The 60,948-nt window shown below is 37.4% G+C and overlaps 3 protein-coding genes across 3 annotated transcripts in view; all 3 read right to left on the bottom strand.

Annotated features, from left to right (window-relative positions):
* Positions 1-535: 535 nt before the first annotated feature.
* On the bottom strand, positions 536-18,189 carry LOC103027967 (all-trans-retinol 13,14-reductase). Its single transcript, XM_015601611.3, has 11 exons — positions 17,824-18,189; positions 13,601-13,783; positions 11,605-11,846; positions 10,881-11,076; positions 10,590-10,787; positions 6,487-6,606; positions 6,196-6,334; positions 4,827-4,936; positions 4,503-4,669; positions 2,553-2,712; positions 536-753 (listed from the first exon to the last, which is right to left on the bottom strand). Exons 1-11 carry the CDS (start codon positions 17,987-17,989, stop codon positions 608-610), a joined length of 1,827 nt encoding a protein of 608 aa, XP_015457097.2. The 5' UTR covers positions 17,990-18,189; the 3' UTR covers positions 536-607.
* Positions 18,190-20,001: 1,812 nt separating this feature from the next.
* On the bottom strand, positions 20,002-52,957 carry mpp2a (MAGUK p55 scaffold protein 2a). The gene is made up of 13 exons (XM_022672000.2): positions 52,878-52,957; positions 43,651-43,699; positions 42,852-42,952; positions 41,278-41,430; positions 40,923-41,078; positions 39,699-39,926; positions 34,448-34,579; positions 32,972-33,074; positions 31,348-31,416; positions 30,930-31,091; positions 30,179-30,381; positions 28,666-28,794; positions 20,002-27,395 (listed from the first exon to the last, which is right to left on the bottom strand). Exons 2-13 carry the CDS (start codon positions 43,679-43,681, stop codon positions 27,219-27,221), a joined length of 1,644 nt encoding a protein of 547 aa, XP_022527721.2. The 5' UTR covers positions 43,682-43,699; positions 52,878-52,957; the 3' UTR covers positions 20,002-27,218.
* Positions 52,958-60,510: 7,553 nt separating this feature from the next.
* Positions 60,511-60,948, bottom strand: part of pyya (peptide YYa) — an 18,845-nt gene continuing 18,407 nt past the window's right edge. The window contains exon 4 of the mRNA XM_022671994.2: positions 60,511-60,893. Coding sequence (XP_022527715.1) covers positions 60,869-60,893 — 25 coding nt within the window. The 3' untranslated portion in view covers positions 60,511-60,868. The remainder of the gene's footprint in view (positions 60,894-60,948) is intronic.

Below are 60,948 nucleotides of genomic sequence, written 5' to 3'. Positions count from 1 at the left end.
CTGCAATCAGACACAATGGAGGAGCAGATGTGTTTTCTCTGATTATTACTACAGTAGTGTGGAGTATTCAAAAAATATTTGTCAAAAACTGAAAGTTAGACTCTATATTAACTCATTTATCTGCAAATGTTATTATATGTTAAGCAATTTATTACAAACTGAGGAACGCAAAATGTTACTCAATGCCCATTCCTAGCAGCATGCTAGCTATTTAGCTGTTCATTTATTTGTCCTCTGTGTAAAATACAGCAAATATAACACTAGTCTTGTGCTAATTTATGTAGTAGGTTCAGTGTCCTCAGCTTGGCAACCCGAGTGATCTTAGGCTCTGTGGAGGGGTGAGTAGGGGAGATAACTCTCTCTGGTGTTTTGAAATTAGAACTTAATTCTGGACATTATTTTTTAAAACTTTGCTCTGGATATGAATGTCTGCATTTCTTAGTTTGTTGTTAGAAGCTGTAAAGGTGAGCATAATATGCAGATTTATTTACATGATCTGATTATTTGATTAAAAACAGTAATTCCAACATTTTTTTTGTTATAAAATCCTTTATTTAATATTTTCCTTTTATTTTTGACTGAAAATTCAGTCTCTACAGTCCGAGGTTCATGCCTGTTTCCTGTTCTTCTTCTGCTTCAGTTTCTTCTTCAGTTGCAGAAGGTCCACATAGACTCTAGGGCTGAGGAGAGCCGAGGCGCAGAGCAGACCGCCATGTAGAGCTCCAGCCATCCCGTTACAGAACACATCCTGACCTTTAATACACAATAAAAACACAACATTTTAAATTTAGAGCCCTTTAACATGCATTAACAAAGCTAACACATAGTAGAGGGCAGTGATGTCAGTAACGCGTTACTTAGTAACGCGTTACTCTAATCTGACCCTTTTTTTCAGTAACGAGTAATCTAACGCGTTACTATTTCCAATCCAGTAATCAGATTAAAGTTACTTATCCAAGTCACTGTGCGTTACTCTCTCTCTCTCTCTCTCCCCACCTCACTCTCTCTCACACAGACACACACACCACTCCCTTTCCCGTCACCTTTAGAATCCTCCCCTGTCTCTCTCTCGCGCTCGGCGTGTCTTTAGTTTCCGTCTGTTCTAATTTTTCCGCCAGTTCTCGGGCTCCCTATCTCTTTATAAAAGCGTTTTTTCCCGGCCGCGTCCCAATTCACTAGCCAGGGCAGCGGTCTGCACAGATCTGATTGGCAGAGGAGAGCGTTTGAAGATTTTGTGCCGCAGAGCGCGTATACCGTAAAGTCATGAAAAGTTCTGACGCTTTAAATGAACGCTGTCAAAATTAAATACTTTTCAGTAGTTTACTGGTTTGGGTCCGCACTGGACAACGTCTGGGTCCAGACCCGGACCGCAGTCCGCATATATGTGATCCCTGGCCTAGACCATATACACGGTTTTGTTTTATTAAACCACTCTTTGCTGCCCTGCAGAGAACAACAGGTTCAGTGTTAAGATTTACAGTGTTAAATATTTCAGGTCAAGAAAGACTTTCTTTATTTTTCTTTTTTATAAAAACAAGTATTTATGTTAAGTGAAATCAAGAAAGACCATTTTTTAATTTTTATAAAAAAAAATAATTTATGTTAAGTAAATTCAAGAGAAATGGTCTTTTTTTTAAATTAAAAAACTTATTTTTTCAGGAAATAGTTAAACTTTAAATGTCTAGAGATACATTGTTGCTGTTAAAAATGCATTTTCCAGTAAAGGGAGTATTGGCAAAACTGGATATAATTTTTATGTTAAGGCGGCGGGAGGTGGTGTCTGCAGCTGCTGAAAGTAACTAATAAAGTAACTTGTAAAGTAACTTAGTTACTTTTAAAATCAAGTAATCCATAAAGTAACTAAGTTACTTTTTAAAGGAGCAATCAGTAATCGGATTACTTTAGTTACTTTGAAAAAGTAATCCGATTACTGATTGCTCCTTTAAAAAGTAACTTAGTAACTTTATGGATTACTTGATTTTAAAAGTAACTAAGTTACTGCTTATTGGTAAGGTATAACCCTCTACCAGTGATGGTATATATACCATCACTGGTAGAGGGTTATACCTTACCAATAAGCATCAAACTAACTATAAGGAAATCCTCACACACTCGCATTTAACTCTTAAACTACATTTAGCTGTACAATACTGTCTACTAGACTTGGATTAAATAACAGATAAGATACGGATAAGGGCATCAGGCATCAAGATGCTGTCACTGTGTTTAGCTCTGCTCTGTATTTCTCTGTTATTATTTTATATTTTTGCCAGGTTTAATAGCTAACATAATTCACTTCACGTATACGATTTAATCAAAAACTTAATCTAGACATAATCAGGTCTAATAATGAATAATTAAAGTCCTCCACATGATTTGAGAAGGGTGCGAAGTTTTTTAGACAGGCAGTTAGCACCATGCTAATGGTATACACTCACACACTGGCTGCTTGCTAGCTTGCTAGCAAGCTAAATTAGCTTTGTAGCATCAATTCAAAAAATAGCAGAGTAAACAACCTTCAGATATTTACAGTAAGATGGAAAACTACCCACCTGTGAGGTAAAGTCCCTTTACAGGTGTTTCAGGGCGTATTTTGGCCACAACCTCCGGGCTGAAGCGAGCCAAGTTGTGCTCTGCTCCGTACATTTCTCCACACGGTGAACCAAGATAGTGCATGTTGGAGAGAGGAGTCGCAGCGTCCATAAACACTACCTGAACATTCACACAAACAAACATGATTCTGAGAGCAGCTCTCTACATTTACTGTGATAAGAAGACTGTTTTACAAATCAAGATTTCTGAGTTAGCTAGGCTAAGTTAAACCTTAAGACAATTCAAAGTGCTTCATATAAACAAGGAAAAATACAAAGATATATAAAAACAATACCACTACTACTGAAACTACTACTACCACTACCATCACCACTACAACTAATAATAAAAATAACACAAATACAGTATGTCTACAAGTAAGAAAGTGAAACATAAAAATAAGAAACAAATACTGTTACAGGATAGAATATTTAAGAAAGATAGAAAAGTTGTAGATCTAATCTATATCAGTTTTAAACTGATATTAAAGCCTGCTCAAACAGGAATGTTTTCAGCTCCAGTTTAAATGTGAATTCGACAGAATTAGATGCTTGTTAAAGGATTAGATTATTAACACTATGAAACTAGTTTATTAATTAATATTGTTGAAAAGAAGATGTTACAGTATTACATGGTAAAGACATGTTATCTGGATTTTCTACAGTATTAGACAGTATTACAGAGGTGCTCGAAATTTTCTATATTTCTGCATAAATATGACCTTAAATCATCAGATTTAATCAAACCGTCCTAAAGACCAAAATATAATACTTGGTCATTATTTATTTAGGAAAATATATCAAATATTTCAATATACCATACTTGTGAGGGGCAAAAGTATGTGAACCTTTGCTTGCAGCAATAACTGCAACTAAACTCTTCCGGTAACTGTTGAACAGTCCTGCACACCGGCTTGGAGGAATTTTTGCCCGTTCCTTCTTACAGCTCCTTTCCTTCACCTCTAAGAGGTTGGTGGGTTTGTCCACATGATCTTTAGCCAACTGTAGATAAGCAGCAATTTTCTTTTTGGAGAGCAGTGGCTTTCTGCTTGCAACGCTGCCATGCACACCACTGTTGAGTAATGTTCTCTTGATGTTGGATGTATGAATATTAACATTAGCCAATGTGAGAGGCCTTCGGTTGCTTAGAAGTCGCCCTGGGGTCCTTTCTGACCTCGCCGACTGCTACACGAACTTCTCTTGAATTTCCTTAATTTGTACACAATCTGTTTTATTGTGGATTGGTTGAGTCCAAGTTATTAAAGATAATCAACTTTCTCAGAAATCTTCTTTGTTTGTAACATGATACACTTTAATAAACAAGAGCAGACTTTGATAAATCCCTGTTCTTCCCCTGACTCTAATTGCACCTTCATACTAATATTAAAATATTGGGTAATTTTCCTCAATAAATAAATGACCAAGTATAATATGTTTAAGCAGAAATTTTAGGCACAACTGTATATATTTATTAACAGTATTAGATTAAGATTAGAGTGAGTATTAAAGTTTAATAAACAGTATCAGAAAGTACAATATGATTAATAACAATATTATACAGTCTTTTTTTATTTACAGTAATGAACATTTTATGTGTTTATTAATAGCATAATAATGTATGATATCAGTATTAGATATTACTGAAGTAATGAAATGACATTAAAACAATTCAATGTATATTAACAGTTTAATAGTTTAGTTTAAAAAACAGTTAAAAAAAACTATGACATTTTTTTAGGTATGGAAAAATATTAAATATTACCATTATTAGAGAAACATTTATATTTTTAACACTATTACAAAAAACTACGTCCATTAAATTATATTTGACAGTGTAATACTGTAAATATATTTTTTGTCTTGTTTATTTTTCTTTTGATTCACCTACATATTAAGGTGAACAGATCTTACTTTGTCGTGGAGCTGGGGGAAGATTTCTAAAGCCCAGTCCAGCAGCTCTTTGGCCATGCTCATCTTCAGATCCTCATAGTCAGGTCCTCTCCTGCTGGTCTGTGAGTCCTTCCACTCCTCAAACCACTCAAACCTGGCCATGGTCAGCAGGGTCATACAGGACTTCCCTGGATATGGATGAATTCTGAATTACTGTGTGGAATGTTGTGTGGTGCAGTAGGGGGCGCTCTAACACTGGAAATGTGATTAGTGTGAATCTGAATTAGAGATATAATGTAGAGATATGATGTAAAGTAGTACTGTGATGCTGTGTGGAGAGGATACCTGGGTGACGGATGCTGGAAGTTGGGTCTTTAGCTGAGGGGAATGTGATGAACATCATGGGGATGTTGCCGACCACTTCCTCTCGACTCAGAGAACTGTATTGCTCCATCCTGAACAACCAAAATATACTCATTCAGATATATTCAGAAACTCCACCCACTTTATGATATGTATTCTTATAGTGAAAAATAAAGAAAATAAGCTTTAAAAAAAATAAATTGCTATTTATAGGTTTATGTTTGAGTAAAATAAACATTGTTTTTTTATTCTATAAACTACGGACAACATTTCTCCCAAATTCCAAATTAAAATATTGCCATTTAGAGCATTTATTTGCATAAAATGAGAAATGGCTAAAATAAAAAAGAGATGGAGAGCATTTAGACCCCAAATAATGCAAAGAAAACAAATTCATATTCATAAAGTTTTAAGAATTCAGAAATCAATATTTGGTGAAATAACCCTGGCTTTTATCACAGTTTTCATGCATCTTGGCTTGTTCTCCTCCACCAGTCTGACACACTGCTTTTGGATAACTTTATGTCACTCCTGGTGCAAAAATTCAAGCAGTTCATCTTGGTTTGATGGTTTGATGATCTTTCAGTTTGGTAAAATCAAATACACTCATTATTTTTAAGTGTTTTTTCCAGAGCTGTATGTACTAAAAGGCTTTTATAAAGATCTTTACTCAACCATACATGGTTCTAACAGCAAGGCCATACAAGCATTAAGGTCTTTTTAGGGCTGCAACTAACAATTATATTGATAATTGATCCATTCTTTTTTTTATTAATTTATTATTAATCAGAGAAAAAGAAAAACAACTTCTTTGTACTAATGTTGTAATTGTATAATGAATTTCACAACCTACTAATATTAAAAATATTACTGTTAACATGAAAAATTAACCCAAAACAATGTCAGAGCCAGAAAAAAAAACCTTTGGATTTTTTTTTTATTCTGAATGTAACTTCTGCCGCATTTAAGGTGGAGCAGAAAACTTGCTAAATGTGAGTGATGTAGATAGAACTTGTCGCTAAGCTTGTTTTGGAACTGCTGGTCCCGCTGCCAAACTGAAGGTGGAATTTAAGATTTTTAATTCTGTAAAATGTATTGCTTAAAATGATTACTTACAATAAAAGTTTAATAACCAGAATATGATTTGTGTTTTAAATGAACTGTACATAGGATTAAACTGTGAAAAATTTGAATACCCAAATGTTTTAAGTGGACCTCAAAGTAAAATATAATATATTTCAAAATAATATATTATACAAATGAATAATTTATATTTTATGCCTATTTGACCTCACAGATGTAGCACATTATATGAATATCTATAATAGATATATAATAAGCATGCCCTCACAGCTGGTCCATGTCGTTGTTCTTGTACATCCAGAAGTTGGTGGAAACGATGCCAAGCTCTTCTTTACTTCCATCCAGACCCACAAACACCAGGAAGGAGCCCATTCCATGCCGGACCAAACCCAGCCACGACTGGATCTCTGTTTATGAATATTTTTTATAAATATTACAGTGTGTCAGAACCACAAGCAATCAATATTATTAGCCATAACATACAACCAGGAATTACATGCTCAGTTAATCTTAATTAGTGAAATTTGACTTAATAACAAAAATAAATCAAAACACCTACCTGATTTAGTTTGTATTTCTTTGGGTAAAAACTTCTGAAAAGTGTTAAAGATTCCTGCGTCTGAGATCACCACAGGAGCCAGCACCTCCAGTTCCTCCTGACCCTTCCTCACAGTCACACCTGTCAGGGGTCAGAGATCACCATGTCAAAAAGATTGCAAACATAAATGTCTATATAATTTACTGTATGAATATGTTGCATGGACAAAAGTATTGGGACACCTGCTTATTTATAGGTTTTTTGAGTTTATCTTTTTATCTTTTTATCTGCTTTTGTTAGAGTAACTGTCTCTACTGTCCAGGGAAGGTAATTTTACCAAAACTTTTTCTGGATGTTAAATTGGACAGCCATCCACAATCACTCTAATTTGCAGTGGTGTTGAACACAAGAAACCTTGACTGCACTACTACTGTAACATAATCTGAGCACTACTGAGTGAATTTTATGTTCTCTTATGTTTACATGGAAAAGCTGCTTAAAGATTTTGTATTAAAAAGAATTGTTTACATTGTGTTCTTTGTTATTCTGTAACATTCAAACTTTGAATATACAGGATTTGACTGTTATATATTTATTTATTTATTTATTTATACAGTCATATTAGGTTCTGATGTATATCTGCTAACTTCTGACTAAATAAAATGTTTTTTTTGTTATCTTCCTTATTCTCTCACTTAGTAAAAAAAAAACCTTTAAGTGTGACAGTGATTTGATTTATGTATTGTGATACATATTGATATCAACTGATATGTAAAACTATATCATGATCAGATTTGTTTCCATATCACCCGGCCCTATATGAGGGATAACCTGAGGCCATGTGTTGCCTCCTATGGCAGGGCTTCCAAAAGCCATTTTTCAGCAGGATAATGCTCGCCCACACACAGAAAGGGGTTCCCAGGAATGTCTTTACCAGATTGCAACACTTCCTTTGCCTGTCCTGTTTAGAGGCCAGCTGGAATGCCAGTTTAGGCATATTACGAATGTACAGGATGTATAGCAGCCCAGATCTACTCCTCATTTTGAAGTATTGCTGCATCAGTGTCATCAATTGGTGCCATTTAATGATAGCATATATTACCTCTTTTTACACAAGTTAGAAAAGGACTATGAACTATACAAAACATGTTCATTCTCAATTTTTGTGCACAAAATCACATAAAGCGATTTCACCAGCTCTATTTTTGCCTGTTTCAGTACCTTTTAGAATGAGCGGCTTAGTAGCTCTGTCACTTTTATGCAAAGAAGCTGTTGCTGGTCACACCCCATGTTTACAGAGCATTAACCCATTTATGCCCAAATTTTTCCCAGACATGCAAATATGCAAATCATGTGTTATTAGTAACCCTTTGAAATAATCAAGAATTATTTCCTCCAAAAAAATGAGAAAAGTAGATGAAAAAGTGTGTTTTATTACCGGTCACAATTGTGACCGGTGGGATGATATGCGTATTCTCAATGAAAGGTTGCTCAAATAGTTTTTTTGTTGAAATAAGGGCCTTCTGACAGCAATCAACTGAAACAGAATACTTGATCAGGAACTTGGGACTTTCCACACCATAGGAACACTAAGACCCGTGGCAAAATATGTTCAAAATATGTTAACCTTGTTTAATTATTTCAAATACAAATTGCAACAGCATCACTTTAGTGTAACATGTATTGAAACATTTATTTGTAACATTTTAAATTGTACTTTACTGCAAATCTTTTAATGTTGGTATAATATTTTAGTGCAATATTTACAACTAAATGTAAATTACAGTCAAATACTTCATTCAAAACTTCAGGAACGATGTAAACTGTTGTGTATACTATTAGTAACCAGTGTTGGGCACGTTACTTTGAAAAAGTAATTAGTTATAGTTAGTAGTTACTTCTCCGAAAAGGAAACTGATTTACTAACTGAGTTACTCCACTATAAAAGTAACTAGTTGCCAGTAAAAGTAACTACTGGGTTACTTTTGTTACTTGCCTCCATAACCCCCACCCCCCCCCCCCCACCTCCCAGCCCCCACCTTCTCAGAGTGTGTTTCATAAGCCAGATAAACAGAGTGCACAACAGCAAAGACAACAATCATTGCTTAGGCGGTTATCTCATCCTCCCCTCCCTTGTAACTCACACACACAACGCACACACACACACACACTTGCATCTTTGTCTGTATGCGCAAAGTTAAAAAAAAAAGTTAATTGAGCGTCTAAAGTAACGTGCAGTAACGGGGTGTTGAAAACGATAACAGTAATTAGTAACCGATTACTCCTTACTGAACACCGTTATTCCCTAATTTAACAAAAAAATGATTATAGGCAGGTATACAGTAACGAGGTAGGCACCTGAGCGAAGTGCTTGATTCTGTTCAACAATCAGTCAGACATTGTATTACAGTAACTTAGAAAATAAAGTTACCAGATATGGTAATCCATATCTGACCCATCACTATCACAATCACTTATAATAGCATCTTTCTCATTTTGAGGTATGATAGCAACGTTGCATGCCTAAAATTAGTCATCCTAAAATAAAAATATATATAGGTAAGATGCAACAAGAAATTTGTTTGTATATTTAGTATGTGTGCATCTAGATACAACATTCTATCCCACCGGTCACAATTGTGACTGTTTACATGTTTACTCATTCTGCAAACACACCAAAGACATTTGACTAATTACGAATGCATATATCATAACTAAACAACTTCGAGAGCATGTGTACAAAAATATTTGTTTCTATGTTTATTTTAACATACTTTACCAGCCTTTTATTTGGGAGCTTTGAGGCAGCCATCCTCTTCTCAAGATGCAACCAGGAAGTAAACAGCTCTGGTCATGTGACAATTTACTCAAAACATTTGATACTGGCCACATTTAATTGAAACATTGTAATATTTCAATATTTCCTTATAGAGTATTGGGAAATTAACCAGTAACATTTTTAGAGGCTTATAATTAAAAAACTTTTTTTGGTCACAATTGTGACCGATGGGTTGAAATGGGTTAACCACAAGTTAGTTTTAGCTTGTCCTAAATGGTGGCTCATCCAAGTGGTGCATGCAGAAGAGCAGCCGGCGATGTTTACAGCTCAGAGTAGCTGGGCTCCCTTATCTACTGACTTGAGATAGACAGTAGGTACAGATTCCACCATCAGAAGAAGTCTGTTGGCTAATTTTGCTGTGTACTGTCTAAGGTTCTTGACCAAAAATACTTTTCATTTATTGATCTAGTGGGGTGGGGTAGGGTGGTCTGGTGGGGGTTGATGGGTGATGAGTTGTATCAGAGAGATTCTTTGCACATTTCCTTACTTTGAAATCAGAATAAGGGAGCCATCCAAACAGCTCATGATTTCTGTCTGTGAATCTTTCAAGTGATTCACAGAAAATTAATAATTGGATTGTTTTTTTTTTATGTTTGGAGTGTTTACAGTGGCAGTCAAGACCCAAGTGGAAATACAAAAGCACACAAACAGTGTTTACATAATATCATAATATGTCTACTTAGATGAAAAGTAGATGAATGCATTCATTATAAGGGGTATCCACAAATATTTAGACAGATAGCTTAGGTATGTTTTCAGTCTTAAGCACTATCTGGACGGGATAAGTTTCTCAGGGGGAACGTTTGTGAAAAATATTTCCCACTTCTACTCAGTGATAAAACTCTTGCATCCGGACTGAAACTGAAAAAACAGGAGGACCAGTAAGTTTTTAGGCTTTCTCAGTCACGTGACATCGCGTTCAGTAGCTCCTCCATTTCCACTCACTGTTGTGTTTTTAAGTGAATCTCCGTGGAAACGTGCGCCCAAAGTGTAATTACGGTGCAGAGCAGTAGACAAATAGCTATTTTATTAAATGTGAGATGATGAAACTCAGTGATGTGCATCTGGATGTGAATACAATTTTTGGAGGACCGCGAAAAACAGATAATTAATAACGGATAGATAATTTAGCCTGTAATTTTCTCAGAGGACATCTAAGAAAAACACATACATGGTCGTTCCGGATGGGAAGAAAATCACAGAGGACCCCCATAAAAGAGATTATTATCACAAACTAATCCTGTCCAGATAGTACTTCAAATAATTAATAAGGATTATTACTTACCATAAGCACTGCCCTCTGCATTAACCAGGACACGCTGAACCGGAGCTCGTACCAGAACAGCGCCCCCTGCCTTCCGGATGACCGGTATGATGTGGAAGGCGAACTCACTGGCCCCTCCTCGAGGGTAATATGCCCCTCGTTTATAGTGATGCAGAAGAAGAGCATTAATGAGAAAGCTGGAGTCTTTAGGGGGCACTCCTGAGTAATACACATATAGACGTTATCTCAAACGTGTTCCTACTAAAAGACTGATAAAGAATTTATGTTAAATAAAGATAGGGCTTAGCTAACCATAGAATAAGTAGGAAGAGAGGGCCATCAGGTCTTTATTCCGGGTCAGTTTGGACATCATGTCAGAGTGGCTGGTGGAGGCGAGGCTGAATATGCGTGAGATAAGACCCAGCAGCTTCAGCTTTATCAGAGCCCTCACCAGCCAGAGGGGCATCATCTTCAGACTCGCCAGCAGAGGAGTGTGTTTAGAAGATTCCTGTGGGCACAAACATATAAGGTACATGATTAGACACTGGGTCTTGCAGCAAGATCTATTGATGCATATGGACACATCATTAGTGATGTTCCTGGATTCATAGGGCGTTTCGGGTCTTTCATCATCATACACCCTCCCCCATGTGACCCAGCTAGGTTGATCAAACCTCAGCTTGTGTCCATAAGGCTAGCTAGCTCCCACTTCTCCATGGTTCTCCTCTCTTGAGCCACAGCCATATTGAGGCCCTCTCTGCCGTGTCGGTGGTCTTGCGGATGGCTCCCCTCTTTTGCTCTCCCATGATGCCTAATCTGCTTAAGACCAGGCCAGAGAACGTGCTGCGAAATCTCTGCATCCAACCTCTACTGGGAGGCACCTCACACTCCGTCCAGCCGGCTGACAGTCACTAACCAGGCTCGCGAAATGTAATGCTTCCATGCTCAAATGTATCTCATACAAAAGAAAACAGACCTCTCAATACACAAACCCTTACAATAATTTCACACTAATTCCACACCCGCATTGCTGTACCTTCATCAGGCTCATCAGCTGGTCCACAGCGTGTGCATCATCAGGGAACTGTCTCTTCAGGTTGTCTCTCATCTCCTGTTTTCCAGAGTGAATATGGAATGTCTTACGTTCCGAACCACGACCCAACAGAACGGTGTCAAAGTGTTGCTCCAGCGGGGCGAACTGCAGCTGACCCTCAGTGATCTGCTCCAGGACCACCCGCAGCAGACTGTTCTCATGAAGCTGACCCAAGTAGTGGATACCTGAAGTCCAGTGAGCAGACACACTATAAATCTAGTCAAGTCAAACAATACATTTTAATAATTGATACATTAGTTTAAAATGATTAAAAATGTCTTAACTGGTGTCAATAAATAATTAGTCATAAATGCTATTGATTCATTTACCTTTACTGTAAAGTGTTACCATTTTTATTAATGCTGCCAAACATTTATTTAAATATACTTTAAAATTATTAATTACTGTATTTTTCACACTATAAGGCACACTTAAAATCTTTTCATTTTCCCAAAAATCATCAGAGAGTTGTATAATCCGACACACCTTATGTATAAATGATACCTATCAGGTTGTAAGGAGCAGTAAAGCCACTCCACTGAATTCCAGCGTTATACAGGATTTTCAGTTTAGTTTTCCAGCACTGAGACCAGAGACTGGAGTAGTATTAGCATTAGCCACTAACCATGCTCAGCGCTAGCTCTTTTGCCATTTAGAGGTGAGTATTATCGGCCTGTAGCCTGTGCGTTTACTATGTTAAAACAAGCTACCGCTTGCTAATATCGCCCTGGCTTACCGGAACCACGCTCAGTGTTACTCAGTGTAGCTCTGTCGGGCAGCATTAGGAGAGATATCTGTGTGGATTAACATCTAGCACTCGTTTGTTGTGTTGTTTTTGTTTTTTAAGAATTACAGTTTTGTTACTTAACTTAGCATTACAGGTCTTGCCACCCAGAGGCGAGACCTGCTGAATAAGAAGAAAAACATGGCGACATCCCTGTTCCTAACTAGTGTTGCATAATGCGCCTTATAATCCGGTGCGCCTTATGTATGAAAATAGACCAGAAAATTGATAGTGTCTTTGATAGTGTGTGTCACACTTTTAGCCTTTGTATGTCTAGTGTGTTTCTTTTTTTGTTCCTTCTGTTTCTGACCTGTCTTTCAGTCTGTTTAGATTTCTTCCCGCCATGTGCCGTTTGAGCACATGGCCTGTGTTATTGGCCTGTCTCCACCTTAGCCCCTCCCTGTCATCTATAATCCCTCCTGTCTCATTTGTATCCCCGCCCCCTTGTTAATTCCACAGGTGTCCCTTGTGTATGCCTGTGTATAAATACCCCATGTGCTCCTTTGTTCTCTGTCGTGCTTTTTGTTTGACCCTGTCCCGTGTGTTTGCTGTTTTGCTCTACAAAGTTCTGGTTTGTTTTCTTTATATTGTTTTATTCTTTGTTTCTAAAGACCTAGTTTATCTTTTGTTTTATAGTCTTTGTTTAAGTCTTAGTGTTTATGTTCTTTGTCTCATTTTTTGGTTTGTTTTTTGTTATGTCAAAAAAATAAAATTGACTTGCAATTACATCCTGCCTCCAACGTGTTACAGTGTGACTTAAATTCCAGTGAACCTTACAGTGCAAAAAATAAGGTATTAATAAATACTTTTACATTACTATAGCAAATCAGTGTTTAAATGTTGGACCTTGGTTCTGATTGGCTGTCCTGTATTGTGCCTATATTGTGTTTGAACCAAAAGTTTCATCCAAACTGAGAAAATAGCACCAACCTAGTAGCCATACTGTCAGTGTGCCAGAACTTTGAAATATTTTATAGAACTATACATCTGCTTCATAAAACCACAGTTAAGGTTACACAGCTGGAAGAGTGTACAGTTAAGAATCTTGTTTAATAATTATGTGTTTGCAACCAGTGAATTAAACCCCTGTAGTCCAGTGTAGTAACAGTGTTGTTACCCACTACACTATTCCCATCTTTCAAACCAAACTCTTACCTACGTCAAACTCAAAGCCTTGCTTTTGGAAGGTGTGGCAGCATCCTCCAGCCTGGTCATGCTGCTCCAGCACCAGCACCTTCTTCCCAGCTTTAGCCAAAACTGCAGCTACTGTCAGACCCCCGATACCACTGCCCACCACCACAGCATCCAGATCTGCAGGAACACGGTCTCTACGGAAACCTGAAACAGAAAAATGATTGGACCAGAGGCTTACAGTAAATAGAGTACTTTGTATACATATTTTTTGCACAAATAAATGATATCACATCTATATTATCTTCTTACCATGACTTCTTCCCTTTAAAGCTAATTGTATCATATTTGATACATATTTGATTTTTTTTTAGACCTCATCAGTGTCATAATTAAATTATTATTTCACTTAAAGCCTTATTTGATTTAATTTTGTTAAATACAGTGGTGTGAAAAAGTGATTTTTGATTTCTTATTTTTTTGCATGTTTTTCACAAGTGTTTCAGATCATCAACCAGATTTAAATATTAGTCAAAGACAACACCAGTCAACACAAAATGCAGTTTTTAAAATATTTTTTTTATTATTAAGGTGTTTGCTCCCTAAACCTTGGGCTGCCCTTAGCAACAACTGCAATCAAGCATTTCCGGTAACTTTCAGTGAGTTTTTTACAGAGCTGTGGAGGAATTTTGGCCCACTAATCTTTGCAGAATTACACATTGAAAGGTTTTTGAGGATGAACCGATTTTTTTAGCTCATGCTACAGCATCTCAATTGGATTCAGGTCAGGACTTTAACCAGACCACTTTGTTTTTCCTTCAGTCATTTGGAGGTGAAATTGCTGGTGTGGATCATTGTCCTGCTGCAGAAAGAATTCAGACCCCTTTACTCTGAACCACCCTAAATAAAATCCAGTGCAATCAATGTGTTCAGCTGTGTGCAATTTAGTCAATTTAGTATAAATACACCTGTTTTACGAAGACAGTGGTTTGTTAGAGAACACTAGTGAACAAACAGCATCATAAAGACCAAGGAACTCAAGGAACCCAGACAGGTCAGAAATAAAGTTGAGAGGAAGTTTAAGTTGGGTTATAAAAACATATCCCAAGCTTTGAGCATCCAAAGGATCACTGTTTAATCCATCATCCAAAGAAGGAAAAAGTACTCTACAACTGTCATGGCCATGGTCCTTCCAAACTGACAGATCGAGCAAGGAGAGCACTGATCAGAAAAGCAGCCAAAAGACCCATGGTCACTCTGGAGGAGCTGCAGAAATCCTATATAAAACTATAATTTATCTTTTAGCAAAAACAATGACCTTAAACATACTGCCAGAGCTACAGTGATTCCATAAATTCCATTGAGCTTCTTTTGCAAGAAATAAAAATACCCCAAAAGATTGCAGCTATAATTGCAGTGAAAGGTGACTCTACTAAGTATTGATATAGGGGGGATGAATATCTTTGAACAACAACGTTTTCAGATTTTTATTTGAATAAAATTTTGAAAACTATGCATTATTTTTGTTTCACTTTACAATTATGTGTTACTTTGTGTTGGTCTATCACTTAAAATCTCAATAAAATAATTTAAAGTTTGTGATTCAAAGGTGACAAAATGTGAAAAAGATCTAGAGCTGGGAATACTTTTGCATGCCACTGTAAATATGTAGAGCGTACGTTTAGTGTATATTATCAGTTTTTATTTTACATTTTGTTGTATATATTGTGTTTTCTGCATACTGACAGGGATCATGCACCCGAGTTTCTCACTCAGTTGTACTTATGTAATGTTAAAAAAAATCTATTTAGATTTGATTTGATTGGAGAAATTCAGACCATCCTGTCATCTAGAACATCACAGTTTGGTCCTTGTAAAAGTGTCTCAGATTTTTATGGTTGCCCAACCTTTCCTGCTTCCACACATCAACTTCAAAAACTGACTGTTGCCTTCATAAATGCTGATATACAGAACTGTGCAAAAGTTTTAGGCACCAAAGCAAATTACACTAATCAATTTATCTCAGCAATATGAGTGTATTTACCTGAAAAAAGCACCAAATATAGTGGTGAGCCGAGCTGAAGAACAAAGTGTAGTTCCAGATTTCTCCTGGTGTACATGTTCAGTTCCATCAGCAGCTTATCTGATTTACCATATTTACCAATTTACCAAACCAGGTGTTGACATGATGAGAAATAACTCTATTAAACTCAAATAAGGAAAGATTAGGAGATGTTAAAGCTCTGCTTTTTGTAAAATTGCTGTTTGTATTTATTATAATGCTGCAATGTGTTTCACTGAGCTAATAAACACTTACTACCCAAATAAGCAGCTTTTTCTTTACTGAAATTCCCACAAGTGCCTAAAGCATTTGCACAATAATGTATATTTATATTTTGTTCAGGCTACCTTGAGCACCATAAATTTATACACTGATGAGAAAACAAAGCAAGAGAAACATGGAAGATGAACCCTGGTAGGGACTTGAACCCAAGACCCCAGCATTAAGAGGCAAAACTACCAACCAATAAGCTTTATGGTACCAAGACTAATGCAACAGAGTCTGTTAGGTGCTGTAAGAGCATCACTAAGCATCACTAAGTTTGATGCTTTGGAAATGTTGTGGCTCAGTTTAAGTAGAATTTTCCTGCTTAAACACATCAAGAACTGACTGTTCTCTGAGGGTAACCAATTTCTGCACAGTTAGAGCAGGGGTGTCCAAACTTTTTTTGTTGAAAGGCCAGAAGGAGAAATATATTTGAAGTCACGGACCAACAACTCTGTAATAAAACAAATAATGAAATATTCCACTTTAAATAATACATTTTCCTGATTACTTTCATTTACACACCATTTTACTTGACTTACTATCTTTATTTTTGACAGTGTTGTGTAAACTAAGATTTTTCAAATTGATGTTTCATGTCATGATGTCTCTTAATATTAAACTCCTTAATTACGGCAACTTTTAGATTTGTATGCCCTTTTTCTGTGCTACAACTGAACACTCTCGCCACTTTTAGACTCTTTGGCCTGTTTTTCTGTGCTACAACTGCGCACTCTCTCCGCTTTTAGACTCTTTGGCCCGTTTTTCTGCGCTACAACAGCGCACTCTCTCCGCTTTTAGACTCTTTGGCCCGTTTTCCTGTGCTAAAACTGTGCACTCCTTCCACTTTTAGGCTCTTTGGCCTGTTTTTCTGCACTAAAACTGCGCACTCTCTCTGCTTTAAGACACTTTGGCCCGATTTTTTTCTGGTCTAAAACTGCGCACCCTCTTCGCTTTTAGACTCGTTTTCTGGAACTGGCCATGTTTTGGTCAAAAGCTTTTATTATTATTATTATTTTTTTTTACATATTTTTGAATGTATAGACTTTAAATATATTCACACAAACATATCTTTTTACAAATGCTTAGACTAGAGTGTTTATGAGTTGAAAGCATGAGAATATGGATGATAGTTCATTACATTGTTTATTAATTATTACTTTGACATAATACATGGAGAAACAGCATCAGGCGGAGTTATTTTTCTTGAAAATCACACCTCTAGGATACATGTAGATACCAAAAACCTGACACTCAGAGCAGCCTATGCCTTTCAGTATTTTGATCAGAACACACAAAGAAAGCTACAGAAATGTAAACTTTTTAGTCTAAATAAATAAAAATGTGTAAGTAAAATAAAAACTATATAAAGTAGTGCACAGCATACCTAGCTTTAGTTTGAGTGCAGGTAGTTTCACTGTGGAAACTTTTGAGTCATTTACTGATATTATTTGGTTTGAAACATCATATAAATATGTTTGTATATAAATGTATGTTGTATGTGTATATAAATAAGCACTAAAGGTAAATAATATTGGTTGGGGAAGGAAATCTCACTTTTTTTAGGTGTTTTTCTCAATGGGTTTCTTGTAGATGCTTTACCACACTGGGATCACTATTTTTTAGAAAGAGTAAGTTCCGCCCTTTCTAAACATATAAGGATTTTGTTTATATGTAAAGGGATTCCTAAGTAATTAAGCTGAGAACACAAAGTGTGATTTTCAACGGATGATCCGTCCGTAGGGTTAACCTGATCACCCTGTTCTTGGACTGTCAGATGGAACTGGAGTCCCCAGAGAAAACTCACACAGGTAGGGACTTGAACCCGAGACCCTAGCACTGAGAAACAAACGTGCTAACACTGCTAACACAGTGTTATTCCAATTGAAGTGGACTATGAAAAGCAGCAAAAGTGTCTTACCTTGCTTCAGAACCTCATCTCTCTGCTTTTGGTCCATCACAAGTGGAGCTGGAGGCCTTAAACACTCCTCAGAGAACACACTGTCACTCCATAGCTTTCTTCTGATGAATAAAGCGGATCCCAGAAGCAGCACACAACACAACACACAGACTAACAGCAGCCACATCCTCCACAGACCTGAGGGTCAACCAGTACAGAGAGAGGGTCCAGTCTCTTTAGCTGTGCCTGCTGATCTGTAAATGTTCCAGAATGTTCCAAAATATGGCTTTAAGAGTAAAAAAGGGAACTTTTCACATATCTACTCATCAAGATTAACCATAATAAAATAAAAAAGGCTGGTTAAAGGAACAGTCTTTCTTGGTCTTTCCTGAGCTCAGTCTAAAGCACAGCTCTGGCTATATATACGGAGCCCAGATAATGCAGACTAATTAATTATTAACACCCTGATTATGCTGTTAAAGCCCCAATAAAGTCAAAGGTTGAAAAAAAGCCATCTCTTTCAGATCTTTGGGTTTAAAGCAGAAAATCTGCAGCCAAGCATGTCCTCAATTAAGAATTCCCCCATAATTTCACTCATATGATCAGATCTGTGACCAGAACTCGCATAGAAATGGCCATTGAACACAGAAACAAGCTTTGTTTCAGAGCTTTATTTGAGAAAATGTACAGAAGAAAAAATGTCCCTTCTTGATCAAACACTGACACTGCAAGCAGAGCAGGACGAAAGTGATCATGTCTATTCTATACATTTATTGTACATCATGTAGAAAAATTTAGATATCCATAAAAAAAACAGATCCACTGTGCTTTAGTCAAATACCTCGACGATGTATATATATGTATATATATATATGCCCTTAAGAACATAGTAGCTGCCTGTATTCATGCTTATAACTGTGGCATGAATGATTTTATGTTGGTTTTTGTCAGTATGGTGATGTACGGTATACCGTTTTACTGTAGGGCTGTCACAATATATACATTTAGTTCAACTCAATATAATAATAATAATAATATTATAAAAATAATAATGATTAAAAATGAAAGTTACACTGATCAGCCATACCATTCAATATATTGGTACCACTTTAAAATAAGGTTCCTTTATAAAGGGTTTATAAATAGTTTATTATAAAGAAGTTTATTCATGGTTATTAATTAGGTTATAAACCATTAACAAGCAGTTATATCACATGAATAAGAAGGGCAACAGTGGCCTGTCACGTATCAAATAGAGATAAAATACTGTTAAATTCCTGATCTTACTAGATACTATTCTTACTGTGTCTTTTTCCATCAGTCAGCATTATGTTACATAATCTGTTAATAACTTTATTTACTTTAATTTACTATAACAACATATTAATTTACTAAACTGGCATTCTATATTATTTATTAATTTTATTATTGGATATGTTTAAGGGCTATTATTACTGTTGTTCATTCTATTCATGTGTTTTTTAAGTGCTTATTAATGTTTATAAAATATTTACAACTTCATTATTAACCGTAAAAAAAATATTTTGTTATTAACTATTTATAAACCCTTTATAAAGGAGCCATATTTTAAAGTGGTACCAATATGTTCTAATGTTGAGCATTATAATCCTTGCACACTGGTAAGCAAACTGGGAGGAGAACATGGAAACTGCATCCAGGTAGGGACTTGAACCCAAGACCCCAACTTTAGGTCTTGCTAAAGTAAATTGTGAGCATCAAAAAAAAGTCATCTGGCACCAAGGCCAGTTAGCAGCAAAATCAGATCTCATCTGGTCAAGCTGTGAACGCATTTATATGACAAGTGTAGACAGAATCCGTTTAAAGTAAAGTCAGATATAATCCAGATACAAAACACATGTTAACGCCAGGTGTAAACAGGCCCAAGAGTCCCAGATTCCTAAATTCTTAAGATTTATACCCGGTCACTTATTGTGTCTTGAGTATCAGGATTATATCTGGATGAGGTCAATCCACATTAAAATGCAAGTGTAAACACACCCAAGACACATTTAAAACAGGTTTAAAACAAACACGATTGCTTAAACCCAGTGGTGTGCAGTGAGGCCCTTCTAACCCTTCAGAGGTGACAGTATATGCATGTAAAAAATTACATAATAATAACAAGAATTTATTAGCAACTAATTCAAAGCATTAGTCTGTGTTTTTTAGTTGCTACAGGACTGACAGCGGTTTTAACCAATGAAAGCTTTTTAGAATCGCTTCATGGCCTCATGTGTCTGCGTGCCCCTTCTCCTGATTTTGAGAAGGGTGTAGTAATGAGTCTTCTAGCAAAGTCATAGGACAGTCTAACCAATCAGATTCATGATTTTCACTACGGGGGCGGGGCCATGGCTGTGTAACCCCTTCTCAACCCCTGCAGAAGGGGTACCCACTATATTCACTGCACGCCACTGCTTAAACCACATTAGCAGGTGGGCTGAGACACGGTTAAACTTGTACAGTGTAAACATGTCTGTCTCTTACTATATATGAAACTACTGAGCATATTGAGACCCACGTAGTGATCAGATTCAGCTTGACAGACCAGAGATTCAGATACCAGTCACATGAATTGACCAGGTGTAAACAGGGTCTGACACTTGTGCATTTTAACTTGCTTTTTACTTGAATATATTCACCCTTTGACAGGAGCCACTGGAACCAGATCATCAGTGTTTTTTTACTTCACCCGGCATTGGTTTTAATGGTATGGCTGATCCGTGCTTTTGCATGTACAGTACAAAAACAGTACCAGTCAAAAGTTTGGGCACAACTTCTCGGGCAGTGATTTGCCAAAGTTTAGGAACCCCTGTTGTAGATTAATATTAAAGACATGAAAACAATTAAAAGACACATATGGAATTGACAGTAAGATTAAAATCCAGAGTGTACAGATCTGTCCCCAAAGATAAATGTGGCTATTTAAAAGAAGGTATAACACATATTCTGCTGCTCGACAGCACTCTGCATCACCAGAGTTCTGATCACTGGCCCCATCACGCTCATCTGAATGCAATTTACATTCTCTTTAAGGTTTTTGTTGACCATGACTAAGTCTCAGCCTCTGATATACTTGTTTGCCTGTGAATGAACCCTTGTCTGCCCTTTGGATAGTGAATTTTTTTGGAATAAAGATCTGTCTGCGCTTGCATCTCATTACCTATTTGTGGTGACAAAAACACACTAAATGAGAATAGGTGTATCCTATCTTTTGACTGGTACGCATTATTCTCCTTAAGTCAATTTAAAGGGCTCATATCCTACATGGGTCCACAGTGTAGGGTGAAAAATTGAATTAAATTCATTAAAATTAATGGCTTATGGCTTATACCAGCGCTGTCTAATGAAAAACACTTATCTCCAAAACAGCAAGTTTACAGGAGAGAGAAAAAACTTGTAAACTTTCAATGAAAGTCAATGTAAAAAGAGTTTATTTCAGGTAATTCTGAAGAGTTTCTATTGGTCTGTTCATCAAGAAATTTTGGCACAGTGTAAGAGACAGTTTGTCTATTCAATTTATGTAGTAAACTAAAAATCGACAAAAATGGAGATAAGTGTTTTTCATAGAACAGCGACGATATGTTCTAAACATATTTACTGTTCACATGCTATATTGAATAAAATAAATAAATAGATAAATAAAACAAAGAAAATTATATAATTAATTTTTAAATTATATGGACCCTTTAAAGATCTCTGTAAATCAATACATTTTATGTCATTGTTACGTGATTGGTGTAATTATAATTGCCTCCCACAGAAAGCTTTAAACAGTAATTAAATAAATTAATCGGCAAAGAGGCAGTTGCAAAAATAGCTGCACCCAGAAGCTATTCAGAAGGAAGAGAGCAGAAGGTACCAGGGACAACTGATAACTGGTTATAAATTTTAAATGATATGATAAACTCTTGGTCCTATTTATTGAGCTACACATATAAAAGCAGTGTGTAATGCATGTATAATAATTCACACCATTACAGGAATCTCAGCATGTTGATTTGTTGGTCATCTTCACTAAGAGTCACTCCATGGAATTCTGGCACAACTACCCACCAAGAATCATTCCATTTACCTGATTCCTTTTCTTAAGAATGAATGCAAAACAAACAAACAAAAAAAAACAATCAGTAGTGAATTGTGACAGCCCTGTCTGGAATATTGCTGGAATGTTCACGTCTAGCATCAAATCAAGCACATAGCAATGAAGCACCTCGGCTATATATGAAGACGTTCGTTTCCAAGCAGAGGACTGATGATTAAACTCCACAGAGAGACATGCAGTGAGAAGAGAAGATACTTCACAAACACCACCTCAACAGATCTCCAGAGGAACATCTCTAATGCCATGCTCACGTCTATGATTTGCAAATGCGTTCATGATCAGCACAAATCCACAGACGTTTAACACTGAGTCCAGTTTACCATACGTTCACACTGACGCAGCAAACAAGCGTGGGGTTCAAGGTGTGCATAACTGAGCTGCTATTTACAACCAGTCTGAAAACTAGACAAAATATGAATATATGAGTTTATTTAACCCTTTAAAGCCAGGGGTATCATGTCTGATACAGTCATATGAAAAAGTTTGTGCACCCCTATTAATCTTAATTTTTTTTAGTTCTAAATATTTGGGTGTTTGCAACAGCCATTTCAGTTTGATATATCTAATAACTGATGGACACAGTAATATTTCAGGATTGAAATGAGGTTTATTGTACTAACAGAAAATGTGCAATATGCCTTTCTGATATTTTTCTTGGCCTGCCACTTCTGGGCTTAACAAGAACTGTCCCTCTGGTCTTCCATTTCCTTACTATGTTCCTCACAGTGGAAACTGACAGGTTAAATCTCTGAGACAGCGTTTTGTATCCTTCCCCTGAACAACTATGTTGAACAATCTTTGTTTTTAGATCATTTGAGAGTTATGTTTTGATGAGCCCATGATGCCACTCTTCAGAGGAGATTCAAATAGGAGAACAACTTGCAGTTGGCCTCCTTAAATACCTTTTCTCATGATTGGATACACCTGGCTATGAAGTTCAAAGCTCAATGAGGTTACCAAACCAATTTTGTGCTTCAGTAAGTCAGTAAAAAGTAGTTAGCAGTATTCAAATCAATAAAATGATAAGGGTGCCCATACTTTTGCACCGGTCAAATTTTGGTTTAATGCATATTGCACATTTCCTGTTAGTACAATAAACCTCATTTCAATCCTGAAATATTACTGTGTCCATCAGTTATTAGATATATCAAACTGAAATGGCTGTTGCAAACACCCAAATATTTAGAACTAAAAATGATTAAGATTAATAGGGGTGCCCAAACTTTTTCATATGACTGTTAAAAAGGAGATTTTTTAAGGATGGCTGAAACATCAGTAATATCTTAAAAACATAATCTTGAAATGAATAACATAAATAAGAACACAAATATATAATAAAATAAAGAAAAAGTATTATTGAAATAAATAAGAAAATAATTGTTGGAAAATACAAATAAATAAATAAAAATTAAAGGCAGTATAAGGGTAGAATAAGGAGCATGTATACCAAAAAGAGAGCCACACATTCCAGATATACTGGCAATATGTTATTTATGGACAAAAATGTATTTGATTATTCTGAATGGCTTTAAAGGGTTAACCTATCACTATCGCTTCTGTACACTCCTACATCTACACGTCTTAGTTGGTGCTTAAATAAAAGCTTCACTTGCTGATAATTCAAATAAATAAATAAATAAATAAAAATAAATAATGAGGTGCTGTGGGGAAGTGTGTGACAAAAAAACACAATGTAATAAAAACTTTGGCAGAAAAACGTCAAATTAGTTGTTATTGCTGTGATTAAAGAGGAACATACTGTATTATGAAGATGTGATAAGAGGATTTAGAGATGTTTTGATTTTTCTGCTTTGATTAATGCACTGTGATGAGCTGGATTGATTTTACCTGAGAAGGTATTTTGATTTATACCAACAGTTGTTTTGTATGATTTCATGTTTTTAATGATATTTCTTTAAGTTTTTATTGGTAACAATCTGCTTGGATGTAAATAGCAGTTAAAGCATAGCAATGGCAAGTTAATTATCAGTTAAACATCACGGCTGTGATGTTATTCGTGATAACACATGACCTCGAGTGTTCTATTGCTTTTATACAACAGTGTTTTCTTTTACAAAATGAATAAAGAAAATTAATATAAGAACTTCAGTTTGAATATGCTTTAATATGGACTGTGCCTTCCTCAAAAAGTAGTTCCACAACAACTGCCACTGAACTGAAACTTAACTACAAAACGGTGTATGGTTTATACAGACTAACACCAAGAAAGTTAGCTTGAAATCAAAATTGGGAATAAGTGAAGATGGTAAGGTTAGGAGCGTTAAATAACTCTAATACTCTCATCTCCTGCTCCGTGGAGTCGTCTTCAGGTGAACGCTGCAATTTTTTTGAGCATTTCTGCTTGTTTTGCTGGGTGTTGTTGGTTAGCTAGCCGGCTGGACTGTGGTTAGGTTAGCGTAGCTTGCTTTAGCTCAACATTAGCTTAGCCTAGCCTGGCTGGTTAGCGTTCTGGCTGTCAGACAGCATTAGCCAAGAGATTTTCTTTTATTTTTCCACAAAAGACAGCCAGCGCTGCGGGCAAGCGTGCCGCGGCTGAGCGCTAGCCGGTGCTAAGCTAACGCTGCTGTTGATGCCGTTGATGATTCTAAGCTGTCCTGTGTATATATACGCCGTTACTTACCAACGCTTCGGCAGAGAGATACAGGTTTAGTGTGAGAAGACCGTGATGTTATCACAAATATCATCACGGCTAGAACACTTCTCAACCAATCAGATTGTGAGGTCGGAACTAACTGTTATATAAAAAATAATAATAAACTGTAAAACTATAAAAATACAGTTTACAGTCACCTATATGACCATAACTTTTTAACAGTAAAGAAAAAAAATGGATCATAGAAACCTATTCCACTTGTTCTTGAAAATGTTTTGTGGGGTGGGCTAAACAAATACTGCCTGAAAGGTCCAAATTATTATGTGGAATAAAAATGTATATATATTAAATAATAATAATTAATGTATGATTTGTTGTACTTTTTTCATCAAATAATTAAAAGTAACTATGTAACTTTCACTCAAAGTACATTTTAAATTGAGTACTTTTTTACTTTTACTTGAGTAGAATTTTAGCAAAGTAAAGGTCATTTTACTTAATTACAATTTTTCAGTACTTTTTCCACCTCTGATTAAGAGTATACTGTGGTGTGACATAAGCATCCAGCTGTACTTTATCCTGAACCAATCAGACAATCAGACTGCACACACAGTAGAGGTCCAAAGGTTTAGAACACCCCATGTTTTTTCACATGCTTTCAGTAGTCAGTAGCTGTATGGTCTAATCAAGCCTGCTTTTCTTATTTTGCCCTCTTAGCCCTGACTTTATTACTGACACTGCACCTGTCTAACCTACAGATCCAAGTTTTCTCTGCACAGCTGGCCAGTGTTACATGCAGTTTATACAGTCTTATACAAGCTGGTGACTCTCAGAACCCTCTCTTCTGATGCTGGTTTAAATGTATACTGTAATGTAGAGGTTAGATCAGGCCCAAAAAATCCAACTCGACCCAGTCCATGCCCGTGCATGTTCTGCCCGAGCCTGACCCAACCCGAACCATAAACTGTCATTATGAGCCCGAGCCCGACCCGATCCGCCCCATAAACTGGCTGTTTTCAGGCTGTTTGAATGAGCGAAATATGATCAGAATTATGTTAATTAACACTGTAACATAGAAGCATATAACTATTATTTAATTAAAATGATTTTTAAGAACAGCTACACACAGTGCTGCAAGTCAAACGCGGAGGAGTTCACGTGCGAGACAGAGAGAGAGAGAGAGAGAGAGAGATTTGCGTGTTCTGGTGTATGAGCTACTCACAGGTAAAGGTTCTCACATACTGTATCTCCTGTTTCTCTTTTACCTCCTCGTGCTCATATTCTAATCCTATACATAATTCTGCAGCTCCCTCAGTGTTTTCTGTCGTATTTTGCAGCTAGCGCGAGCGCTTACAACTAACACCGCGGACCGCAAGGTGCCGCCGCGCTTGTGCCGAATCCGACTCCCGCTTCGCGCACAGAATCGGCACAACACCCTCCAGTTTCGGGTCGGGCCTCGGGTCAGGTCTGGTTCGGGCAGAGAATCTAAGCTCTACTGTAGTGTATGTTGTAGGACTTTAGGTAGGACTTTTTAAATGTTAATATTTGTGGAATAACTCTGGTTTTTAATCACAGTTTTCATGTATCTTGGCATGTTCTTCTCCACTAGTCTTACACACTGCTTTTGGATTACAAAAATTCAAGCAGTTCAGTTTGATTTGATGGCTTGTGATCATCCATCTTCCTCTTTATTAAATACCAGAGGTTTTCAATTTGGTAAAATCAAAGAAACTCATAATTTTTAAGTGATCTCTTATTTTTTTTTTCCAGAGCTGTATATACACCGATGGGTGTGTTGGTGTGGAAGTGAGGTGTGTTCAGATAAATTTCTGGTGTTTTAACTCGGCCACGAAAAACACACCAAATTAGTTCACCACTGACTGATTTGAACCCTGACAACAGTCAGCTGTCAGACATTCATTGCTATCTTGGCAAAGAAGGCGCAAAGGGTACGCTTAACACGTGTGCATACAAGCTTAGCATGTATACTCAGCATGTGTATGCTCAGCCTGCATACAACACATGTAAAAAATAAAATAATATTGCTTAAAAACGAGCAGGTAATTTTTTTCTGCGGAGATGCACCGTTAAAATGTCAATCCACTAAAGTCAGAAACGCTGATTAACTGTATCTTTAATGTTACTGCCTGCCTTTTACACAAGGCATATTTTTTGCGTCCTTCCGTTACCAAACACACATTGACACTCCTTAAATCCGGGTGTGTGATTTGCAATTGACGGATCGCCTTTAGATGGCTAAAATAGGGTCTTTTTAAAAGTTTTTTCCCCTAAAGTTCTGACAGATTACACATTTACTTTTCACGTTATTCACCTGAAATGGACCTGTGGTGTTTGTTAAATGGAAAACTGGAAAAGATGTGGGTGTTCTTTAACTTTTGCCTGATATGTTACTTTATAATATCTTCTCTGGGAAAACTAATCCAGCTCTATCAGATTATTAAAGGAATAATTTGTAATGTAACAATATAACAGTAGCTTTTACATTCTGATATGACATTAGGGTTGCTCAGTAAACAGCACTGTAGCAGAGTAGCTCTGTCAGTGAGCAGGGGCAGTGTATGATAATGTAAAGACACACACACACACCTCAACATACACACACACACACACAGCACCAGAACCTCCATTTGGTCCCATGGATCTAAAAGACACATTAGTCTAAAAGACCCAGGTGACGGGAACCCACTGCTGCATGCCGTTGAGTTTCTTCATGCCGGCCTTCAGGCTGCGGTATGTCTCGTCCAGGTTATCATTTACGATGGTGAGATCAAAGTAGTGTCCACATGTGCTCTTAATCCGGCCGCTGTCCTCTACTATCCTCTTCAGCTCTGCGTCCTGCAGGTCAGAGATCACAACAGATTTAGTTCTCCAACTTTCAGAAGTGCAACATTGTGTGTATTTATTATTTTCTAATAATTAATATCTACCAGTCAGGTTGTAAGGAGCAGTAACGCCACTCTGCTGAAATGCAGTGTTATACAGGAGTTTCAGTTGAGTTCTCCTGCACCGAGGCTGGAGCAGTATTAGCATTAGCCGCTGACCGTGCTAAGCGCTAGCTCTTTGCTGTTCAGTAGGGCTGCAACGATTAGTCGATATAATCGACAATGTTCATTATTTCAATTTGTCGACTACAAATTTCATTGTCGACTAATCGTTTATTATTAAAAGTACCGCATTACACAGAATGCTGGGGACAAAAACGCAATGAGAGATGGGTAAAAAGCTCACTCACACAGTTTACATTTAATTTAGTCTGTCTCCAAAAGTGCCCAAACATAACAGATTAAATATTTACTCACTAAATATCAGTATTTTCCACATTTAAAAAACATCTAGACCTTTAAATGGCTTTTAAATCTCATGTTTAGCTGTTCCTATTGTTTTTTGGAGGTGGAGGATATGGCAGAAATAATCATTGACTAATCGACTAATCGAAAAAATAATCATCAGATTAGTCGACTACCAAAATAATCATTAATTGCAGCCCTAATGTTCAAAGATGAGTATTATTGGCCTGTAGCCAGCTGCTAACCCCGACTAGCACTGCTGGAGCAGTATTAACAGCATTAGCTGCTAACCCTGCACCTCTTTCGCCGTTTAGAGCTGAGTATTATCGGCCTGTAGCCAGCTGCTAACCCCGACTAGCACTGTTGTTATTTACTCACGCCAAAAAAAAGTTTTCAGGAGAGAAATCTGCGTAAATTAACATCCAAGAATTACAGTTTTGTTTACCTTGCTTAGCTTTATTTAACTTTACCCATCAAGCGGCGAGACCTGCTGAATTTGAAGGAAATTGTGGCGACTCCCTTGTTTTTTACTAGTGTCGCATAATACGCCTTATGTATAAAAATGTACAGCCCAGAAAATAGACTTTCATTAATAGTGCCCCTTAAGTCCGGTGCCACTTGTAGTGTGAAAATTAAGTTAAAAAGTTAAAGTATATAATAAGACTCATAGTGTTTGTATCCATAGAAATTAAACAGAGCCCATAATGCTTTATAAAACAGAAAAAAAAAAACATATTAAATCTTTTTTTTCCACATATTTTAATCAAAGTTCTTTTTCAGAGCAGAATACAGTCACACCTGGGGGCGGAGTCTCTTACCGTTAACTGCTTGGTGACCACTCCAGCTTCAATACCGGATCTGTTCATGGCCTTCAGCACCTCAAACTCAGGAGCCTCGATGAAAACCACATAAGGCAAAAACTCAGACGTCCTCAAGACCTTCAGGGCCTGAAACAAACACCCACAATACGAAAAACATTAGAAACAATTACAGATTCTACATCACCCTCTATTACCTCTTACTCTAATGTAATATAAATATGTCTGATTGGTCATGGGTGCCATATAAACATTACAGAGCATAAAAAAATACTTTAGAGTGAGTTTGTAAACAAGGTACCAACAACCAAAATTAGAGATTTGCAAAATATCATCAACTGATATTTTATTAGCACATAAATAAAAAATATATCACTTACATAATTATCAGTGATACACTACTAAAATCATAACCAATAATCCAGCGTCTTATTTTTAGTACCAAAACATTTATTAAATCAGAATGTCTTCTAGACCCTCAGTGCCCCCTGCTGGTGATCATCTGTGTTTAGCTTTTTGTTTAAAGGTTTTTAAATGACTTTTGTCATCACATATGCTGGTTTTGTACATTCTTTACTTACATATTAACTTTTATATCAATATCAATAATTTGTGTGGCCTCCATTACTATCTAGCACTTCCTTAGCTCTCTTGAGCTTGGAGGTGTGTTTTGGGTCATTATCGTGTTGGAACACTGCCATGGGGTCCAGTTTCTTAAGAGAGTGGATAATGCTCTGCTTTAGAATGTCACAGTACATGTTGGAATTCAGCTCTCCAGTGCTGGAAGCACTTATCTAAGACTATGATGCTACCACCACCATGTTTTACTGTAGACAAGGGACAGTTATCTTGGGACTCTTCAGCAGGGCACAGCCACACATGCTGGACACCATATGAGCCAAACAAGTTCATCTTTGCCTCGTTAGACTACATAGTTCTAGTAATCAATGCTCCTGGGCTGCTTGTCTTTAGCAAACAGTTTTTGGGCTTTCTTGTGTATCAGCTTCAGAAGAGGCCCCCTTCTGGGACAGTGCCATGCAGAGAAAGTTGATGCAGTGTGTGGCGTATGGTCTAAGCACTGCAGGATGACCTTCCAATTCTTCAAGCTCTACAGCAATGCTGACAGCACTCATGCGTCTATTTTTTAAAAGCCAACCTCTGGATATTATGCTAAACACATGGAGAACAGAAGTTCTGCTGGGTTAAAGGTGAAATGGGAAGTCAACATGACCTTCATTGTTCTCAGGGTTGTGTTGAATGCCCTTTATCTGTTAAAACATCTTATAAAATAGGAAGAGTCGTGTGAAGTGTTAGCTGGGTAGGATCTAGATTGCTATGATTTTTAAAAGGTTTAATCCCTGCTTTTAAACTCTTATTTATTTTGAAATCATATTAAATAATCATTCGTTCAGGATATGCGGTCAGCCACACAAAATGTCAATATCGGTACATTTTGCTATAATCAATGTCAAATTTGTCCACTACTCTCTGCAGCCTTACTGGGTGCTTTTACCTGTGGGTTGACGTCCAGGATGCAGATGCGTCCAGCCTCCACAACCTCGTGGATGGAGTCGATCTTAGTGCCGTAGAGATTCCCATCATACTCTCCATGCTCCAAATAACGGCCTGCTTTAATATCTGCCTCCATCTTGCTCCTGGATGTGAAGGCGTACATCATGTTCTCCCTCTCACCTGATTTTGGCTTCCTGGAGGTGTCTGAAGCAGAAGAAGGTCAGACTACGTAACTATGTAAGATTAGAATGAACCCACATAAACATAAGGTCAGTGCTTAGTGAGAGTGTCTACCTATAATTATCCCTATATAACATTAGAATAAACCCAAACAAACATAAAGTCGGTTAATGGTTAATGCTTATACTGCTCCAGCAGTGCTAGCCAGGGTTAGCAGCCGGCTACAGGTCAATAATACTCACCTCTGAACGGCAAAAGAGCTAGCGATTAGCATGGTTAGCGGCTAAAGCTAATATTGCTCCAGTCTCGAGTCTCGGTGCTGGAGAACTAAACTGAAACTCCTGAATAACGCTGCACTTCAGCAGAGGAATTTTACTGCTTCTTACAACCTGACTGGTAAAATTCATACATAAGGTGCATAATGACGATTTTTGGGAAAAAGAAAGGATTTTAAGTTGGCCTTATAGTGCCAAAATACAGTATATATTCTGTCTATCACAAAACATCAGGCCACATATAATAAATTGTAATGCTTTGTGTGTTGAGGTGATAATTGAGGTTTTTATACTCACATGGGATAGTGGTGCCGTAGTGGTGTGGATCAGACACCAGCATTTTGTTCTTTAAGCTGCGCCGGCCCACTCCCTGAGCTCCAATCAGAACCAGCGTTTTCCTGCGGAACGGCGGCACCCGCGCCACCTCCTCATAGATTAGCAGCTCATGCCTGTCGAACTCTGCATGAAAGAAGAAAGACCAGTGAAGCTTTGAGCCATGCAAACATATCCAACACAATCAAAACAGAGCTGTACAACACGTCAATTTCAACCCCCCAGAACTGTTACATAACAGTCTTCTCATACTCATACCACTTAAATTTACATAAGCCCCGCCCAGTAGAGAAAGCCCTACTAAAGCAGAGAATTAATACTGATGATACTAGAAAGCTGACAGCTGCAATTCTTCATATGCAAGTACAGTGAGAGATCAAACCTGCATTTCTGGTGGTTAAATACATCATTTTCTTCTTCTTTTTTCCTCCAATACCGCTGCACAGTGTTCCTGGAAACAAAATATATAGGGTTTATATTTACTCTAATGGACTTATTGCTCTTGAGAAGATTACCTCAAATCAGACATTTACTGTATCTCCCATGATGTATAATGCAGGGTATTTAATGTATAGTGTAGTGTATAAGATGGACAATGTAGAGTACATGATGTATAATATAGTGTATATGAAGTGTAATGTAGTGTATGTGGTATATAATGTAGTGTATATGATGAACAGTGTAGTGTATATGGTGTATAATGTAGTGTATGTGATGAACAGTGTAGTGAATATGGTGTATAATGTAGTGTATGTGATGAACAGTGTAGTGAATATGGTGTATAATGTAGTGTATGTGATGAACAGTGTAGTGTATATGGTGTATAATGTAGTGTATGTGATGAACAGTGTAGTGTATGTGGTGTATAATGTAGTGTATGTGATGAACAGTGTAGTGTATATGGTGTATAATGTAGTGTATGTGATGAACAGTGTAGTGTATATGGTGTATAATGTAGTGTATGTGATGAACAGTGTAGTGTATGTGGTGTATAATGTAGTGTATGTGATGAACAGTGTAGTGTATATGGTGTATAATGTAGTGTATGTGATGAACAGTGTAGTGTATATGGTGTATAATTTAGTGTATGTGGTCTATAATGGAGAATATATGGTGTATAATGTAGTGTATGTGATGAACAGTGTAGTGTATATGGTGTATACTTTAGTGTATGTGATGAACAGTGTAGTGTATATGGTGTATAATGTAGTGTATGTGATGAACAGTGTAGTGTATATGGTGTATAATGTAGTGTATGTGATGAACAGTGTAGTGTATATGGTGTATAATGTAGTGTATGTGGTCTATAATGAAGAGTATATGGTGTATAATGTAGTGTATGTGATGAACAGTGTAGTGTATATGGTGTATAATTTAGTGTATGTGGTCTATAATGGAGAATATATGATGTATAATGTAGTGTATGTGGTCTATAATGAAGAGTATATGGTGTATAATGTAGTGTATGTGATGAACAGTGTAGTGTATATGGTGTATAATTTAGTGTATGTGGTCTATAATGGAGAATATATGATGTATAATGTAGTGTATGTGGTCTATAATGAAGAGTATATGGTGTATAATGTAGTGTATGTGATGAACAGTGTAGTGTATATGGAGTATAATGTAGTGTATGTGGTCTATAATGAAGAGTATATGGTGTATAATGTAGTGTATGTGATGAACAGTGTAGTGTATGTGGTGTATAATGTAGTGTATGTGATGAACAGTGTAGTGTATATGGAGTATAATGTAGTGTATGTGGTCTATAATGGAGAGTACATGATGTATAGCGATCTGTATATGATGTATAATGGAGAGTATATGATGTATAATGTAGTGTATATGATGTATAATAGAGAGTATATGATGTATAATGTAGTGTATATGATGTATAATAGAGAGTATATGATGTATAATGTACTGTATATGGTGTATAATGTAATTTACGTGGTGTTTAATATATAAAGTGTGTATAATATAAATATATATAAACTCAGTCTAACCTGCTGGTGGAAGCTCCACATCTCTCTTTACAAAAGCTTTCCTCTTCTCCTCCAGAAGCTGACTGGGGATGAGTCCAGCACTCCCTCCCTCCACATGCCGAGCCTACAGGAACACGAACACACACACAAACACACACACACACACACACACACACACACACACACACACACACCAATCAGCCAATTCCGTTTGCATTTCACAGTCTGTTTAAAATAGAGCTGTTTAATCTATTAGTCTGGAGAACAGCAGAACTGATAAATAAAGCATTTTCTATCTCTGAGGGTCGACTGTCAGAGTGTAAATGATTTAACACACCTGATTTAAGTCACAGTTAATTACATCACACTAATCTAGAGTCTAACTGGCTGTGTTAGAGAAGCCTTTCATCACAGATCAGGAGCAGAGAATGTTGTTGATAATGGGAACTAGTTTAGAGCTTAGATCGGGGCCCAAAAAATCCGACCCGTTCTGCCCGAGCCTGACCCGACCCGCCCCATAAACTGGATAAGTGAAATCTGTTCAGAATGATGTTAATTAACACTGCAACACTGAACCATAGAACTATTATTTAATAAAAATGTTTTAAAAACAGCTGCACACAGCGCTGCAAGTCAAACACGGAGGAGCTCACATGCGCCCAGAGCTGCCTGATTATAACATTCTAACTGGTGCAACTTTTTTAGACAGTTTAATTTGTAACTTACAAGGTTATAATAGTTTTTAATGTTTCATTATAGTTTAATTTAATTTTGTTTTCACATTTTCTCATCCAATTAAGTTGGTTTTAATTCGTTTTCAGAGTGGGTTTGCCAGTTTGTACACGTCATATCAGAGAGATCAATCTGAGAGACAAAAACTGAGAACTCAAAAACTCAATAAACTCTACAGGTTTCACTCATTTTCACCAAAATGATCAACTATGAGTAAGAGAGGGGGAGAGATAGAGAGAGAGAGAGAAAGACAGAGAGAGATTTATCAGTTCATCCTCCCGCTGTGGGTGTTCTGGTGTATTACATTTACTCACATTACTCTAATTGAGTAGATTTTATGAGTAATTTGTAATTTGTTAAAATTAGGTAATTTTACTTTTACTCAAGTTCATTTTGACACAAGGAATTTACTTTGCTTTGGAAAACTCCCCGTTACTGAGTAATAATAAAATGCTGGGAAAAAAAAATAACTGTTTGAATTAAAACCAGTGTTCTGTCGAGTTATGCTACCCATCGATATGTGCTTCTGTACGGCACTGCTCATGCACCGACCATTTTTACTTTTACTCGAGTAGATTGTTAGATGGGTACTTTTACTTTTACTTGAGTAGAAAGTAAAGGTACTTTTACTTAACTACAATAATACACACCACATTGGTATGTATTACATTGTAACCCTTTTATCAATGTTGTCAATGTCTTGTAAACACACAGCTTTAGTTGTCTGTGGATGTGCTTGGCTCTACTCAGTTGACCCCTCTGTACCTGCCACCAGTTGACATCATCCTGGTTGACGATCTGCAGGATGTCTCCCGTACTGAACTGAAGCCCTGCCTCCTTACAAGGAACCAGGTTATCATTGGCTGGATCATAATCGAAATGGCACTTCACAAAGACCTGCAAAAAGAGAGGATCTGCATTAGAAACGTCATGCACACAGGGTTTTCTGCAGCAGTATGCAAAATAAGGCTGCCTTAACATCAATCACTCCCTTCCTTGACAGCAAATTTTCTGGTGGAAATCCTGACATAAATCACACCACTGTTCAACACTGTTCAACAATTACCTCATCATGGTAAAGTGTAAAAACATTTAATCTGTGTATAGAACGTATAGAGTAAACGAATGTTACTAATTTAAGGGTTCTTCCTAGAGACATTTTTTTAACCTTTAGTTTTCTAAAAAGTATTACTATGAAGTAAAAAAGTATTTTAAGGTTCTTTAAAGCAATATCTAAACATTTTGGGATTCAACTGTTTAAAGGTCCCTTTGGAAAGAATGTGTTATTGCACAGAGCATGTGAAAGATTAGGGCCAGACGTGAGATAGACACACGCAGACACTTTACATAAAGTTTATTATTTAAGATGTTAAGCTTACATGATTTCTCAGGGACGGGCACGGTTAATAACAGGAAACCAGAAAATAAGGTTTGGCAGCGGTATTCAAACAATAGAAAGGGCAAGGCAAAAGAGTAGTAAAAAAACAAAAATGAGTTGGTAACAAGAAAAAAAACAATCAAAAGAAAAGCTTAGTAATAGAGCTAGCAAGCTAAATTCAATACCAGGAAAAGAGAAAACAGAAGGGTCTATACATCTCTGGAAAACAAAACAAAACAGAGTTTCTAAATCAGTTTCTCTGATTTTGATATTTATAGATATATGTTTAAGTAAAATTAATATTGTTGTTTTATTCTATAAACTACGAACAACATTTCTCCCAAATTCCAAAAAATAAACAAATACTGTCATTTAGAGCATTTATTTGTAGAAAATGGCAAAAAGATGCAGAGCTTTCAGACCTCAAATAATACAAAATATGTAAGTTCATATTTATAAAGTTTTAAAAGTTTAGAAATCAATACTTGGTGGAATATCCCTGGTTTTAATCACAGTTTTTATGCATCTTGGCATTTTCTCCTCCACCAGTCTTACACACTGCTTTTGGATAATTTTATGCCACTCCTGGAGCAAAAATTCAAGACGTTCAGCTTGGTTTGATGGCTTGTGATCATCCATCTCTTTCTCTTGATTATATTCCAGAGATAGATAAAATCAAGGAAAAACATCATCATTAAGTGATCTTTTATTTTTTTCCAGAGCTGTATACACAACAGACCAGCTGTGGGAAATCAAAAGCTCAGATAGCCTGAACACCATAGCATCACATGATTAGCAGAGTCAGGGAAGTCTGGTGTAAGTGCATGCTGGGAATTGGAGTCTTTGTTCTTAGGTTTAGAGTCCAGAGCAGGCAAACTGACAGCGTCAGAACTGACAATTTCTTTTAATGCAGGTTTAAGCACATACATTGATGTGTGAAATGCTGTGTTTTTAAGTACATTACTTTCCTCATTTTGTTGCTTTATAAAATACTGGCAAAATGTAGAAAGCATTTACATACAACAAACCTACCAGACCACTTTTTATTTTTAAATGAATATATTATTTAAATGAATATATTATTAAATTAGGAATACTTTTGCTTACAATTTAAGAAAATAAATATCTAAGGGACTGCTGCTTTAAAAACAGCTATTCTTCTTATAATGTTTTTTATACTTGGCATAATGCAGGGGTCACTAATAGGCGGAACGCGATCCGGGTCTGGACCCAGACGTTGTCCAATCCAGACCCAAACCGATAAACTACTGAGAAGGATTTAATTCTGACCGTGTTTATTTAAAGCGGCGGAACTTTTATTGTCTTTACGGTTTACGTGCTTTACAGGGCAGTAAATTTACTGAGCAATCACGTGTGCTTTAAGATCACCAAATGCTCTCCTCTACCAATCAGATCTGTGCAGATGCGAGCGCGCTGAGCCACATAGGCGAAACTGTTTTTTCAAAAAAAGATGATATTTTGGCCAAGTTCAGCAAACATTTCTCCATATATTGTACGATTTATCGTTCATGTAATTATTATTATGACAGGCAGGCCTAAATCTATTATAAATAAAATGCAATAGAATAAATTTAGCATTTTGATACAAAGTGAACATACAGATTCACATTATTAGACTCGATATATTAAATTATTGAGGGTGTTTCCATTTATTTTATGATAGGTTGATAATGTAATTATTGTGACAGGCCTATTTAAAACAATAAATATTGTTGTGTAATTTCTTTTGTCTTTCAGTTGTTGATAAAACACAGACAGAACTACTATAGGCTTCTTCAGTAAACAGAATTAAACACTGGATTATAACACAAGTTAACATTGGCGATGATCCGGACCTTAGCCTGATGAAATTTTCTCTAACTGGACCAAACTGAATTTTAATTAAATACCCCTGGCAAACTTTAGTATGAAGAGAGCAGATTTCAGCTTAATAATGATCTGAACAGTTTTCTTTTCTGAACTATTTTTAAAGCAAGAGTTTGAAGCTATTTTTATCCAGTTGCTGGTTTAGACACCTGAAAGGTTCCAGATCTGAAAAGAACTGACATCAATGAAAGGAGAACATTTTAATGTAGGCTTTTGGCAGGTGTTTCATCAATTTTGAGGTAGAAAACAAATCATATGGACCAGATTTTTAGTTTATACTGCAAATCCTTTCGGAATGTCACAAAGAAACAAAAAAAAACATGTTCATTTATATTAAAAATCTGAAAAATTGACGTCATGTGAACAGAATCTCTGCTGCCAGCCTGGTGACTCAGCTCATTATATTTGCTGTCTGAAGCAGGAGATGTTAGAAGGTGATTAGCGGAGTGAGTGAGTGTGAGTGTAGTAGTAACAGTAGCTGTCAGTGATGAAGCTCCAGTCTCTCTCCAGGAAGCGAGGGAATGCTCTCAGTGACGTGATCGTGGTGATGCCTGCAGGGTCTAATCTGTGACGCAGTTCAACCTCCCCAACCAGCCCACCTGCCCACCATCACTACTCAACTGGTGACTTGTACAGGCCTGTACTGGGAGCTCTCTTGCTCTGGCTGTCTCCATGACAACCAGGGGAGGAGGTGGAAGTGCGTAGATGAGAAAGCAGCAGGGAGTGGGCAGTGGTCTGCACCATCGTGCCATAACTATTACATGCTTCTCGTCACATGTTTCCCTGTGTGTTCCTGATGCCCAATTAAATGAATGCTGCTGTCAGAGACACACAGAGCTTCAGACTAAAAAAAAACAGACCAGCATTCCTGAAAACTACATGTCAAGCTACTTAAATACTTTCTGTATTCACTTACAGTGCTGTAAAAAGTAATTGTGAAGTAATTTTGCATTTTTCAGATTAACAAACACATTTTAATATCAGACAAACAAACTTAACCTAAATAAATAGAAAAAAAGCATGATCAGCCTGTTTAAGGTCATGCCATATCACACCATATCAATTGGACTTGGCCACACGGATATTCTCCTTCAGGATTTTCTTGTAGAGAATTTATAGTTCCATCTACTACAGCAAATTGTCCAGGAAGCAGCCCCAGACCACCACACTACCACCACCATGTTTTACGTTCAGTATGGTGTTCTTTTTTTTAATTATTTGTTAGTTTTACACCAAATGTAACAGGACACACAGATTCCAAAAACTTCCATCTTTGCTTCGTCAGTCCAAAGACTATTCCTAGGATCATCAAGATGTTTTTTAGTAAGTGAGTATGTAAGACAGGCTGTGATGTTCTTTTTGTTCAGCAGTTGTTGTTTTTGCTCTTTCCTATAATTGAATTATTAACACTGACCTTAACTGAGGTAAGTGAGACTTAAAATGCTTTAAATGTTGTTCCGGGTTCTTTAGTGACCTCCTGGATGAGTTGTCCTTGTCCTTTTGGAGTAATCTCAGTAGGCCAGCCACTCGTAGAAAGGTTCACAACTGTTCCATGTTTTCTTTATTTGGGAACAATAACTCTCAATGTGGTTTGCTGGTGTCCCAAAGTTTTAGAAATGACTTTGTAACCTTTTCCTGACTGACAGATGATCAGTGAAATTGTTTTCTCACCTGTTCTTAAATGGCTATAAATCGCAGCATAATGTGCTGCTTTTTTAGATCTTTTATCCCGCTTAATGTTGTCAGTTTATGTTATATGTTTAATTTCTATTTAAGTGATATCTTGATTCTACAGTTTGGTTGTGTCTAGAGAAATTGAACTCTTTCCAAAGAAAAAGCTTTCCAAAAAATGCAGTGGTGCCAGGTGTGAATACATTTTGTTTAATTTTTTTGTTTAAATTGTGTTTCGTATTGACTCAGGTTATCTTTGTCTGATAGTTTGATAATCTAAAAAATGTAGGTATGACAAAAAGCAAAAAGGCAAAAAAAAAAAAAAATGTAAAGAGGAAATACTTTTTCACAGCACTGTATTTCAGAAATCTCCGGATACACAGTTTTCCACCTTAAAATCTGGACTACATGCAGTTTGAGTAGAACCACAAGAAAAAAAATCTACCTCATCCTGGGCCACCCATTTAGCAAACAGCAGTTTAGCCCCACCCCCTCAAGCTGCAAGTGTTGAGCCTTATGCATTCAACCTAGAGCTGATCAATATATCAATATTTTATGGTATCATGATACATTTAGTTATTATGAGACATAATATACTTTTATGACCATATCATGGATAATATTAGTGCTAAAAAAAACACTGACCTACCTCATGTTTAATTACCAACAGAGTAATTAGGAGATTATTTGGATAGCAGATTTTGAAATCTACTGGTTAAAATATTGTAATTAATATCCTCTTTATGAAAATTCTTTAAATGTCATGACATATAGCCCACAGCACTTTATTATAGCACTTTAATCTATTGAATGTACAGTTTTTTAGCTCCGCCCATTTAGTTTATAGCAGTTTAGCCCATCACATTCAATCTGCAGCAGTTCAGAAGTTTAGCTCCACCCATTTAGTTTACAGCAGTTTAGCCACACCCATTTAGCCTACTGCATTTAGCCACTTAAGTTGTTAAGTTAAATATAATATATTTTATTGTATTTTATTAATTTATTGCTAATGTAAAGGTTTTTTTTTTAATAAAGGTCTTTCTCTTCTTTTAATACGTTAAATGATGAAGTGTGTGTTACCTGTCTGGGCGGTTGGGGTTCCTGGTAGCTGGGGAGGATTTTCAGCACCACGCTGCCGCTGGCCTCCTGAAGCATCTCCTGCAGAACCCTGGGGTCATCTCCCACATCTTTACCATTCGCTTCCTTTATAATGTCCCCCACGTGCAGGAGACCCTGCTGGTCAATCATTCCTCCATGCAGGATCCTCGCAATCACCAGCTCTCCGTTCTCCACACGAAACGTCACACCCTGAAGAAAACCACAAACACACTGACCAATCAGAGCCACACTATAGCATGTAATTAACATCTACCAACAACCTGGATAAACTAATGTTTAAATTCTTTACTAAGATGTATTACATTTACTAACATTTACTAACTACTAAAATCAAATTCAACTCTAATTTTTTTACTAAACAATTCATAGTTGATCCTAAATTATTCATATCGAACTCCTAATAATTTCTAGTGGATAGTAAAAAAAATAGTTCGAATAATTCCTAGACGATAGTAAATCATTTATGGTGGAAACAGAATAGTACTCAATTGAAAGTGAATAATTTATAGTAGATACTAAATAATTCATAGTAGTTACTGAATAATTCATAGTAGTTACTGAATAATTCATAGTAGTTACTGAATAATTCATAGTAGTTACTGACTAATTCATTGTGGATTCTGAATAATGCATAGTAGTTACTTAATAATTCATAGTGCATAGTGAAACTGTCATAAAAGACACTAAATAATTCATAGTAGATTCTGAATAATTAATAATAGACACTGAAAAAGGTATAATAGTTACTGAATAATTAATAGTGGACACTGGATAATTCATAGTTGATTCTGAATAATTAATAGTAGACACTAAATGATTATAGTAGTTACTGAATAATTCAAAATGTATTGTGAACAATTCGTAGAAGACACTAAATAATTCATAGTAGATTCTGAGTTATTTATAATAGATTCCAAAAAAAATTATAGTAGTTACTGAATAATTCATAATAGATACTGAATAATTATAGTAGTTACTATATAATTCAAAGTGGATAGTGAATAATTAATAGAAGACACTAAATAATTCATAGTAGGTTCTGAATAATTAAAAGTGGATAGGGAATATTTCATAGAAGACACTAAATAATTCATAGTAGATTCAGAATAATTCACAATAGATTGTAAATAATTCATCGAGATTAAAAAATGTATAGAAACTAAATAATTCATAGTGAGATCCTACCAGGTGTTCTCCGGCCACTTTGCGAATGCCCACCATGCGTACAGCATCAGCAGGGACAGGTGGGAGAATGGCAGTGGGCTCCATGAATGCTCGTGGGCTGGGGGGCGGAGTCTCACATGTTTGAGACGCAACAGAGTCATGGGTTTCCAGAAGAGACTGCAAATCACATCACAACCAAACACAATCAAAACTATCTATTTTACACTGGATCTACAAAGCTAATGCAGCAAAACAGTAATGGATGCTTATATCCCAACAATTAGCATGGAGCTAACTGCAATACCTAGATCATCACTCACATTAAATCAATAGTGCAGTGTTCAATAATAGACTTTCTTATGTGTTTTTTACGTACCTGGAAGTGTGGCTGGTTGAGGATATTTGAGAGCTCAGCAGCGGTGTTGCTGCGGTGTGTGAAAGGACTCAGCTCTCTCAGGATGTCCTGAACCAGCTCCACGTTATTGTCTCTGACTGCCTCAAGCCGAGGCTCCTCTGGACTCTCTGCACTCTGGTAGACAGACACAAGGGCCCATAGTTGGGTGAGTGTACACAGATCACACTAAGCTACAACTGTGATACATTATTAAATGAAAATGGAGGAGTTTTATGTTAAGTTTTGTTATGTTGTTATATAATGTAATCAGTATTTTATCTTGATCAATATTTAGCACACCATATTCTTTTTTCTGGTCTATTTTCATACAAGAAGCGCACTGGAATCTAAGGTGCATTATAATAACTAGTTACTAGGAACTAGTAAGGAACAGAGGGGTCACCATGTTTTCCTTTTAATTCAGCAGGTCTCACCACTGGGTGGGGAGCTAAGCTAAGTTAAGTAAACAAAACTGTAATAAAAAAAATAAATAAATAAGAGCACTGGATTTTAATCTACACAGATTTCTTTTCTAAAAACTGTTTATTTGGTTGAGTAATGCGCTTTCGTTTATTTACAGTAAGCTTAAATTTCCAGATTTACATACTAATGCCAACTGACAGCACTATACTGAGGAACCCTAAGTGTTCCAGTAAGCCAGGGCAATATCAGCTAGCGGCTTGTTCCACGTAGCTTGTTTTAACACAGTAAACGTGCAAGCTACAGCCCGATATACTCACCTCTGAACGGCGAAAGAGCTAGCGCTTAGGGTTGTTAGTTGCTAATGCTGTTCCAGCAGTGCTAGCTGGGGTCAGCAGCAGGCTACAGGCTGATAATCACCTCCGATAATACTCAACAGCGAAAGATCTAATCTGAAACTCTTTTATGACGCTGTACTTTAGCAGATTGGCTTTACTACTTCTAAAAAACTGACTGGTAGAATTCATACATGGTACAAGGTGCACCTGATTATAAGGCGCACTAATGGTTTTTGGGAAAAGGTGGATTTTCCGGAGGTTAGGCTGGGGATTGCTGGGTAAGAGCTGTGAAGCGGTATCCTTGACTAGGAGGGGCAGAAGGTCTTTTGGCCAGATGAGATAGAGGGGTTCGATCCAATTATCTTGCACAGCCTAAGCTTTCCTTAAAAAAATTTGAGGTTTATCCTCTTTTGAAATTTGATTTATTTTTCCCTTTTATTTTTCATTATCCACTATCCATTCCAAAAAGTTATTTTTGAAACTGACACCAATAAAATAAATAATTCCTACTTAGGAGTATTTTATCCCCAGAAATCCTCAGAAATACCATCATTTTTCACACAAATACATTATTTTCCCACCTAACAATATAATTTTCTAACATATCCTTCTTCATCTTACACTATCATACTCCACAAAACACCATGTGCTCCCCACACCCCCATATATATATTTTTTTTTTACCAAACACAAACATCTTCAAACAAGCCTTTTTCTTTTTACAATCTTTAATGTTTAAACTGCATTGCAACTAAGTAGAATTTGTGTGTTTTATTGTATTTTTTAAAGGAACCTCACCACTGGGCTTTCCATAATGCCCTTGAGGAAGATGAGGTCCAGGTCATTTGCTGTTGTGGAACTGGTGCTGTCACTCAGAGTGTCCAGAACCTGCGAGGCAGCTACAGAATATGAAAGAGAGAGAGAGAAAAACACAATGCAATTGAAATCATGGTGTTTTACTGGCAAAACAAATAATGCTACACTTGTTTTTTTTTGGCTACGCTTGATTTACAAATTTGGGAGTTTTAAAATAAAGTTAAACAAATTTTAGGCTGGAAAAACAAGTCATGTGCAGTTTTCTAATAACTACCATAATTTATACTCTGGCATTAGTCCCTAAGCATTAACTATAAAGAGCCAAAGCAAATTGAGAAACTGTCATAAACACATGACCACAGTCGAACCAAACCCTCTCACTTTATTAAACAACTCCCTATCTGTGTTCATTTATGCGTGGAAGTCCCCTGTTCACATTCGCACAGACAGTGAAGGCAGTTCCCCTCTAAAGGGTGTAATTAGGTGGATGGGGGAACTACAGCCCTCAGGCTTTGTGGATGCTGCTCATGACCTCAGAAAAGCTATTAACAAAGAGGCAGGATGAGAAAATCAATTAGTGTTTGCAGCTCTGATGCCGTACTATCATAATCAATTACTGAGGACACTTTAATGCACAACAATAATAACATTCAAGGGAAGATTTCTGTGTTTAGAGAAATAGTTGACACAACATTAACACCATGTTTTCTTTATTTCTTTACATACACACTCAATAAAGACTAGATATTATCAAAGATTATATTGTGGCTATGAGTCTTACCAGGTTCGGTGCCGGTGGCAGCCACAGGCATGATGACTGAGTCTCAGAGCTAAAGAGAGAGAGAGAGAGAGAGAGAGAGAGAGAGAGAGAGAGAGAGAGAATGAATTAACGAATATGTAAAAAAGGACACTTTGAAATGTATAGTATCTTACAGGCAGCAATTGACTGTTAAGCTACTGTAGTAAAATGTACAGTACGTTTAATCTAAATTGCTACCCTGAAAGCAAAAACATTAAATAAACACATTTTTTGGGTTGCATTGCATCTTTTAAAGTTTATGATGTAAAAACAACCTTAAAACAACTTTTATTTACTATTGTCTTTTAGGCATCAGTTACTATTGAAACTGAATAATTGAATAAATGTTCATTTAAAGAATTTAATGATTTTGAATGACTATTAGATTAGAATACAAATGATATATACATATATACATATTTATACATATATACATATTTAATTAATACAGTTTAATTCAAACCATTCATATAAAACCATGATGTTGAATCAATGTTGAAACAATGTAAAATTTGACGTTTTAAAATTAGACGTTTGAGATCAACGTTGTTTCAATGTCTGTATACAAAAATGCTTTTAATTTTTAGTACAGTAATAATCACAGTACTGTAATTATTATTACAGTATTATGCTGCTGTATTTTTACCACAGTAAATATTAGAGTTCTCTTTAAAATAAAAAAAACTTTAAACTAAAAATGGTAAATTATTATATACTGTACTGTAAACTTTTTTCTATCACAAATGTGATAAAAACAACTTTGTAAACATTTTATATTTCGTGAATCAACACTGAAAATCATAAAAAATAACATGCAAAGAACCAGATAAGCTGAAAAGAGTAATACAAGTGAGAAGCTTTACCAAACTGAGCTAATAGCTAGTTAGGTTGGCTAGTGCATCAACACACATAGCATTAGCTGTTAGATCGCTAGTGATTTACCTGCATACACATTTTTGGACACAATAAAAACTCAGCATTTTGGTAATGAAATGCTTACTAGCTAAGGATATGGACCTTTTCAAATTTTCTCTCATCCAGTGCAGTGTAGCTGGCTAATTAGCTATGTGGCTAACAGCAGCAGAGAGACAAAAACACCAAGATGTTGATTAGAACACTCAACTAAAAAAAAAACTCAAACTTGTTGTAATTCTCTGAGTCTTTATACACAGGGTGTGAATTAAGAATTGAACCCCCCAGAAGGGGTAAAAACAATAGATTGGGTGGGCTAAAGCCTGTGCCCTTTTTACCTATCTATAATAGGCCTGTCACAATAACAACATTTTCAGGACGATATATTGTCCCAGAAATTATTGCGATAAACGATAATATTGTCATTTTAAAGGGTAATTATAAAAAAATGCTTTTTCCTGCTTCTGGGCCCCCTAAGGAGCTTTAAGACAGTGTATCACAGTAATAAAATACTAGGATAATACTATTACACCATTTTACAGTTAAACTAACTTACTTTTTATTACTAAGAACAGACACTGGGCTTCCAATATACAAATATTTTAATGTCCAAAATAACTAAAACAAGTAAAGTACAAGCACTCTGGAATATTAAACAACAAAAAGTAACAACATTTACATGTAATTCAAACATTTTTTAAATTCTGGACACAGCACAGAGGTACTTGCAGATTATTATATATTTTTCATTATATATGTGTTTACTGTAAAACAGAAATTAGTGTCCAAAGACACAAGTGTTCATATAATATGGTTCAGCAGCCCAGAGCTCTTGCTATAAATGTATTTTTTAAAGTAACTGTCAGACAAATTCAGAGCAAGAACCACCAGCATGTTTACCCTGTGGGGCTTGAGGCAGGATCTCTCTGGGGTAACAATATTCATATTCAATATTCAGCTCGGAAAATTGGGCTGGATGGTTGTGCTTTAAATGAGATCAGCTTCGTTTCCACTGTTTTGAAACAACGCGCGTGTGTGCAGACGCCGTCACTGATGAGCTCCGCCTGCCACTACACTCATTTCCTAACCCATAGATGCGACTCGTTCTCATGTAAACAAACTCACGCGCCCAATGGCTGTTATCGACGTCGACAAAAATTATCACGGTTAAAAAAATTATCGTACGATAAGTCGATAACATAGTTATCGCGACAGGCCTAATCTATAATGTTAAATATTAACTACAATAAATGTACAGTTTCCATGTCTGAGAGAAAACACACCTAAAGTGGACCATTTCACACTCATATTATACACTGTAAGCCCAGATTTTGTTGAATTAAGTTGAATTTACTTAAAAAATTTGAGGAAATCGGTTGCCTTAAAAAAAGTTAAGTAATGGGTAATGAAAACTTGAGTTAGCATAACTTAAAAAGTCAAGTTATGACAACTAAATGGGAACTTTTATTTTTGTTATACTGGAAGACCGGATAAGTTAAGTTTACTTAACTTTTTTAAGGCAGCCGGTTTGCTCATTTTTTTTAAGTAATGGGGAACAAAAACTTGAGTTAGCATAAATTAAAACATCAAGTTATTACAACTAAAGGGGAACTTGATTTGTTTCTAAGGTAGCCCAGGGGGAATCACTACACACTGATGGTGAGTGTTAGTCAGAAACTGTTGGACACACCCAGTATGCAAATAGATTGTGACAGGACAGAAGCTGCCAATGGAAACAGACTAAACTCAGTTATTATAAGTTGTTTCAACTCAAAGATCTTTGTTTGAATGTTTATATGTGCCCACAAATGTTCAACTAACTCAAAATAGTTGAGTATTGTTTAGAAATATCCAATTTTATATAAAACAGACTTGAATCATTTGAGTTCAAACAACATATGGGTTTACAGTGCATGTGTTTTAAGTCCTTATTAAGGTAGCAACTGCACAAGCCTACTACATGTAAGTAGCTGGTAGCTAGCTTCCCTAAATACATGTAATTTTCTTCAGTAAATCACTCATATGAAGATGTTTGATTGTTAGAATTTACCAACTTGCCAACTTGAAATATAGTATACAAGTAATAAACTGATTATAACATACAGGTATGTTATAGGTATGTTACAGGTATGTCTGTAGGTGTATAACCTACGGACAAAATTCACAATATAAACCAACATACAGATAGGAACACACAATACAAAAGGGTGTGTGTACATCATGTATGAGAATAAAACTGGGGTGAACAGTGTTATAGATGTGAAATATCAATATTTTAGATATGAAGATGAAAAGGCCAAGATGATGGAGGAGACTTTTTGTCTATTTACAGTGTAAACAATGTGAAAGTTCCCTGGGTAGAACCGAAGAGCCTCCAACAGGCCTATACTGTTCAGCGATGTATCAGACAGTGAAGGGGGAGTGGTGTAAGGAGACTAATGAGAAAAATAGTACACGTGGGGTCCGACAGGGTCGGGGGCACAGTTGCTGTTAGTAATCCTGGGTTGCCATGGCAATGAACGATATAAAAGAGAAGGGTAGCCTGCAAACTGCATTGTGTGTGTGTGTGTGTCTGTGACGTCAGCACCCGCCTACCCACCCCAAATGAGACAAGACAATAACAGGGGAGCAGGTGCAGCAAGAGTGAAGGAAAGAGAGAGAGAGAGAGAGAGAGAGAGAGAGAGATCTATAGAAAGAGAAAGAGCGAGAAACAAAGAGAGCAAGAAACGGAACACAGACAATAACAAAGAGACATAAAGAGAGAGAAGAGACTGAGACACCTCTGCTCTAAAGAGGATTTGACTGCATTGAGCCTTAAAGAGTATCAGTGAACATCAGGTTCTGATGTTGGTTCAGTCACTCCAACTCATGTTAAAGGTACTGCATAGAGATCCACCTTAGATCCACATTAGGCATGGTCCCCTCAGGTTCCTGTGATCATTGTGTTTCCAGAATATACTGGTCTATTGCTGAAAGCTTTTCTATAGATATTAAACACGACTGTAGGTGTCGAGGAAGGATGGGTCCTCAGTAGGATTGTCCTATGAAGACTTTTTTCTTAGTAGTATGTTGGTCACACATATGACACTGTCTTCAAACAAGGCTTTGTGGTGTCTTCACATGGGAACATCACATAATTTTACAGTTCTTTACATAAATAATGTATAAATAAAACATTCTTTGCTTTAGAAGCTTTGTTTTTCACTGTTTCCTTAATTTTCTTGATGCACTATTTCTTTTTTCCCTTTGCGTTAACTCTTTAAGTTTTACTCCATGATTCCTTATGTATTCCTCTATAGTCTAAATGACTTCAGTATTCATTTACTCTCAAGAGGTCACTATAAAATGCCATGTTTTCTTGTGTCTAAATTAGGGGTTGTGCCACATCGTATCGTACGCAATAATAACGGCAACATTTTTGAATATCGTTACAAAATTATACCCTTAAATATCGTGCAGTATCACCCACCCCTAATTATCACATCAGGGTACAACTTTTTTGCTGTTTTCAGCAAAAGAAAAATTCACACTGTTCTCATTTCCCATTATATATATTAACTAGAGATAGATCTGTCCAGTATCATTTATTTTACTTTAATCCAGGATATATGGTAGATATATAGAGTGCATTATTAATATCATGACATTCTGGATCATTGACTTGACTGTTACAAATCTGATGATATTGTATTTTTAATATTTCAGTTAGGAGTGTCCCATATCATATCGTATACTCTTTTATTCTTTTATCATTTGTTTTAATTCAGTGTTTTGTCATATCGCCAAGATTATCGTTTTTGTTTGCAAAAATGCCATGAAGTATTGTAATATTATTTTAGGGCCATGTCGCCCACCACTATACTGAAAAAAATAATCTGCTTCAAAAGCTTTGTTTTCCACTACTTTTACCCCATTTCTGTGATGCATTTTTTCTTATTCCCCTTTTTGTTGTATGTGTGCAGTGAATTGTGAGTAACTGAGGGCTGTGAAGGATACATCAGTTGCGTCCTTCAAAACATCCTCTGCAAATGTCAGCTGCATTTCTATGCTATATAAAGGTTCCTTCATTTTGGTGCAGCCTTCTATAAAGTATCAGCTGAGAAACACAACCCACCTACAATATCATGCAGCCTAGACTTTAGAACGTAGCTTGTCAGCAACTTATTAACACTCTGCCCAACATTTAGATAAAGTTGAGTGGGTAATATGGCTCTAAAGTTATATCACGATATTTTATATTCTTGGTAATATGATGAAAAAAAAATGAAATATATTTTCTAAATTTGAAGAATATACCCCTGCATCAAAATGCATGTTAAATATAAGTTTCAAACATTCAGCTGAACAAAATAATTTTGTGTAAAATATTAATACAGTAATACAATAAATAATCTACATTAATTATACAACAGTTAGTTCCGACCTAACAATCGGATTGGTTGAGAAGTGTTCTAATTGTGCTGATATTAGTGATAAATATCAATTTGTGATCACTCCGCATTGTCGAGTAACAGCATATAAAACACAACACATTTTTGAATCAACGCCTCCACCAGCACCAGCAGCAGCATTAGCTTAGCACAGGCTAGCGCCCAGCCAAGGCACACTCACCCACAGCCCGCAGCCCTGGCTCGTTAATCCATCAGTTACATCAGTTAGCCGCAGTCTGATAGCCGGAACGGTAACCAGACAGGCTAGGCTAAGCTAAGCTAATGCTGAGCTAAAGCAAGCTCTGCTAACCTAACCACAGTCCTGCCAGCTAGCTAACCCAACACCACCCAGCAAACAGGCAGAAATGCTGGCAAACGCGCAGCTTTTACCTGAAGACAACTCTGCGTAACAGGAGAGGAGAGTTTCCACGTTATTTCAAGGTTCTAATATTTACCAACCCCCTTCATCCCCCAATTTTGATTTCAAGCTAACGTTCGTGGTGTTAGCCTGTATAAACCATACGCCGTTTTGTAGTTACAGTTCTGTTACAGTTTACTTGTTGTGGAACTACTTTTTGGCATAAGGCACAGCCCGTATTAAAGCATTTTCATTATTAATTTTTTGAGGGTCTTTTATTTTCTTTATTTATTTTGTAAAAAAAAAAAAAAACTGTTGTATAAAAGCAATAGAATATTGGTGGTTGTGTGTTATTTCCCTCCTGTGTTCTATTAAATATAACATCTAATAAACACCAACTGTTTTTATTTTTGCCCACTCAAAATAAATACATAAATAAATACATAAATAAATCCAGCCGTTCTTATGCATTAGAGGCTGCGTCTAGGTACTTCTGGGCACAGTGTATGAGATTCATGATATTATATTTTTCGCATAAGGCACCACTTCTATTCTTACACACCGCAGGTTAGCAGTACCTTGGCTCTGTAGTTACCATATGGACTTTTGGCCAGGTTTGCTGCAAGTTCAGCAGCTGAGTGAGATCCTGAGGGAAACTCTCAGAGGGGGATCCCTCCACACATACTTACACACATTTACTGAAAACAGCATAACAATATAATAACAAAAAAAAAATGATGAATAGTCAAGTAAATAAACTCCCAGAGACTGACTGACTTTTTAGAGTTACATTAAATAAATATTAGACTTTATCTATTGTCTGGGAAAGATGTTCCATTATATTTTAGAGCATTGCTGTAAGGATTTGATTGATTTCAGCAATCTGAGCTTTTGTGAGGTCAGAAAAACGTTGGAAAATCACCAAAGCATAGGATGGAGCACCATTATTTCATAGTTCCACTCTGTTTATGCCCCTCTTGCACATGTCTGGCATTAGCCAAGGAGCCAACAGGTCCATGTCTATCTTTTTTAAACATTCCTATTCTATTGGCAATACTCATTTACAAGGATTAGACAAGCTGTGTGTGCATTTGCACATCTTTGTCAGCAATGGGTGCAACTTAATATATTAATAACTAAATGCATTTATTAGAAATAGTGTCTGCCCACAAATATTTAGACATACGGATTACTTGCTATTACTTGTTAGCAGCTTCAGCTAAAACATATAAAATGACATTTACAGAACAAAAACAACAAATGCATCTGCATTAGCTTGGTGCTAACATACTGTTAGCAGTCATATTGAGGTGCTAGCAGAAATAAGCATTGTTGTATTCCAATTATATTTATTTTAGCTTTGTGTACAACATTTTTAATGTTATAATATGTTATTATAATTTTTCAATTATTTTTTTATTTGTTTACACATATTTATGTTTTTGAAATAAATAAATTCCAAATTATAAATGATGCTAGCAGTGCTATTATCATATCCATGCTCTCCATCTGCTCCCCTGGGCTGTGACCGTCACACCCCATCTGTCCTCTACACACACACACACACACACACACACACCCACACACACACACAAAGGCCTCCTACTCTGTAAAAGCATGTGAGTACCTTTGGCAGGCCGTGTCCCCCCACCCCCCTTGAAATTTCACGGTAAGCACAATTTAAATACTCATGAATATTCTAATACAAAAATGTGCTAATATATCTTTGTGTTTTGTGGTTTATTCAGTCTGAAAAAATCAGCACCTTTTAAAGAAACATTCTGTATCAGTCGTATATTAGAATAGCAGCTTTAGAACCATGCTGATGCTCTATTGACTGTAACAGGAAGAACTCTGTCATTCTGGCATTTTAGTATCTCTCAGCTTGTCAACAAATGCAGGTGAACAGCTGTTCATGAAGGTGCACTCAAGGCATGAGCTGTACTCAGTGTAGTAAAAATTACACATTAATTACTCTCCCCAACTGTAGGGGGAGACTAGCAGCAAAATAAAAAAAATAATAAATACATTCTCACATAATGCTGCTTTAATAAACATTACACATAAATATATAAAAGCGAATAGTTGAAGAACAGAATCACTCAAACATTCTGCAAACTATTACTACTGGATTATTACTGTCTTCTTTTACTTTTATGTATTTGTCTTTTATCCTTTCTTTCTTCATGTCTATCTCTTATTCCCCCCGTTTTTTTCCATCTCTCATTTTTCATGTTCCTGTCCCTCTCTTTCTTTTACTTCCTATCTCCCACCTTTCACCTTTTCTCCGCTGTTTTCTCACATTCTTCTTCTCAAAATGTACTTACTTCTTGCTCTCTAACAGTTTTCTGACTTTCCATCCGTCTTTTCCTCTTCTCTCTCGCTTTCCCCTTTGCTTGCCCTCTGTCCCTCTTTCTCGTTCCCCTGCACCCCCTCCCCTTTCTCTCTATCCCCTTCTTTCTTCCCCTTCTCGTCTCTCTCATTCTGTTCTCTATTCTTGGTATCTATTCCTCTTTCTTTCTTTTCTCCTTCTGTTCTTTTCTCTCTCACACAAACACTCTCTTTCCCTTCTTTTTTATTTCCTATTTTCTTCTCTTCTTTCCTCCTCTCTCTCTTTGTTTATTCTTTTTCACCTCTTGTCTGTCTCTGTATCTCTTTTTTCTTCAGTCCTCACTCTCTCTATCTCTTTCTCCTCTTCATTGCTCTATACCCTGCTCTCATTTCACCCACTGGTTTCCCCACTTCACTCCCTATCACTTACTTTTATTCTTCTTATCTCTCTCCTTTTTCCTGCTTTCTCCTACTTTTTATTACTCTCTATCTCTTCTATTCCCCCTCTCTTCTCTTTTCCATTCCTCTCTTTCTCCTTCCCTTATGTTATTTTCTCTCTCACAAATTCTCTTTTCTTTTTCTCCTCCTCTTTCCCCTTTCCCCTCTGTTTTCTTTTTATCTCTCTCAATCACTTATACTCTTTTCCCTTTCTCTTCACTTGTTTTCTCTTCATTTCTCCTCTCTCAATCTCTCTCTCTTTCTCTCTGTCTGTCTTTCTGTTCTCAGTAAGGACTAGGCCAGCAGGACACAGAACGAGCTGCTCCATTTCACACACACACGCACACACACACACACACACACACACACACACTACAACATGGACGATGCTACATAGCTACATGTGACACACACCATACAACAACAATATGGCCCCCCCATTCACCACACAACAAAACAACACACACACACACACACACCACAGCAGCAATTACACTGAAACACACAAACACACACCACCACCACCTTCACACACACAGGGTCCTGTTTACCAGGGACTGAACCGCAAGACAACAACAGCGCGACACACACACACACACACGCCGAGGCGCGCGCGCTGCTGTGATGGAGATGAGGTGATGGGCATGAGCGGGGGTGATGAATGGGATGTTTATAGGCGGTAAGATAAAGACAGATATATCTGTATGGATCATGTGTATAAATATACTGTAATAACTGACCTCTCTGAGGGGAAGCGGACCCGCGCGCGCAGCCTGTTAATAATCACACTGATTAAACCTACAGCGTCTTTCCGCCCGTGTTCCTGCAGGCCCCGCCCCCCTGCGCTCTGATTGGCTGGTGCTGATACACACTGTCCCTCACAAAGACCAGACTGCTCTGTAGATCCAGACCAATATATATATATATATATATATATATATATATATATATATATATATATATAAATATACACTACGGTTCAAAAGTTTGGGGTCACTCAAACAATTTTGTGTTTTCCATGAAAAGTCACACTTATTCACCACCATACGTTGTGAAATGAATAGAAAATAGAGTCAAGACATTGACAAGGTTAGAAATAATGATTTGTATTTGAAATAACATTGTTTTTACATCAAACTTTGCTTTCATCAAAGAATCCTCCATTTGCAGCAATTACAGCATTGCACACCTTTGGCATTCTAGCTGTTAATTTGTTGAGGTACGCTGGAGAAATTGCACCCCACTCTTCTAGAAGCAGCTCCCACAAGTTGGATTGGTTGGATGGGCACTTCTGGCGTACCATACGGTCAAGCTGCTCCCACAACAGCTCAATGGGGTTCAGATCTGGTGACTGTGCTGGCCACTCCATTACCAATAGAATACCAGCTGCCTGCTTCTGCTGTAAATAGTTCTTGCACAATTTGGAGGTGTGTTTAGGGTCATTGTCCTGTTGTAGGACGAAATTGGCTCCGATCAGGCGCTGTCCACTGGGTATGGCATGGCGTTGCAAAATGGAGTGATAGCCTTCCTTATTCAGAATCCCTTTTACCCTGTACAAATCTCCCACCTTACCAGCACCAAAGCAACCCCAGACCATCACATTACCTCCACCATGCTTAACAGATGGCGTCAGGCATTCTTCCAGCATCTTTTCATTTGTTCTGCGTCTCACAAACGTTCTTCTTTGTGATCCAAACACCTCAAACTTGGATTCATCCGTCCACAACACTTTTTTCCAGTCTTCCTCTGTCCATTGTCTGTGTTCTTTTGCCCATCTTAATCTTTTTCTTTTATTAGCCAGTCTCAGATATGGCTTTTTCTTTGCCACTCTGCCCTGAAGCCCAAAATCCCGCAGCCGCCTCTTCACTGTAGATGTTGACACTGGTGTTTTGCGGGTACTATTTAATGAAGATGCCAGTTGGAGACCTGTGAGGCGTCTGTTTCTCAAACTAGAGACTCTAATGTACTTATCTTCTTGCTTAGTTGTGCAACGCGGCCTCCCACTTCTTTTTCTACTCTGGTTAGAGCCTGTTTGTGCTGTCCTCTGAAGGGAGTAGTACACACCGTTGTAGGAAATCTTCAATTTCTTAGCAATTTCTCGCATGGAATAGCCTTCATTTCTAAGAACAAGAATAGACTGTCGAGTTTCAGGTGAAAGTTCCCTTTTTCTGGCCATTTTGAGCGTTTAATTGACCCCACAAATGTGATGCTCCAGAAACTCAATCTGCTCAAATGAAGGTCAGTTTTGTAGCTTCTGTAATGAGCTAGACTGTTTTCAGGTGGTTTTCTAATCATCAATTAACCTTCTGAGCCAATGAGCAAACACATTGTACCATTAGAACACTGGAGTGATAGTTGCTGGAAATGGGCCTCTATACATCTATGTAGATATTGCACCAAAACCAGACATTTGCAGCTAGAATAGTCATTTACCACATTAGCAATGTACAGAGTGTATTTGTCTAAAGTTAGGACTAGTTTAAAGTTATTGTCAGGTGCGGGTGCAGGGAGGATGCGGAGGCGGATGCAAATGCAAACAAAAAAGGATTTATTTACGAAAACAAATACAAAATACACAGGGAGTTACTGAAAACAGGACTGAGGAAACTGGGGAAAACATGGAGCACTGACAGACGATAAACGTACAAGGATCGACACCGGGGAAATGGAACACGGACCTTAAATAGAGGTGCACACACACAGGGAACAGGAAACACCTGGGACGAAGGGGCGGAGTTACAAATGAACACAGGTGAGTGGAAAAACACTGGGAATGAAACACAGACCTGAGAATAACACAGACATAAGAAGCAGACAGACTAAAGACCTGACAGAACCCCCCCTTTAACGCGCAACTCCCGGGGCGCGTAAAAACAGATCCCCAGGAGCCGGGCAAGAGGGGGTGGAAAACACAACAGGATACCAAACAAGACTAAGACTGAGCACAGACGAGAGGAGACTGGCCAAAGGACGGGACAGGAAACTGAAACACAGACTGGACCCTAGACAACAAAGGGGACTGGACTGGAGATCGGGGAGCAGAAGAGCCGCGGCGGTCTCGGAGCGCGGAGCCTCAGCCGCGAGCTTCTCGGAGCACGGATGAGCCGCGGGGGTCTCGGAGCGCGGAGCCTCAGCCGCGAGCTTCTCGGAGCGCGGATGAGCCGCGGGGGTCTCGGAGCGCGGAGCCTTAGCCGCGAGCTTCTCGGAGCGCGGATGAGCCGCGGGGGTCTCGGAGCGCGGAGCCTCAGCCGCGAGATACTTGGAGCGCGGCGTCTCGGCCGCGTGATTCTCGGAGCGCGGCGTCTCGGCCGCGGGATTCCCGGAGCGCGGATGAGCCACGGGAGTCACAGAGCGTGGCGTCCCATCCGCTGGCTTCACGGAGCGTGGCGTCTCGGTCGTGGGATTCTCGGAGCGCGGCGTCTCGGCCGCGGGATTCTCGGAGCGCGGCGTCTCGGCCGCGGGATTCTCGGAGCGCGGCGTCTTGGCCGCGGGATTCTCGGAGCGCGGATGAGCCACGGGAGTCACAGAGCGTGGCGTCCCATCCGCTGGCTTCACGGAGCGCGGCGTCTCGGCCGCGGGATTCTTGGAGCGCGGATGAGCCACGGGAGTCACAGAGCGTGCCGTCCCATCCGCTGGCTTCACGGACCGTGGTGTCTCGGTCGCGGGATTCTCGGAGCACGGATGAGCCACGCGAGTCACAGAGCGTGGCGTCCCATCCGCTGGCTTCACGGAGCGCGGCATCTCGGCCGCGAAAGTCACTGAGCGCGGGTAGAGTACAGCCCCTGGGGGAAACAGCAATGGAGTACGGGCTGGTGCGGGGTAGAGCTCCTCCTCCTCCTCGGAGCAACTGGGCGCACATCCCAGGTAGTCCCACGGGCTGCGCGCCACTTGCCTCGGGTACTCATGGCTACTGCCAAACACGGGATGAGACCCGAGGCTCACCGCACCAACCCTTAGCGCCCCCCCCCAAGAAAATCCTCCCCCGTAAAGGGATCCTCTTTATGCTGGCGGGACCCCTTAGAACGTCTACCCCGAGGCCTGTGGCGTCCTTTAGGCCTCGGGGATTCCAACGCCGGGGTCCCGCATGGTGCACGGCGGATCGCCAACCTGGAGCCGGTCCACTTATTTGCTGCGTCCATATTTGGTCGATCCTTCTGTCAGGTGCGGGTGCAGGGAGGACGCGGAGGCGGACGCAAATGCAAACAAAAAAGGATTTATTTACGAAAACAAATACAAAATACACAGGGAGTTACTGAAAACAGGACTGAGGAAACTGGGGAAAACATGGAGCACTGACAGACGATAAACGTACAAGGATCGACACCGGGGAAATGGAACACGGACCTTAAATAGAGGTGCACACACACAGGGAACAGGAAACACCTGGGACGAAGGGGCGGAGCTACAAATGAACACAGGTGAGTGGAAAAACACTGAGAATGAAACACAGACCTGAGAATAACACAGACATAAGAAGCAGACAGACTAAAGACCTGACAGTTATCTTCATTGAAAAGTACAGTGCTTTTCCTTCAAAAATAAGGACGTTTCAATGTGACCCCAAACTTTTGAACGGTAGTGTATATATATATATATATATATAGCTGATTCAGACTGACATATAGTTAAATCACACAATCAGAATACTCTTCCTTCTGACCCTGAAACATAAAAAAAAAAACATTTTAATTCCTTAAACTTTTATTGAGAATTTATAAGGTATTTATAATCCAGAGTTAATGAAAATTGGCATTTAATGAAATCGTGTTTGGTTCTGGAGCAAAAATCTGAGTTGTTCTGTTCTAAACAATTTATTTATCTAAAATTATTTTAATTTCAACAAAATAAACAAAATTGGACGGCTTAAGCTTTTACATTTTAAGTTTATTTTTGGAGACTATTAGAAATATGTATTAATGTATAATATTAATACATTTTCATTTTGATGAGATGTCACTGGTGCCATTAATATTTACCCATATTCTATTTTATAAAGTTGTTTCTATTTACAGCTCTGGAACAAAAAAAAAGAGATAACTTAAAAATGATGAGTTTCTTTGATTTTACTAAATTGATCTGCTTGCATTTTTGCACCAGGATGGGGATAAAGCTATCCCAAAGCAGTGTGTAAGACTGGTGGAAGAGAACTTTTTTTTTTTTTTGCATTTTTTGAGGTCTGAACGCTCTGCATCTTTGTGTTATTTCAGCCAGTTTCTGCAAACTGAAAGTGAAACTGAAGTGGTCTCTTATTTTTTTACAGAGCTGTATATATATATATATATATATATATATATATATATATATATATATATATATATATATATATATATATATATATATATAAAGGCACAGCTGTTATATACAAGGCACAGCTGTTAACTGAAGACCAGACGTTTATGAAACTGAATGGGAGAATGCTACACAGGAAATTTGGCAGTGTTAAATCAACACTTATTAGTGTTAAACTTTACACTCTTAGTGTTCATTTACAGTACAGTAACAGTGTTGATTTAACACTGCCAAATTTCCTGTGTAAGAGTGTGCAAAGTATTTAACTTTCAGATCCACCCCTGAATAAATGTATACCAATATCTTCAATTCATAAAATAAAGATCTTTTTAATCTGATATGTTGCGCGCGCTGGAAGGGCGAGATTTCCCAGTGTGCTGGAACAATCACTGGAGAAAAACTGGGAACAATTAAGCATGCGCGAAGACATACACTGCCCCCTAGAGGATACAACTGTATTACCATCATGTTATACATTTAAAAGCCTGTATGAATACTGATTTTTACTATAATCTTACTGGAATAATACTCAAATAATCAAAATCAAAGCTTACTAAAATAATAATAATTCAGATAATTGATATGGTAATGTAATAGTAATAGTAATAGTAACACGCAGTGCTTACCAATCTGTGTATTTCATATATACGTATTAATATTGTATGTACAGTATGTACAAATCATGCAAATATGTATGTAGTATTAATATTTAGATATTCTGTATATTTATTTTGTATATATTGTGTTTTTACTCAAGTGAGGGATTCTTTTACATTTAAATTCATTTAAATTGGACTGTATATGTAAATAGTTTATTGTTCATTTATTCATGTTAGTCACTGAGGGATGATTTGAATTTAGTTCCACAGACACAAACCTTCGTATTTTAAGGTAACAGTGCCACCCTGTGGATGGAAACAGAAGTGCAGTGTGCTATTCACTACTCTTTTAAATCAACAAAAGTTTACTCACACACTTCACACTTTATTGGTAACATTCCATTTCACTGAAAACTAGCTCAAGTTTTCAATGAAATAGGACTCAGGTCACATTTGCTTCTAGGAAAGTCAGGACAGCCTCATCAGCCCCGAGTTCAGAATCCAAGATGGCTGCCTGCACATCAACAGTAGTAAAAGCTGTAGTATTATACAGTTTATTATCACTACTATCTATTTGTGTGTTATTAAATCAGTTGTACTCACACACACACACACACATAGCACTAGCCAACTTCTTTCTGTGGATTTGTTTCCATGTGTTCGGATGTGCGAAATATTTGATCATACATTGTTATTAACTGGTAAGTTTTTGCCCCTTACAGATTTTCTTTGTTTTTGCTTTTTTTTTCCACACTTACATTTTTCATATTATCAAATCTGATTAACAAGAATGTACTGTGATGGTGTGTGTCTTGCTAAATTTGGTGAAAAACATTTCAGAAAAAGAACATCATACTGATGGTGTGATGGTCTGGGGCAACTTTGCTGCTTCAGGACCTGGAACTTGCTGTAGACAGAACCCTGAATTCTGCTCTCAACCAGAAAATTCTGAATGTAAATGTCCAGCTTGTGACCTTAAAGGAGAACTCCAGTCTAAAACTCTCATGTAAAATGTACTTTTGCTGTAGTAAAACATAATAAAAAGTACTTTCCTTTGTTCAATAGCACACCTCCGTTCTCCCACAGCTTTCCAAGATCCAGAAAGTCTAACAGTTTGTCCAAACACCCTTCGGACTGGGTGATACAGGGCATAATTTGCCCCGATAAATCGCTTTTCCCATCGTTATCCAGGCCTAAAGTAGCTCCACTTGCTAGAATCCAGAGAGCCCTGACATTTAAAACGAGGCATTAATAACTTCCCGTAATGCTAGCTTTCAGCTCCATGCACCGCCATATTTGATAATGTCGTAGACATATATATATATATATATATATATATATATATACATATACTCCAGATAGCGTAGCAGCCGGCACCAGGAGGAAGGCTATGTGGCACACGTAAACATGTATATATATGTCTATGACATTATCAATACAAATATGGCGGCTCACGGAGCTAAAACTAGCATTTAGGAAAGTAAACAGTGTTTTTAATAAACTTCTTGTGCACTTTTTAAGTTAATAATGTCTCATTTTAAATGTCAGGGCTCTCTGGATTCTAGCAAGAAGGTGTGAAGCTACTTTGAGCTGGAAAACGGTGGAAAACCGTTTTTTTTATCGGGGCAAATTATGCCCCGTGTCACCCAGTCTGAAGGGTGTTTGGACAAACTGTTAAAGTTTCTGGATCTCGGAATGCTGTGGGAGAGCGGAGGTGGGCTATTCATCAAAAGTAAGTACTTTTTATTATGTTTTACTACACTAAAAGTTCTCCTTTTAGCTCAGGTGTACTTGAGTTCTGCAGCAGGACAATGATCCAAAGCACACCAGCAGGCCCACTTCTGAATGGCTCAAAACAAAACAAAAAACAAAATGAACGGTCTAGAGTGGCTAAACTGTTTATGTTTGAAAATCCTCCAATGTGGTTGATTTAGAACAAGTCTGTAAAGAAGAGTGCACCAAAATGATCCACTGGAAAAAGAAAGAGTCATTGGTCACCAATGCTTGATTATAGTTGTTGCTGCCAGTGGTGATACAACCAAGTTATCAGTTTTAGTGGGAAAATATTTTTTCACACAGGGTCAAGTTGGGTTGGATAGTTTTTTATACTGTTTTTTTTTTATAGTTACTCAGGTTATATTTGTCTGATATTAATGATATGATTTATGTTTGTTAATATTTAAACTATAAATATGATTTAAAAAAAAGCAAACAAAATAAAGAAATTAGTAGCACGGAAAATACTTTCACACTGCACTGTATATTTAACTGGAATTCAGTCAAACTTGTTGTGATTTCATTCCCAGCTCCAACTTCCAAAATTCAAGGTAATTGGAATGCAACGTATTTTCAGTGTTTGTTAGCAAGTTTAGCCTAGCATATGTTGTTGTAAATTAAAGAAACACCTATATCACAGATACAAAACCCGTCTACACTGATCGAATGAATCTCAATCTGAATCACTGATCAATCACCATACTTTGCATTTTTGCAGAACTGTTCATTTAATCTGAGGCTGATGTTTTGGCAGTCACAGCAGTTCAGATGGCACGTCATCAGGTAACATCTTTAATCACAGTCATAAATATGTACAAACAAAAAGAATATATCCTCTGTAAGACACAGTGAAGCACACACACACACACACATATTCTCACAAATATTCCAAGTGTAGTAATAAATTATGTACAGTTTGAGTTAGAGACAGTGGAGGATCTCAGTGTGGATGAGGAACAGCTGGAGAGACAGGTGGAGAGACAGCTGGAGAGACTTTCGGCTGAAATGTGGGTTTTCTGCAGGGTTTCTGTGGAGGCACAGGAGAGCAGAGTGGAAAGGGCTGACCATCACCATGTGAACGAGTCATCATATCTGAAAAAGAAACAACATGACAAATGATTCACTGCGTTTCATTTTTGACTGATTT

The sequence above is a fragment of the Astyanax mexicanus genome, chromosome 19 (genome assembly GCF_023375975.1).
Source record: "Astyanax mexicanus isolate ESR-SI-001 chromosome 19, AstMex3_surface, whole genome shotgun sequence".
Classification (NCBI taxonomy): Eukaryota; Metazoa; Chordata; class Actinopteri; order Characiformes; family Acestrorhamphidae; genus Astyanax; species Astyanax mexicanus.
Note: the sequence above shows the minus strand (reverse complement) of the source record. Positions and strands in the feature narration are given on the sequence as shown.

Bases quoted from the DNA above. Each gene is read 5' to 3' on its own strand.
- LOC103027967 (XM_015601611.3), bottom strand. From the start codon at position 17,989: ATGTGGCTGCTGTTAGTCTGTGTGTTGTGTTGTGTGCTGCTTCTGGGA. The intron at 13,784-17,823 runs GTAAGACACTTT...TTTCTGTTTCAG, and splicing joins AGATGAGGTTCTGAAGCAAG to GTTTCCGTAGAGACCGTGTT. The intron at 754-2,552 runs GTGGGTAGTTTT...TGTGTATTAAAG, and splicing joins AAAGGGACTTTACCTCACAG to GTCAGGATGTGTTCTGTAAC.
- mpp2a (XM_022672000.2), bottom strand. From the start codon at position 43,681: ATGCCTGTGGCTGCCACCGGCACCGAACCTG. The intron at 41,431-42,851 runs GTGAGGTTCCTT...TCTGTCTACCAG, and splicing joins GCATTATGGAAAGCCCAGTG to AGTGCAGAGAGTCCAGAGGA. The intron at 30,382-30,929 runs GTGAGTATAAAA...CTTCTGCTTCAG, and splicing joins CTACGGCACCACTATCCCAT to ACACCTCCAGGAAGCCAAAA.